Source organism: Euprymna scolopes, chromosome 24 (genome assembly GCF_053919585.1).
Source record: "Euprymna scolopes isolate OS-2025 chromosome 24, ASM5391958v1, whole genome shotgun sequence".
In the NCBI taxonomy this organism is placed as follows: domain Eukaryota; kingdom Metazoa; phylum Mollusca; class Cephalopoda; order Sepiida; family Sepiolidae; genus Euprymna; species Euprymna scolopes.
This window is the reverse complement of record NC_136505.1, coordinates 58,094,409-58,166,497: the sequence shown is the minus strand read 5'-3', so window position 1 is coordinate 58,166,497 and position 72,089 is coordinate 58,094,409. Positions and strand designations below refer to the sequence as shown.

The 72,089-nt window shown below is 33.2% G+C and overlaps 1 protein-coding gene across 3 annotated transcripts; it reads left to right on the top strand.

Annotated features, from left to right (window-relative positions):
- Positions 1 to 12,959: 12,959 nt before the first annotated feature.
- LOC145246725 (uncharacterized) lies at positions 12,960 to 57,065 on the top strand. 3 transcript variants are annotated; one of them, XM_080108474.1, is made up of 5 exons: positions 12,960 to 13,105; positions 46,025 to 46,183; positions 46,319 to 46,708; positions 53,454 to 53,861; positions 56,595 to 57,065. In XM_080108474.1, the coding sequence occupies exons 1-4, from the start codon at positions 13,079 to 13,081 to the stop codon at positions 53,841 to 53,843; spliced, it is 966 nt and encodes a 321-aa protein (XP_079964600.1). In that variant the 5' UTR covers positions 12,960 to 13,078; the 3' UTR covers positions 53,844 to 53,861; positions 56,595 to 57,065. The 3 variants fall into 3 exon arrangements, with proteins under 3 accessions (XP_079964600.1, XP_079964602.1, XP_079964601.1); XM_080108476.1 differs by lacking the exon at positions 12,960 to 13,105 and adding an exon at positions 13,411 to 13,437; XM_080108475.1 differs by lacking the exon at positions 12,960 to 13,105 and adding an exon at positions 41,907 to 41,942.
- Positions 57,066 to 72,089: the final 15,024 nt, after the last annotated feature.

The following is a 72,089-nucleotide window of genomic DNA, read 5'->3' as shown; positions in this document are numbered from 1 at the left end:
AAGAAATTCATTGTATGGTCCATTTTCAAAAACTAATCTGCACTACTCTGTACACGCCTAAACTAATTAACACATCATTATTAATTTTAGAATACAGCTACTAGGCATAAAGTATCGTAATGTGAATTATATTTAGTTTTAGCTCAATTTAGTTTCATACAAAGAGGCTAAAAAGGAGATGGAAATCCTCTGTGAGAAGTCAGATACCCTCGACTTTTGGAAATTTTGATAATAGGTTATTTAGATATCAGTTAATAAATATTTCCCAACTTTTAGTTTCGTTGGAGCATTTTAAATGGTTTTTAGGGGGCATAATATGGGCACAACTTTCATTTTAAAATTCATATATTTCAGATTTGCATTAAATTTGATCTATAATTATTTTGTAAAAAGTAAGAAAGATTTTTTGAATTTCAATTTCTTTTAAGGCGTTTTAGGTTTAGTTTTAAATTTTTATACTTTTCGTTTTAGAACTAAAATCATGTAATGAATTTTATTCAAAATTGAGATAAGGATTCTAGACACAAGGTTTAGTAGCGTTATCGCTTGATTTTAATCTTTATAAGGGGACATAAAAATGGTGTAAATTGTTCTGTTCGGGGAAATTAATTTTCGCTGTTCTTGGCACTTTTCAAAGACGTTATTATCGCCAAAATACACTACCTGTATCCAGGAGAACTACAAAGCCAATGTGTAATTTCTTTTCTTACTAAGCATCAGAAAATGATTTAATTTTAAGGAATTTAAAGGATTTTAAGGAAGTTGACAGCGTACACAGTAGCATTTTTTTTTTTAATATATGTTGCAACTGTTAAATGTAACTCTATATAACTTGTCTGACCACATTTTAAATAATGGGACCAGAAATAAAACTCAAAAGATCTCCAGGGCGCTACTGAAACATTTCCCTCTCTCATTCCTGTCCCTTCGTGGAAGATAACACCGGTACCGTTGACGGGCCTTTCTTGTTTCTCTTTATGTGTGTGTATGTGTGTGAGGGGCGCGATGCTTATGAGAACGTGCCGACTGTTATTACCTCTGTAGCTAAATTGTTCAACCATCAGTCGCCTGCTGACTTTTATCTCCCATTGCGAAACCTAAGATATCGTTAGTAGGCATGTGCCCCCCTGCTCTCTCTTTACTTTCTCTAAGAGCCGCATTAATTTTGTTCAAGAAAGGTCTACCCCAGCGTTCTTAATTTTCTGCTTTCTCCGCTCTCTGTCTTGTCCGCTTTCTTTGCCCTATATTTAAACCTTTGCCCCCTCCCTTCTAGAACTTGTTTTCCCTCCTGGTTTATTCAAGGAAGGAAACTTAGAGATAGCTGAAAACATCCCAGCTGATGTGGTCCTCCTGTGGTCCTATAAGAGTTAGCATTCGTAGTGGGGTGTTATGACCAACTCTTATGTACTGAACAAAGAAAAAAAAAAAAAAAGAAAAAAAGAAAAAAAAGAAAAAAAAGAAAGAAAAAAAAAAGAAGACTTTTTTTTATATAACAACAATTAAAGGATTTATTCAATTGTCTACACCGTTTGGTATAGGTGGGAGAAAGTTGGACAGTGTCTAAGTAAAGAAGGGAAGAGTTCGAAAATCTGTCAGCAGTTATCTTCAGGCGAAGATAGTCGATGCTTAAGCGTTCAGTAGACAGGGGCAGGAAGGGAGAAAGAGGACGTCTTTCTTCATTGCATCTAGGATCCTCTCTTCTGACACACCATAACTCCCAGAGGAGCAGAAGTAGTTCTTCAGAGCTCAGACACTGCAAGTTGATTCATCAGTATGTAACCAAATCACCTAGCAGGGACATTTCTCTGCAAGAGAAAATAAGTCTTTATTTATAATTTTTACAACAACTCCTGAAAACCGACAGAGAAAAAAAAAAAAAGGAGGCTTTCGGTAAATGTAGCAATTCTGCTACATTCCCTGTCTTACACTAAATTTCATTTTGCAAATAAATTAAAAATAAAAACAATAACTGTCGGACGCATATACGATATGTAGTAGGAGACCTAGTGGGATCGAGATAGACAAAGCTCAGTAAGTTGTAGTAGCATGACATAAATAAAAAATTTGTTAAAAGTGAAAAGTGAAAACAACGGAAGCGAGGAAAATATGTGCAAAATAAAATGCATGTTTTAATTTCGATGGGGGATGCTTAATAAATCTGTCTCTTTTGCTAGTGTTTCACGACTCAGTAAATCGTTAGGAGTAGTAGGGCTGCTACAGTAAATGCTGTTGGTCATTCCCCCTAGCAGTGTTAGTATGTATGTCGCCTATTGTCTGGAATCACTAAGGGGGTTTATTGGAGCATAAATTTGTAGCAGCAGTACTACATTCGAAAACAACAAATCGTTATAACGATTTTGAATCTATTTTTAAGCTTGGTAATGATTGCTTTCTGGCTTTCCCAATCAGGAACCATTGCTTAGGCAAGCTGGGCACCTGACAGAAGATTATAAAAGGGACCATCGTGTTTACTTTCTCTTTCTTACCGATGAAACAGGACTGACAACTCATCCACATTGTTCAGACCAACCACAAAACTTAGTTTGCAACCTTCTCATTATCAACTATACTAAAAAAATTCCAACATGGCTACCGCCGCACATACGTGGACTTAATGTAACACACACGCGCGTGCGTGCACGCGCGCACACACATACACGCACACATGCCTACATAGACATGGTTTGACTTCAACACTTGTGTGCATAAACTCATTTTTATATATAAACGTTTATCCTTACCTTACAAACAGGACATTCATCTTATCGTTTTGTTCTCTACTAATAAGACATTGATTTGTTGCAGAGGGGTGAAAGGCGTGTGTGAAGGGTGCCAATCGACCATTCAACTAATAAAGTAGACACAAGATAAACATGTAACGGCAACAGCAAAGAAGGATGGCAAAAATAGATGTTTGATTAAAGACAGTAAGATATTGCGTTTATTGTTTGCCAAGAAAAGGGTAAAATGTACGGCAATAGATTCAGGATCTGCTTGAATGAGAACGGGCGTTCCAAGAGGTTGATATTCTTGGGTTCCTGAGGTAGGAACTGGTAGCCGGACGTCAGTGGGCACTGGAACGAATAGCTGTATGTCAGTGGCCACTAGAATGGATAGCCAGACGTCAGTGGGTAGTTGGATGTCAGTGGGCACTAGTATGGGTAACCAGACGTAAGTGGGTGCTGGAGCAGATAGCTGGACATCAGTGAGCATTGGAGCTGGTAGTCATCAAGGGCTATTGGAGCTGCAAGAGAGAGCTGGAGGGGCTAGGCTCGCTGTAGGAATAAGCTGGAGAGTGGTTGAAGTGAGCTGGGGGTCGCCGGAGTCGCTGCAAGAGTAAGCTGGATGCGCTGGAAACTGCAGGAGTGAGCTGAAAGCTACAGGAGTAAGTTGGGGTCGCTGGGAGTGGGCCGGAATTAAAGCAGGTTCAGGAGTTCAGAAACTGGTTATGAGGGGGCAACCCAAGAATAAGGCAGTGGTATGGAGTGGAGTGTGCATTGCGTTTTGCTGTCCCTTGTCTCCACGAGTTGGACTGAAGATTTGCTGTGAAAACCACTAGCTTTATGCAGAGTCATTAGTGATACAGGCTCCATAGCCAGTGATGACGTCGTTAAACAATAAATGACTATAATTAATGTAACACCATATTACTTACAGTTAAAAGTGTCTTCGGTATTTATTAACTGTATCTATTTTTATCTAGGTTATTTTTTTTTATCTAGGTTTTGTTTCTGTTTAGTTTATTTGCATTTCAACTTACCAACATATTTCTTTACATGTTATTCATCCGCTAAAACAAAAAATGTACTTGATATAAACCATCCTTGGTATATGATTACTATTTTCTGTTAATTTCTGTGTTATGTGACCAGTAGTTTAAGAGTTTATCGGTTAAATATTTACCAACAAAGAGACAAATACACACACACATACATACATCTATTTTATTTATATAGATGAATGTCATCATTTTATCCAAACTGTCTATTGTAGGCATATTAGGTGTACGAGATTTCTTTATCACCTTCTACACGAGGGTCAGAAAGTGAGATTTGAATAGCAGCACCCTAGTGGAAAAGCACTCTGGTCTGCAAAATATGTCTCGGCAGCCCCATCGGCATCCCTCAGTAGAGGCACCGCGGACAATTAATACTACCCCTTCTGAAAAGGAGAAGGTACAACCTGAGAGAGTGGACCTCCTAGAACTACACAAGGCCAGAAACATATCACAATTCACAGGGAAAAGGCCATTTTAATAATGGTATAGACTGTTGGCTTTGGTGGATGCGAGGCGTATTGTAAACAAAAAAGTAATATCTCTTTTTATGTTTCGTTAAATAACCTCTTTTTTATCTTCTTCATAAACTGATGCGATCGAATGTTGTTATCAGGTGAGCGCACACTTAAAAATATGCTTCATAACGAAGCCCTCAACAAGTTACATGTAAAAATAAATAAATAAATAAAACATTGCTAAGGAGAAATATTAGCGAGTTAGTTTTATTTTAAAACGTAAAAAAAAAAAAAAATCAACTTAATTAGATTTAGCCAACGTATAAGGTGAGTCGATTTCAAAACGTGATTTTTTTTTTGTACTTATGCAAAATACAGAAACTGCGGAAATAATATTATTATTTTGAAACCTATTCTTAACATGGGGAAGGAAAGGCGTTTTGTAACTTAACCTAACAATTTAAGAGCGGGCCTGAACGATCTACACCCCTCATATATATATATATATATATATATATATATATATATATATATATATATATATTTTCAACGGATTATTATCGAATGATTAAAATAATGAAAAAAAAAAGTCGATCCCCCATTTTCGAACCACTCGACGTTTTTAGGCCAAATTTCGCGATTTTACCCTTTTTTAAGCAAAAATTGAATGCGTGCGCGAAAACAAATTTCGCAACCAGTGAAAACAATACGGAATACACAAAATAAGTCTTTAGTTGGTTAGTACTCTAGCGCACATTCATTGCCCGGATCAAGTAAAGAATAGATACCCTGTAGCAGACGACGCCGCCTGGAGGTGACCGGCGCACATTTCAACTAACACCGGTGATTCGACCTTGACATTGGCATATGGCGTCGGTTGTTTGTAAACACGTCAAATAGCAAACATGCTCGAATATTCGCCAGTAATTGTTCTTTTTTAAAGATATTTACAAAATTTTGGAAGATTTAAAAGAAAAAATATATATTTAGAAAACATTTTTTTAAAAGTAAGTAACAAAACGAACGTATTTAAATAAAATATATTTAAATAAATGGGTGTCTTTCTGTTTCGGATTTTTGCGACCAAGATTTTTTAAATCTCGATTGTTTATACTTGTGATTTTATTATGCATAAAAATTGCCTCGGCCTAGAAGGATTTCTCCTTCACTGACCTTCGACACACATCACACTTTAAATAAATATTGAATTGTATTAAAAACGTACACAGAAAAAAAATGGCAAAAAAAAAAGAAAAATAATAAGGTGTTAAAGAATGAACCTTTTTTATAAGTTTTATTCAAACAGTATTTATTTGAACTTAATGGACTTTTTTTGTATTTATTAACTGTTTTATTCTTTTTATCAAACAAAAATAGAACTTTTATAATTAAATATATATTATGGACTGTTTTTTCAAACATCGAAATTTTAAAATAGTTATTAAAAAGTTCTGTAAATATATTAAAAACGCACTCAGAAAGACACCCATTTATCTAAAGAAATGGCAGAAACACTAGAGGATGACCTCCAATCTGTAGTGGAATGGGGACAAAAATGGATGGTCACGTTCAATGCCGCCAAGACTAAACTAGTTTCATTCAATAATTACAAGAAACCTTCTCTACCACCTATAGCAATGGCCAACGACTCTTTATCTGAGAGTACGTCTTTCAAGCTCCTTGGCCTAACGTTCACAGGAAACATGAGTTGGAACAATTACATCGCTGCAAGGAAGGTGGGCTCTCTCTACCATGCTAGAAAACTACTAACACCCGAAAGTATCCTGTACCTCTATAAGGCAACCATTCACCTATGTATGGAGTATTGCTGTCATATTTGGGCTGGTGCATCGGCTACTAGTCTCTCGCTCCTTGACAAGGTTCAAAAGAGAGTCGCAAATCTGATAGGCCCTGAACTGGCATCTAAGCTTCAGCCTCTGTCCCATCGACGAAGCGTTGCATCCCTCTGCCTGTTCTACAAGTATTTTAATGGTGAATGCTCTGACGAACTGCAAGCACTTGTGCCCCCACGACGCGAACACCCTTGGCAGACCCGACAGGCTGCAAAATCCCACCCCCACACTTTAGAGATCCCTAGATGTAAAAGATCTTTCTACTCCAGTAGTTTCTTCCCAAGAACCGCTAGACTTTGGAATTCCATTCCAGGTCCCTGCTTCCCCAACTGTACTGACGTGCAGAAGTTCAAGTGCAACATGAACCAACATCTTGCTGCCCAAATCCCAACATAGTACCCCAGTAGTTGTTGCCCCTGATAATAGCCCCCTACACCAAAATGGCAATGTGTCTTGTTTGGGGTGAAAAATGTAAAAAAAAAAAAAAAAAAAAATTTAAATATCTTTTATTTTTAAAAAAATCTTGCTCGCAAATATTCGTCAAAATTTAATATTTTAAAATATTTTAAAAATATATTAATTGTCGCTGAAGTTAATGATTTAAAGAATAATTAAATAAATATTGAATTGTCTTAAAAACGCACACAGAAAAACCCCAAAAAAACATGGTACATAAAAATCAATCTTGGTCGCAAAAATCCGAAACAGAAAGAGACACCCATTTATTTAAATATATTTTATTTAAATACGTTCGTTTTGTTACTTACTTAAAAAAAATGTTTTGTAAATATATATAGTTTTTCTTTTAAATCTTCAAAAATTTTGTAAATATATTTAAAAAAAAAAAAAAATTCTGGCGAATATTCGAGCATGTTTGCTATTTGACGTGTTTACAAACAACCAACGCCATGTGCTTGTGCCAATGTCAAGGTCGAATCACCGGTGTTAGTTGAAATGTGTGCCGGTCACCTCCAGGCGGCGTCGTCTGCTACAGGGTATCTATTCTTTACTTGATCCCATTGCCCTTACATTATACAAGTCCGGTGACGAAATTTGAAGAATGTGTATAAACAAAAAAGAAAAAATTCGAAAAAAAAGTTTGTTCCGCCAAAACCTTTGTAAATGTGGGGTGACGAAACTTGAAGATAACCATAAATACGTATATAAAATAATTGGAAAAAACGAAAAAAAAAAAAAAAAAAAAGGCCAAACTGCTTTAAAAGTGGCTAAATTCACAAGATTTGGTCTAAAAACATCGAGTAGTTCTAGAATGGGATTTACTAGAACGTCGCATTTGAAACTGAGCACCCTCTACAAATATTTGAATATTGACTTTTAAAATTTTTTTTTTATAATCTGATAGACTAGCATCCATTCTATAATCAGCTGAAAAAAATTGAATTAAAGATGAAAATAAAAAAACGAATATAGAGGGGGCAAGATTCTTCAGGTCAACCAACTTTAAAATCTTAGTAAAAAAAAAAAAACACACGATCGGCATTCTGCATAAGCACCTTTACTGTCGTAGAGTTAATATATTTTGAAGTCGTTTTTTAAATAGTTTATTTCGTTTGATAACAAATTTAAACAATGGCTTAGGTGAGATTAAACCAGATTTCAAACTAAAAAAAAAAAAGTCCTGTACTTCACTGGTATTTAACAATGTCGTCTCAGGAGAGGTGTGGTTGGAGATTGCGCAACTCCTGCCACAAAAATTTCACGCGCAGGCACCCCTTCGTGGGTATCCTTAGTTTGTCCAAGACTGAAGGAGCCTGTTTTTTTTTTTTTTTTAAAGCAATCTCAAAAACTCCATTCTGGTCTGACATTTTCACCCCAAACAAGGCACACTTTGATGTAGGGGCTACTATCTGGGGCATAAGTTGTAGAGATACTATCTAGAGCAGTCATTCCCAACGTGGGGCGCATGCCCCACCGGTGGGACATGGCAATATTTTGGTGGGGCATGGGCAGGATGTGCACCCTTGGGCTTACTATACCAAAGATTATAGGGTAATTTGAGAATGAGTCGTCGTCGTCGTCGTCGTCGTTGTCATCGTCATCATCATCATCATTATCATTATTATTATTATTATTATTATTATTATAGGGGAGGCATCAGGATTTTAGAAATGCCTAGGTGGGGTATGGCTCAAAATAGGTTGGGAACCACTGATCTCGAGAGTTCAGCAGTAAGATGTCTGTTTACTTGAATTTCTGCATGTCAGTACAGTTGGGGAAGCAGGAACCCGGAAAGGGATTCCAAAGTCTAGCATTCTGGGGAAGAAACTATCAGAGTAGAAGGCTTTCTAACATCTGGAAATCTCTACTGTGTATGGGGTGGGACTTTACTGCTTGTCGAGTTTGTCGGGGGTATTTATGTTGAGGGGGTACAAGGGCTTGTAGCTTGTCGGAGCAACTCAAATATGAGAGATCCCTTTAAGTCTCAGAAGACAATGGATATCTCCTACAATCTATTTCACTTTCTTTCATCTTATCGAGTTTCCAACCGATATTTTGATCATTGGGCATTATTTCTTTGTTGAGAAGGGACTTGAAATAAAAGTTTGCAGGAATGTCTTATTGGGGGAATCTATAGTGAAGCAAGAGTTGCGCAATTACCAAACACACCTCTCTTGAACCACATTGCTTGAATCTAGAGGCAAAGAGAAGTATCAGTAGTCCATCACTGAAAACAATGCAGTGTAGTGGACTGGTGGATATATTATACATATCCCCCAGTCGTACAAAATAGGTAAAATTAATTGTTTTGAGGAAGGAACGAACAACGTTAAATTGAATTAAAAGAACTAGGATTTATTTTGTGAAGAAACAAATGAAAGAAAAGGGTATAGCACGTGTTTAGTTTGGCATGCGTCTCTCGCTGTTAACTGGTGAGAAGGAAAGTCTATTGTTGTAGAGAGAGAGAGAGAGAGAGAAAGTCAATCCAGTTTCGCGTGCGTCTCTCGCTATTAGCTGGTGAGAAGGAAAGTCTATTGTTGTATAGAGAGAGAGAGTGAGAAAGTCAATCCAGTTTGTCGTGTATCTCTCGCTGTTAGCTGGTGAGAGGGAAAGTCTATTGTTGTAGAGAGAGAGAGAGAGAGAGAGAGAGAGAGAGAGAGAGAGAGAAAATCAATCCCAGTTGGCGTGTGTCTCTCGCTGTTAGCTGGTGAGAGGGAAAGTCTATTGTTGTATATATATAGAGAAAGTCAATCCAGGTTATGGAGATAGAAAGCGTGTAAGGTGTATGTACTGTCTGTTAACTCTTGCCCCACGGATAGTAGCAGGTGACGTGAGGTGCGTACGACCCGCAAGGGAACCGTTTGGTCCGTCGACCGCTTAGGTCGGAAGCCGACTTGAAAAAGGGAGAAACAGGTCAGCTCTCTTGCTTTTATAGGTGTTTCCGGTGGTCTTTTGTGCGTGTGTGGATTTCCTTTAAAGGGGAAGTGACATTGTCCATGTGTGCATACGTGTGCGTGTATGTGTACGTACATGTGAATATATGTACGTGTGTGTACGTGCGCGCGTGTTTGTGTGCGCGTATGTGTATGACAAAAAAATGGCTTGAGATGTGAACACGTGTTTTTGTGCCAGACTAGAAAGGGGCTCGTATAGCAGGGATAAACCGAGGCCACCGAGAGTAAGTACAGGCCAATTAACATGACAGCGTGACGTCATTACCAGATCATCATGTAGGTATACGGTGCCTAAAGTTTCTTGTGTTCGTACAACCACGTGACCATGCTAATAGCCATAAAAAATATTTTTCGTTGATCCTTACACGCTAATAGCCATAAAAAATATTTTTCGTTGCCCCTTGTGGTAATTTAAACGTATTTTTTTTTTAAGAGAAAGAACAATTCTTCATTTGGATAATTATATAATTGCACATTCATTTGGATAATTTTAATCTAACAAATTATAACAGTAAATGAACCTGCTTTTGAAATTTTCTTACATGTCAATCGAAGAAAATGGAATATTTCATTTTATTATTTTTTCAAACTGCAAAACAAACAATTTTTATATGAGAATATTTTTCAACCCGTTCTTTTAATAATAAATAAAACTTTTCATTGAGTATTTTCAAATATTTTAAAGTTAGAAGCATTTTTCACGGCAGTTTTTTTTAATTTTTTATTGAACCAAAACGATCGATGAATTCACCGGGCGTAATTTATTTCTTTGAAATATATTTAAAACTTAAAGTTTGTTTATTTTATAACATTTCAACTGTAAATGATTTACATGACTAAAATGGGAAATGAAATAGGAAATTCTATGTTTATCGAGATATAACGAACACAAATTCATCTTAAAAATTCATTAAATAATCAGTTTTAATTAAAGTTTTGATATGAACTAAAAATAAAGAGTACATTAAATTTTAGTTAATATATTTTCTTGTGTTTTATCTTATAAATAAATGGGCACTTCATGGAAAACATAGACCCTGCGTAAACGGTGTTTTTATTCAATGATTGCGCCCTGAAAGCGTTTTCTTTCACTTTCTTCGTATATATCTCAGACTCTTTTTTTTTTAATCGTGCGTATTTATTTTTGGATTTTTTTTTTTTTTTTTTGAGGATAAATTTGATCCATACTTTTATTTCGTGCTTGATTTTATTTTGTTTAATTTTAATTTTTTTTAAATTATTTTCTCCACTAAAGATTTTTATTAAATTATTTTTTCATACATATTCAAATAATGCCCCTTCAAAAGGCCTCAAATAGTACATGCAAAAAAGGTTTCGAAAAGAAAACCTTTTGCGCATGTGCTTACATGGAGCAATCATTAAATAAAAACACTGTTTACGCAGGGTCCACGTTTCCCGTGAAGTACGAGTAAATGTTGTATGCGCGCTCTGCTGAAATAACATTATTATTTAGAAAGCCATTCTTAAAAGGGGAAGGGGGTTTTCTATTTATTCCGCACTTTCACCTAACAATTTAATGAAAAAAAAGATACCATAAAAATTTAATTTAACTTCGAAATACTATCTAAAATATAGTATGGTGCATACACTGCACAAGCACCATTATTATTATTATTAATAATATTATAACAATGATAATAAAAAAATGACATCGACTGGCGCCACATCAACTAGTTGTGAAGGGTCAGGGAGGATAGAAAGACCGAGGTGGGAGAGTACTAACCAGATCTCCACTGGAAATGTGCAGTTCAAATCTGGTACCGGAGGGGGGCATTTTGTCACCCAACCCCCAGGAAACACCAAGATAAGAAATCAATGGCAAACGGCTGTTGTGATAACGTGCAATCATCTGCATGAGTGGTCAAGAGGTGGAGAACATTGGAAATCTGAGAAGACTTGTTGTCACGCGGTCTCCAGCGAATACGACAGGTTACTGCCAGTGAGCGAATCACTGATGATGGCCTGTGAGATAACTCCTAGTGAGTGAAATAATAATAATAATAATAATAATAATAATAATAATAATAATAATAATGTCCCCTCCCAAATTTATCACCATCCTGATTTAATATCGTAGATGTTTACTGTTTTCTTAGTTTTAACCAATATTCACATTATAGTATGATTGTCTTTTAGTAGTTATGTGAACTCCGTATTCATGTATTCTGCACTGATATGAAAATGAAGACTATAGCAAAGTATAGGATTCATACCATTTAACTGATGAAAATACGCTACACATTTTGATGAAAAACATGGGGAAAATGAACATAGAAGAACAGAAAACAAAACTTTAAATATAATTTCTGTATGAAAAGTAATAGTTATTTAAATATTTCAACATATAATCTTGTGGGGAAAATCCAGCTCCACAATAAGGGGCAATCTGGATAGGAACAAAAATAAAAACTGTCTCAGTCATGAAGGATTTCTCCTCCACCGGCTGAGGACAGAAAAGGTGAATTGTAGCATCAGAACACTATGATCTTGTCCCGAAGGTTAAGAATTATTTGTGTTTTGTTTCTTTAATTTTTCCTTAAATTCATAATTCAGTTTTATCAGTATTATTGCTTTAAAATTAAGTAATTTTACATAGATAATATTTATATTGAATAAAGTTCAGTTTCAGTATTAATCGAATTGGGCGCCTTTATTTTCTTTTTTTAACATGTTTTAATGCTGTCTTTTTTTTTTAATGCCGTCATATAGTCTCGACAGTAACTGTTCGCCAAATCTTACCTACATTGCCTACGCGCATTTTTCTGTTAACAGACCTTCTGTATTTCGGTAGTCGTGGATAAACAGAGGAAAACTGGTGATATTTTAGAGTTTCCCTTTTCTTAAATTAATCTACCCAATTATTTAATGAACAGAAGGGGGGTATATTCATAACTTTTCCAAAGGTGTGTTTATTTAATTGCTTCTTAGAAAGGTTAGAACATGGAATCAGTTTATAGTGTGGAGAATCGAGCTCATGCAACAGGGAGACACTTTGGATATGCAAAATTTGCATTCACCAATGGGGGCGACTGACAATAATAAACCAATCAGTCTCAACCCCAGATGGAAAAGGTAATGCCTGGGAGAATAACATCATAGGACCGAAGGTTTGTACACTCCGATCCCAGCTGAAAGAGTTGTGGCCATTCATAAGTCATAGAACCCGGAGCCGGCGTCTACACTAATTCTATCAACTGCAACAGTGCAACACTAGTGCAACTGTAGTGTTTTGTTGTATTTGTGTGTGTTGCGTTGCACTGCAACAAATACAACAAAACACTAGTTTTTTTAGTCACTGTTAAAATATATATATATATATATATATATATATATATATATATATATATATATCATACACCGGGTTACACTGTATAAACTTGTTTTTATTAGTATTATTATTGAAATTAAAACAAGAAATTATTAGTTAAAGATTTGTTAAATTTTTAAAATTGCCATGGAAAAAAAAAAAGAAAAAGAAAAGGGAATAAAGTGTCCGTTCGCCGGTGGGGAAAATAGGTCATATATACAAGGAATTATGGGAAGGCACCATATTTGAAAATGTCTAGCGAGGAGGATATATACGAGGTAAGTGATGTTTATAATTAATATTAATGCGTTATTTACCGATTATGAAGTCGTCAAAACTATATATTTCAATAGATAAACTCTCGCGGTGTCTGTAGGTACTTCGAACTGTAAGAAAGCGCCTTTGTTTAACGCATAAAATACCGTTTACATGAGTCGCGGTTGTAGATGTCAACACTGAATTCCACGCCGGGGTTTACAATTCTCTTTAACCATGTGCCCAGCTAGAGGAAATTAAGTGTCTACAAAGTCGGGGATTGCTTTGTTTCTATTTCCGCTTGTATATCGATCCCCAACTATTTGGCCAGTCTTATATTTTTATGCACTTTAAGGTAGAGCATTTAATTCCCTTTTTCTCTTTTTGTTATTTACATTTTTCGTTCGTGATTATTTTTATCCGCCTTTTATGTTCTATCTTAATTATCTTTAAATGTATGATTTAAGTAAAATGAAGCCAGTTACATAAAAATAAAGAATTTCTTATTTTGCTTTGTTTCTTTGACCTGATCTATATCGAAAACATGACTAGCTGTAACAACTCGGTATTGACCGGGAGTCTTTACTTTCGTTTTTATTATTTTTTTAGACAGAAGTAAAATGGAAATATTTTTCGTATTTATGCCGAATACGCACCATGCTGAAATGTTATTTAGAAACCCATTTGTAACACGAGAGGGGTAGAGCGTTCGTTTTGTAACTTCTGTACTTAACAATTTAATAAACAAAAGATACCGTAAAAATTGAATTTGACTTGAATATCCGGTGCTAGTGCACTTATTTATCCGTGCTATTTTTTTTTCTTTTTTTACAATTGTAAGGTTAAAGTATAGAATAGTTACAAAACACCCCCCATGTTAAGAACGGCTTTTTAAATAACGTTATTTCAGCACCGATCAACTGCACTAGTACCTTAAATTAAGTTAAAGTACAGAATACCTACAAAACACCCTCTCCATGTTAAGAATGGCTTTCTAAATGTTAATTCAACACGGATCAGTAAGTGCACTCACTAGTACCGAAAAGCCTATATATTAATATAAAGTACGGTCCGCATTCTGCATTTATTTTTTAATTCATTTTATTTTAAGGTGCTTCTTCACTGCTTAGTGCTGCTTCTGTACCGTGATCATTTTTTAAATGTTTAGAAAGTTCTTAACATGGGTGTTTTGTAACTATTCTGTACTTTCACCTAACAATTTGATAAAGACCTCGAAAAACTTGAATTTAGCTTAAGTACTCTATAAAAAAAAATAGCGCGGTACAATAAAGGGCGTAAGTACCATTTTTAAGTCAATGTTTACTATCAGTAAGTTTGGTCTAAATCGATTGTTCTAATTTCTCAAATCTTTGTATCAAATAACGATATTAGACAAGTTCTCGTGCGCGTTTCTCGCCTATTCGTAACTCTGCGATAACTAGCATTTATTCGTTTAAAAAGAACTTAAGTCGGTAATAATGGGGGGGGGTCTCGTAAATAATGTAGGCTTCCCTGTGGTTAGAATTTGGGGGTTTGTATTACTGTACACATAGATTCGAAAAAGTTGTCACAAAATAAATATATAACAAATGTTATCAAAGGCAAGATAAGTTACTTTTCTACCAAACTGGATGTTTTTTGTATTATTTAATGTAACATGTTTATTTAGCTCGAAAACAGTGTTTACAGATGTATTGGAAAATTAAAAATGGCGGCTGACTCTCTCTTTGACATGGTAAGTTTGGGAAAAGGAGTTAAAAATAAAAAACTAGACAAAAAATTCACCAAATATGTCAGCCTATGTCACGATAACATATATTGAGCAAGTTTCTAACAGTATTGTCTCGTTTTATTTTTAACTCCTTTTCCCAAACTTACCGTGTCAAGGAGAGTCGGGCGCCATTTTTAACTTTCCAATACATCGGTAAAAACTTTTTTCGAGCTGAATAAACATGTTACGTTAAATAAAAACCCTAAAAACATCCAGTTAGATGGAAAAGTAACTTATCTTGCCTTTGATAACATTTATTTATATATTTGTTGACAACTTTTTCGGATCTGTGTACAGTAATACAAACCCATCCAATCAGTAATTCTAAGTATCGATTGGAAGTCATAAAATCGATCGTTTTAATTTAAAAAAAAAAAAAAAAAAAAAAAAGCCGAACTAACAGAAAGGGTAGGTTGAAAACTTTGACTTGTCACCGCTACGAAAAAACACTAAACTAATTGTGAAAAAATATCTGCCACATTTGGGAGTTAAGTTGAGATGACAACAGCTTTCAAAATGTATGAGCTTTCTTTCTGTTCATTCGGATTTTTTTTTTTTTTTTTTTTTTTTTTTTAAGGGGGTGGTGTTACCACTCAGACTTGGGGTTAGTTGTAAGGTTATGTGATCTTAAGTTGCTGATGGAGTGTTTTGTCTAGTTGACCGTAGACGGCAACATAGTCATAAAATGCAGAAAAGTACTTCTGCAGTTTATGAACCATACTTAAAATAACGTTTGAGACTCCATTCTTAAAGATAGGGAAGGATGCTTTAACTATTCTGTATTTTTACCTCACAATTTAATAGACACGATACCGTAAAAAATTGAGTTCAATTTGAAGATCCTCTTTAAACAATAACACGGCCCGTAAACTGGAGAAGTATCAAAATAAATAATCTCAATAAGTATAACAAGGGAGCACAAGTTATTTGCACGGTTTAATTTCAAAAGACAACTTTGACTTGTCACGGCTACGAAAAACAGATTAATCTCTATGAAATGGTCGCCTCATTTTTATTTCTCACTAAATGTTTGTTATTTTACCGCTCGTATAAATGGTTATGGTAATATGTAGCTGCAAACTGATTGATTAGCCTCTTTCTTTATTTACTTCCTTCCCCTCGGAGGAAGGTGGTGGAAAGTGAAACCAGCGCCCCTAAAGGATCCCTTTGATCATATAAAAATTGCGTGCGCCACCCCGTCGGCATTCCCCGGTAGGAGTGCTTTGCTTCGGCAGTAAGCAATAAGCATACTTCATCCGAAAGACGAAACAACCTGAGAGGGTGGACCTCCTGGAACTACCCATAACCATACCTCAACCCGACAGATGCAAGGTCATCCGCAAACTCACAAATAGTCAAGACTGTCCGACTGTGTTAAGAACATATCCTCAACAACTAAATATAATCTACTCCAGCTGTGCCTGCAAACCATCGTTATATGGTTTGTTCATTTTCGCGCCATTTTAAAAATACTCTCGTTAATATATTAATGGATTGTGATGTCAGTCACGTAATTATTTTATTCTTTTAACTAAAGTTAATAATTTCCTATTTAAGAGTATGAACCATTTTCGTACTTGTAATGAATAGGTATCCAGAGAATTGCTATTGCAAAGTTGGCGAATCCTAAAGCGGTTTTGAACTATTCCGGAGTCTGAAGGCATAATAAAAAGGCGCAATTACCAGAGTTCAACGGACTACATTTATTAAGAGAACACAAGATATTTATTTCGCTCTCATAGTGGGAGAAATAAATGACGCAGGGGTCAGAAAGTCGGATTGAAAAGTCAGCGACCCCCCCCCCCCAAGGAGGAGCACTCTAACCTATAAAAATGCTTGGGCAGCCCCAGCTCCAGCCCGTATTTCCCTCATGCGATTAATATTAAATTAAATTCTTAAAGAGAAGGCAAGGTCTGGGAGGGTGGACCTAGAACTGCTCAGGACCATCATTACACCACAATCAACTAGGATTGTCTAGACTTTTAGTGCAGAGACCATTTCGTATTCCATAGAAACCTGCATATTTTATTTTTATTTTTGCAAGGAGAATGGCCTTCGATGGGAGGATTTTTCTACGAAATATCTAAGAAATAAGTTTTGCAAACGGCAGGTTAGAGCAAAAAACCATTAACAAATTTATCTATAGATAGCTAGTTTGCCGAAGGTTTACCTTTATTGTCAAGCTTCTGAAAAACATTTTCCCTCTGAATGTATGGACTCTTTTACCCCGTGTTCCTGCAGAGCCATAGACTATGCTCTGAGTATACTAGTTTGTACTTGTTCACGTCCCAACATCCTATTTGCATTGCCTCCGTCCATACCTTTTTCTAATAAGGCCTGGTCTGTAGAGGTTATACAAGTAAGATGAGTTACAATAATTTTTATTTTTGTACCTTTTCTCCACGTTAAAAAACGACCCTGGTGTCTAACTCTGTCCCGTGGGGAGGCATAGTAAATAGGTACAATCATTTAAATTTTTGTTACATGATCGCTTGATTTGTGCATCGTTATTGGCAGTGCTTAAAAGTGGGGCAAAAGTATGGTCAGAGCGAGATTTTTTTTTTTTTTTTTTTTCTTCACACAATTCCTTTCCCTCTTCTGAGCAAAGAAATATTTTTATATTCATTGCAAAGAACAGTTTGGGTTCTGGCATATTTGAGCAATATCCAATTTCTAAAATCGGAAAATTGAAATCGCGTTTTATTGTAAACTAGATTTAAAAAAATAAAAATAAAACTTTATTTGAAATTCCAAGGTGCTTTTAGTTTTCTTTAAAAATTTAAAAAGCGTATAGTAATTTCAGGTGACTTTTCTTTCAGTTTACGTGATATTTATTGTAAACGCTGTAATCTCAATTTTTCGAAGCCAGAAATTGGGTACTACTAAAATACACCAGTACTTAAAAAATAGCCTCTAAAATATAAAACCTCCGATACTAATGCAGTTTAACATCCACAACCAAAATGTTTTAATTTTAGGAGACTTCTGTTAGAGCAACGTAATAGTTGACAAAGACCCTTACTACCACCACATGTTAAGAATGGCTTTATAAATTTGTTCTGGAGTGTTAAACGGCACAAGGATGGCTTTCAATTGGCAGTAATGCCGAAACCTTTTTTTTTTTTTTTTTCCACTTAAATAATTTACGTGACTGAAATAGGAAAGGAATTTGTCGAGTTTAACATTACAGTAACTAGAAAATCTGTCCTTATCAGTAAACACTCAGAAATTGTAAAATGACTCCAAAAGGTGGTAACACTCTTTAGCAACCTTGACAGGAACTAATTCACTTTATTTTTAGAATAACCAAAACAATATCTTTCCTGTGAAATATGTCAGATTAATAAAGAAAAGGAAGTGTGCGGTTTGTTACTTTATTTTCAACGCAGTTGGTGTTGGATACCGTTCTGCTATATTAAACACCACATTTTCGCATGTTACTGTTGCAACCGAGATTCCTGATGGGCAAATAGCGCATTTTTTGGTGCTTGTTAATATAGTCGAGAGATCGATTTTTTTTTTTTTTTTTTTTTTGTGGTTTTAAACAAAAACAATAGTCATGTCGAAAATAGTAATATATCCAAAAATTCCGAAAATTCGTCTAGTAGAAAATTTATAATTAAAAAGTAATTTTTACGGAAAATTGCGCATTTTTCCTAGATGTGAACATGAAGATTGCGAATGCAGGTGACATGCTTATCTCTTTTTCGCAACTGTAATAACCTATTTTTTTGCAAGGTGGTCACCACTTATCAAGGCCCGGAAGCCACTCGGGGATAAGGGTTATTGTGTGTACAGTACGTTAGTGTTGAGATTTGAAGTGTCTTGTGGTTCATCAGGAATTTGTTAGACTTGAAGATATCCAGGTTGTAGTCAGGTGGGAAACAGGCAGATTGAACGGTTCCACAGGCATGCAAACCAGTGCACTTCTAAGAAAGAAGCTTTTTTCATGGAATCTACGTTTTGGTTTTGGCACAAATAAAGAGTGGGGAAAATTTTTGACAGTGGTTTCAGCTAGACTGGTTTTTCCGTGAAAGATTGGCGAGGGGGGGACCAGAGATTGGAGCTCAGACGAGCACTTGCCATGGAAATAATAAAACAAAGACAGGCTTGCAATATCTCTCCTGTGGGAGAGAGGTTGCAGGGAAGAGAAAAGGACATCCTCCACTAAGCCTATTTTGTACTCTGTCAAGGCAGGATAGGTTGTTTTTAGCAGCTCCTACCCAGATGTGGCAACAGTACTCCATTCTTGGATGTATTTGGCTTTTATATAGATAGAGAATTGCATCAGCAGTGACATATCTTCACCTACTGTACCACGCGCTCGAGATCAGGGGAGAGAGAATCAGAACTTTGTCATTTACGGCCTTTGATGTGTTGCCATAGATGGTAGTGTCATTAGCATAGATGTCAACGAATGATTTAAGTATGTGTTTTGGGAGATCATTGATTTTGTTTTAGATAATAGCGGTCTTTGGTAAAAATTTTACTTTAAGGCCTGTCTTAAGTTCGCATGGAATTTTTTTTTTTTTTTTTTTTTTATTTCGGTGTACTTAAAAAGAATATAACCGTTCCCGTCGCAAATTTACTGTTTGCATGGTATTAACCCCTGAACCCTGGAACTATTTTCGCCATTTCACTGCCTTCGTTTATGCACACACAAGTGGTTTCTTACTGAAATGTAGGTTCACGAGCACGCGCGTTGTCACGTGGCACTTCACAATGCGCATGAATGCGTGGACATTTTAAATCACAAATACTTTTCATAAAATAAGTTTTCACCTCAATAGTAAAAATGTCAGTACGAGCGGTTTATAAGAACATGTTTTTCGTTTATTTATTTTTTGAGGAGGTGTATTCAATTATAGAACTTGTATAGCTTAACGCTTCTGCAGTTCAATTACCCGTTTTTCCATAAGTAACGCGAACCCGCCGACATTTATCGAGCAGAGTACCGTTTGGCGTTTAACTTTTCACAAAAACTCGTGTTTACATTGAGAGGGGGGGGGGCAGTTTTGTGGTAACGAAAAACAAGTGTTTTTGTAAACGGCTCGTGAAAATTGATTTTTTTTTTTATATCAATTAAAAAGTATTAAAAACTACGTAAGACAAAAAAATAAACCACACTCTTTAAAAAAAAAATCTTATTTGTAATGCCCGCTAAAGATTCCTCTGTTATATGACAAGTCACTTTACTATACTCGTACGCATCCTGTAAGAAAACAAGATAAATTTTTACGACGTGCCCTAGCGTATTTATTATAAACACCAAACCTCCCAAAGATAAGAACGGTTTTCGGAATACCCCCCCCCCCCTCAACCTCAAAAGCCGTTCTTAACCTGGGGTGATTGGAGGTATTTATACTACGCTGGCTGGGGAAGGTCGTAAAAAAATACCGAAAACACTACCGCGTAGCGTAATCGAAGGCAGTGAAATGGCGGAAAATAGTCCTAGGGTTTGAGTTCATACCATGCAAATGTCGCAAACAGTAAATTTGCAACGGAAAAATTATATTCTTTTTTAAGCAGACCGAAATCTACAAAAACAGGTTTTTCTATACGAACGTGAGACGGGCCTTTTAAACTAAAATACCGGTTTTTTTTTTGTTTTGGGTTTTTTTTTACTAATAACGCAATAGCACTTGTTCTATTCAATGAATTTTCGTAATTTTTAGATATATTACTATTTTCGACATTACAATTAAGTAAATTAAGTACTGTTTTTGCTTAAAACCACATAATTAAAAAGATCGATCCGTCGACTATCTTAACAAGCACATAATTTTTATACTGGATGTGTAGATAAGATTTTTTTCTAGCGATATAAAATAGTTTCTACTCCTTATTTCTAGTGAACCTTGCGTTTTTTACTTTCGACAGCCTCGTAACTATTGCTTTTCTTATTTTGTCCTCATTTTTATGAGCGATGCATGCTTCTGACAAAGGGGAAGAATTGCTGCTTTCTGAGTTGGATCATCTAACAGTTGGCTAGTTTCTTTTTACCTTGAAGTTTTATTTAATCGAAAATTAAACAAAATACTGACAGAACCACATCCAATAAATGCGAAAATGTAATGTTCTATCAGTATTGTTTAATTTTCGATTTTTGAGCTAATATCAAGGCTTGATGATAGCTCTGAGACAACCATTTTATTTTTGTTATAACTCGACCGGCTTTTATGTTACTTGTATTTTTAAGTAATAAAAAGCACTTTAAAATAAGTAATTTAGCTTGCCTTTGATAACATTTGTGTATTTATCCCCACTTTTTTTTATTTATTATTTTATAAAATCACTATAAAATAATAAATTTATATTTGAATTTTTAAAAGATGATTTTCTATGCAATTAACCAAGACTACGTGTATATTTTGCTTTTAATTAATAAACCTTGATTTGTTTGACCCCATAACTTGAACGTTATTTCAATAAAAAAATAAGTTTAAGTAATGCCAGAACACATTTCCTCTAAATTTACATGACTAAAATAGGAATTCATCCAATTCATTAGGTACCTCCAACGCGCACCAGTTTTAATCCCCACTGTATGTCACACGATGTAACTGTAATTTAATATTATCATCCTACCATTTAAAAGAAGCTTCAAATAAACTGCTTAGCATACAAAAATAATGAAAATTTGAGACAAAAATAGGGTTTACATTGGCGACACTTTAAAACAACGTTCCTATGTAGTGACGTTTTTGAAGCCGTAGACGTACTCATGTTTTAAAAATCTAGAAAAAAAATCAAATAATCGTCATATTTTCCTGAAATTTTCGATATTTATTCATTATTAAATAAACTTGCATAATAAAAGTAGGGGATCAAGTAAAGATTAGATACCCCGTAGCAGAAGACAAAGATTGCCGAACATTTCAAGTGACACCGGTTGTTCGACCTTGACATTGCCGTTGGTTGTTTGTAAACACATCAAATAGCAGACGTGCTCGAATGTTCGCGAGCAAGACTTTTAAAAAATATATTTACAAAACTTTTAAAGATTTAAAAGGAAACATATTTACAAAACATTTTCTTCAATCTACACATATGTGTGTGTGTGTGTGTAACGTGTCTGTGTACATTTTCCAATGCAATAACTCTGTCAATTTTCAGTCTACAGACTCGAAATTTGATATACAGGGTACTGAGATTTGTGAAAATCTTTAATCCATTTTCGGCCAGAAATTTGTTAAGAGGTCAAAGTTCAACGATTTGACTTTTGAGAATTCTACCAAACTCCTCCGCCAATTTTGGGTCTAAACACTTGAAATTTTAGGTTCCTTGGATCTAACTTAATAACTTGATTTGAGCCCAAAAAAATTAATCTTAAGGGGTCAAAGTGGTTAAAAAAAAAAATTGACCGCTTTTTTTTTTTTTTTTTTTTCTCAACATACACCTCCAAACACCCGGGCAGCTAGTATTAAATATTTACAAAATTTTTAAGGATTAAAAAAACAACTTTTTTCTATTTACGCGAAACTTTTTAATGTAAGCAATAAAACGAACGCATTTAAATAAATGGGTCTTTCTGAGTGCGTTTCTTTTTATATATATATATATATATATATATATATATATATTTACAGAACTTTTTAATAAAACTATTGATAATAATAATAATGATAAATAAATAAACGGTAAATTTTTACGACGTGCCCCAACATATTATAAACACTCCAACCTCCCTATGTTAAGAACAGCTTTCGGAATAAACACCCCACCCTCAAAAGCTGTTCTTAACATTGTAGGGGTGTTTATACTACGCTGGGGCAGGTCATAAAGTAATACTAAATAAAATAAACCGACGTTATAACTGAGAATTTTGGATAATGTCAATTAAAAAATACATAATTAAAAAAAAAATTATTATAATCAAACTTTTTAATGGCAGAAACAGTTATAAAATAACTGATGTTTGGATTTTTGCGACCAAGATTAATTTTTATGTATAGTGTTTTTTTTGTTTTTGTTTTTGTTTTTTTTTTAATGCATTTTTAATACAATTCAATATTTATTTAAAGTGTGATGTATGTAGGTGGTCAGTGGAGAAATCCTAAACAGAGGCAATTTTTATGCATAATAAAATCACAAATATAAAAAGATTTTTTTAAATATATTTTAGTCACATCTTTTATAACTTATTTTTATAAAGATGAAGTGTATCACAAGATACAAATCCGTAATCATTTTTATTTAAAAAAAAAAAAAAAAAAAAAAACCCAAAAAACTTGCTATTTGCTTACTTCTCCATAAAGAGAAATTAAGTACAAGTTTAGCGCCCTAAATTTTCAGTTTCTAATGTTTTGTAATTAATATAGTTCTTTTTTTTTTATTTTTTTATTATAATTATTAGTTTTATTAAAGGTGTAAATATATTAAAAAAAACGCACTCGGAAAGACACCCATTTATTTTAATATATTTTAAATTTATGTTCGTTTTGTTACTTACACAAAAAGTTTTGTGTAAATAGAAAAGTTTTTTTTTGTTTTTTTTTTTTAAATCCTTAAGTTTTGTAAATATCTAATATCAAAGAAAATGTTTTGTATTTTTTGTATCACGGTTTTGAAGACTCGGAAATTCATAGGTACAAGCATTAATAGTGAACAACTAATAGGGGGACATAGTTTTGAAAGCCGGTTTATTATAATTTTTATTGCTTCAGATTACTTTTTGATTATTTGATATGTACGTGTAAAATGAATAATGTATAAACATTTTGACACCTTTCTGTATTTAAAAATTCACCAAAAATCAGGAAATTAACCAATTTTAATGAAATTTTCAGTATTATCAAATACTACCTCCGGTCGGAAATAGTTGGTGCACAAAAATGTTCAGTTTGGTCGGAAATACTTGGTGCCTACAAGTTTCAAGTTTTATAAGGCAGTACTTTTGAAAGGAAATACAGGTTAACCAAATAATTATACTTAATTTACAATTGATTGTACATACATTCTTACAATGTAGGATTAAATAAATATACAAAAAATAATGCAAAAAGCTAAAACATCTATTTATTCAATTGTGTTAATTTACTTTTCAATTCTTCTGATATCAAAATTGAAGTGGGAAGTTTTCCTTTTCTTTTTATCTGTTCTTTTGACATATGATGAAGCTTGTAATTGTTGCCATCATCAGCCAAAATTATTTGTTCCATTGTTTCCTGCAATGTCAAGGAAATGTTGTTCAACTTTGATTTTTCTAATTCTTGGAAGCTGTTTTCAACTGCTTAAGTTAATTCAATATTCTTTAGAGCCTTTTGGTGTTGAATGGATTGAAGTAACCTAGGTCCATTGGATGTACATGTGGCTTAGCATTGTTTTGTTGAATTATAATTCGTTGTGCAATGGATCCACTTGGCCATTTGTTCCGTGTGGAAACAAGGACCTTTTCAACACGGAATTCACGAATCTGAATTTTCGTGATTGTATCCATGACTTTAGTTACCATTGTTCCAGGAGGTATGTTTCTGCTGTTACATTTAGCCACCTCTTGTTTGACAAATGGCCAAATTCCAATCTTCCCGTCAAAGTAACATTTGCGATGTGGATCCCAACGGGGTGGAGCCACGGCAGCAAGAAACATTACCTTTGTAATTAAACGCTTGCTTTTAGTGGTTCTTAAAGGATCATGTTCGTCTTTGCCTAAATAAAATTTCCTTGCATTTTGTGTCATGTAAATCCATTTCTCCTTGATATATATGACATCAAACATTTCTCTAAAAGTTCCTCGATTTAAATCCAACTGCGAATGGCAAAAATCAATGCGACATTGTTTTCTATCGTGAGAACCGGTTTTACAGCATTTGAATGTGCTCAAATTTCGCTATCTTTCATCCTTGCAATCAACGTTGTCTTAGGTATTCCACATGCTTGAGCAGTAGACCTCAAAGTTGTTCTTTTTCTCAAGGGAATGGTGTTTATTTTTGCCAACTGTGAACTATAGTCCTTCTTTTTTCGGCCAGAGAAACTTACAGCTCAAAGAATCCATTGGCACAGATATATCGGACGAACTGTCTAGTGCTCGTGACCAAATTCTGCCTACAGTATTTCTTCCTATACCGAATTTTGTGCATGCAAAAACGACCAGTGAAAACAATACGGAATACAGACCCGATTACCCCCTAAAAAGAAAATCGTAAAGCTTTGTTTGGTACTCTAGTGCACATTAACAATTATCCTTAGATTGTAAATGTTGGTTGACGAAATATTAAGATAGCATATTAAAAAAAAAAAAAAGAAATTAATAAAATATTGGAAAAGAGCAAATTCCAAGCAAAATGTAAAAAAAGACCAAACTACTTAAAAAGGGCTAAATTTGCAAAATTTATCTTTTAAAACGTTGAGTGGTTCTAAAATGGGTGATCGACTTACTAGAATCCTAGTAATTAAATTTAGACGATTGTTAATAATTTCTAAAAGAAACGGATGAAAAAGTGAAATAACTGTTAATGAAAACTTAATCGATCAGCATAGTTTTGAAGATTTTAAAGGCTTGTTTTATATCTCCAAAGCTGTGAAAAACAACCTCTTTACCATGTAGAGAACCACGAGTTTGGAATATTTGATATAGTGTAAAGTATTTGGAAATAGAACTTCTAACTTTTTTTTTTTTTTTTTTTTTTTTTTTTTTTGAAGAGATCAAAGGGCTCCTCCCTGGGGCTAACACTTGATTCTATTAGTTTAAATTTATATCCGAGGGCTCTTTTAAGAATAGACACTGTTCCCTTTATAGCTGCTATCTGTATTTCCTTACAGCTTGGTTTTCCAGGGATTACTTCTAAGTATTTTTGAAGGTTCTTTTCTATTAGGCCAGTTGCTCCTGTCACAACTGGTATAATGTTTATTTCTTTCAGAGACCATGTTGTCTTTTAGATCATTTTTTAGGTCCTGATATTTTGTTATCTTTTCCTGTTCTGCTCTATTCAGGCCAAAGTCGTTTGGACCTGTGACGTCGATAATGAGTGCAGTCCTTTCGGGCTTGTTCCATATTACTATATCTGGCTTGATGGCCTTGTCTTTATGTAGAACACTGTCACTTTTCCATTTGATGTTATCGGTGGTGGTTCATGTTCCCAGATGTTCGACGACCTATCTAGTTGCATCTCTCCACAGATCTTCCAATGTAAGTATCTACATACTTTGTTGTGGCGAGCAGTGTAATGACCATCGGCTAGAAGGATCTTGCATCCAGACATTAGGTGGCTTGGGCTTTCAACAGCTGAGTGACAGAATCTGCATTGGTTGGTTTTTTGTAGACCAGCCATTTTCTTAAATCCATTTGTGAGTAAGCCTTGGTCTTGTGCAGCTATAATTAATCGTTCTTCATCAAATGGAAATTTGTCACTTTTAAGCCATTGTAGTGAGGCCTCCTTGTCAATGTAGCTCTGGTTCAGTTCCTCCATGAACCTGCCTGCTCTCTTATGTTGTTGCCATCCTTCTAGTCTTGTCTTCAGTTCCCTTTTTGTATACTCCTTTCTCTTTCGGGCGATTAGGGTTGCGGGGTTGTCATATTCTTCTATTGTATTGTCCAGTGTGTTACCACTGAAATTTTCACCGAGCTTTGTAGTTGACGTCTGCTGGGGCAAACATTTGGTGTGATGTTCATTCACCATTTTTATTTTGGGGTCAAAAGAACATTTGATATATTGGCCTATGCTTACCACTGAAGCTCGGTATGCATGGTTTATTTCAGTGAGGCCTAAACCACCTTCTCTCCGTGGTAAGTACAGCCTGTCCATGCACTGATGTTTATAAATGACTTTATGAAGGGCCAGCATTTTCCGAGTTTTTACGTCAAGGCTATTGATGCAGTTTTGTGGCCAATTGATTATACCAAATCCATAAGAGACAATGGGTATTGCCAATTGATTGATGGCAGTAATTTTGTTTTTTGGTGATAGTTCTGATGAGAGAATATTTTTAAGTCGCTTGAAGTATTCTCCCTGCACTTTTTCTCTTATCTTTCCATGTTCAAGTGTCTCATTCTCCTCTACTCCCAGGTATTTATAGACAGCATTTTCTTAAAGGTCTTCAATAGAGCCATTGTCAAGATTAAGATGTTCTGATGCTGTCTTTCTTCCTTCCTTTATGGTGCACTTAGCACATTTGTCGAATCCAAACTCCATGCAGATGTTCTCTGTATAATTTTTAACAATGCCTATCAGAGACAAGTTGTTTCTTGGATTCTGCATAGTTTCAAGTCGTCCATAAAGAGTAGATGGTTTACTCTTTTATTTTCTTCCTTCTTTCTCCCCATGCTGAGATTGTATCCAGCATTGGATTGCTTAAGTAGCTTACCTAGTGGATCCATTGTGAGGCAGAAAAGGAGCGGTGAAAGGCTGTCTCCCTGGAATATTCCTCGCTTGATCTTTGTTTGGGGTCTGTATCTTTCCTTCCGTGTGCTGTAACGTAATTGATGTGCACCATCTGGCCATTTGTTTTTGAAGGAATGATGTAATATCAGTGTGCATATTGTACAACTCCAAACAGCGTAGTATCCAGGAATGAGGTATACTGTCAAAGGCCTTTTTGTAATCAATCCAGGCCATTGACAGATTTCTTTGTCTTCTTCTGCAGTCTTCTAATATGGTTCTGTTTACAAGGAGTTTGTCTTTTGTGCCTAGTTTTTTCCTCGTACACCTCCTCTGCTCACTTTCAAGGTAATCACCAGCAATCAGATGGTCGTATGTTGCATCAGAAATTATCCCTGTTAGGAGCTTGTAAGTTGTGAGGCAGCAGATTGGTCTATATTTACTAGCCATGTGGGTGTCCTCATTTTTGGGAATAAGTGATGTACCGCCTACAGTAAGCCACTCAGGTGGCTCTTCATCTCCACTGAATGATTCTATTGAATGCCTTGGCATAGTGATGAAGTGCGCTCAGTTTTTTCAGCCAGAAATTTGGTATTTGGTCTATTCCTGGGGTCTTGAAATTACTGCATTTCCTGTAGACTACATCCTTGGTAATTTTTAGAGCTGGCATCTTTTCTTTCTCCTTGTTTTCCTCTTTGATGGTATTTATCCAGTTGTTTTCTTTATGTACTTTAGTGTCCTCATAGAGTGACCTCCAGAAGTTTTCAACTTCTTGTGTTGGTGGGGAGCTAACCTTATTTCTTTAACAATTCTTGGGTTTGTTGCAAAAAGTTTATTTATCCTTTTTGCTTCAAAGTTTTTGGTTTTATTTTTTATTTGCGCAGCTAACCAGTTTTACTATATATGTCAAATTAAATTTGCAATAATTCATAAGTTGTAGTTGTCTAATTCTCAATTTTTCACTTGTTAAATATATGACAAATGTCTTCTTTTTTTTTTTTTTTTTTTTTTTTTTTTTAAACCTTGTAAATTAATGATAGAAAATCAGCTAAAACGAACACGTAAAATGTTCCAGATTGATAAAGTAATTTTTTTTTCCACCTGCTTTTTTTTCCACAAGTTGAATTTGATTTATTGTATCTTTCCCACGCATTTAAAAAAAATTTTTATTTTTTATTTTTTTAAGCCAAAAACACCCAAAGACCTTTACTTTCATTTATTTCGGATGGATGATATGAGTAAAGTGTAAAAAGATCTTCAGACTTGCTCCAGGTTATTATGCAATCATGAAAATGCAGTTCGGAGTAGATAATTATAATTTTCAACAATAGATGTTCTGTAAAGATGCATTTTTATAGAGTTGTGACTTTTAGCGGAAAGGAATCTGTTTTGACAAAATCTGACTTACAGTATTAACATTTCAACTTTCCTCTGGCAAACCTAGATCTGTTATGACATTTGGAAATGGTTTTCTGTTCTGCTTGCATAAAGTTGTTCAACCTCTTTGTACAGCTGGCAATTCTACTTTATTAGCTTAGAACCAAATTTCAATTATCACAATATCAGAATGTTGAGTGTAATGCTAGTGGTATAATGAGGAAAATTCAGATAACACTATAGTAAATAATCTTATACATTGCATGCCATTTGGTTTTCAGAAAGTTTCATTGGACCCAATTTTATTTGCAAAAGTCTCATTTTTTAATTGGACAAATGAAAGTGAAATAAATACAGCTAAGTATTTAAAAAAAAACAAAAAAAAAAAAACAAATGTCCGAGCAAAACAAGGAGGGGGAATAAGTGAGCTGAGTGAATAATTCGATGACAGTACAAAATACAAGAGGGGGAAAAACTTGAACAGTAAAATAATAAGCTTCTATTTATCTCCGTCACACAGTGAAAGATGTGACACATGGTTGGAAAGTAGGATTTAAAATAGGTGCCCTAAAGGAAGGGAACTTAGAAACAAGAATTGCCTGTGCAACTCTGTTGGCATTTCTCAGTATAGGTACCTCAGAAATATATAGTAACCTCTTCAAAAATGGCGAGAAGGTAAAGCCTGATCGGAGGGGGGGGGCTAAAACTGTACTGGACCATACATCAGACTGACGGAACAAGCTATCTTCAAAAATGGCCTAGATTGCCGATTTGAAATGAAATGTATGAATTTTTTTAAATTTTACATTGATAAATGCATAGTTATCGTCAATCATTTTGTATTTTTTAACATTCTAGCTTAACCAATAACTTGCTTTTGATAGGGAAAAGGCCTTAAATTTAAATGCAACCAAATAACTTCTCGAAATTATTGATCCTTATTGAATTTTAACTTTTAGTTTTGCTTATCACTAGTGGAGACATCCTTTTCCTTATCAAAGCAAAAGGGAGATTTAATATCTAAGTGCCAAAGAAGCTTACACTTGCATATTAGGAGTAGAAAAATAAACTAATGGTAAGTAAACTGAAAATTAATTTTAAATAGCGTAAGCAAAGTCGACCCTAGTTATGAGTTCAACCACTTTAAAAAAAATTTTATTAATGCTAAGTGTTTTCATTTCCTCCCCCCCTCATTTATGACTGTCAATTTTACATTAAAAAAAAATTATTTTCATGATGCTATAAAAGTTTAACCTGTCAGAAGTATACATTTTATACTACCAGGTAGCTCTACTAAATATGATGTAAAGACTGAAACAAAAATGTGTAGAGACAATTGGAATCTGAAAAATTAGTGCCTATTTTTCGATGCCAAAAGCGATTGCTTTTATTTTTATTTTTGTTTAAAACTTAATCCCATGAATGAAATGTTGCATCCCTTTGTTCTACAAGCATTTTATAGTAGATGCTCCAAACTACAAGCCCTTGTACCCCTTTGACATAAATACCTCCCACAAACCTGGAGAGATCCCCAGATGCTAGAAAGCCTTTTACTCTAATAGTTTCTTCCCAGAACTGCTATACTTGGAATTTCCTTCCGGGTTTCTGTTTCTCCGACTACTAAATTGCAGGAGTTCAGGTGTAATGTAAACAGACATCTTGCTGCTCAACACCCTACATCGTATCCCTGCAATTTATGCCCCAGATAGTAGTCCCCTATATCAAAGTGGTACCGTGCCTTGTTTGGGGTGAAAATGCAATGAAGAAAAAATTTTCACAGCTCGTATTAATGATGAAATATTTAATATTTGATTTTATAAAGTGCTAGTAAAATCTATAGATCACTTCAAAAGTAAGTTTTATGTTTGCTAAAATATATGCATATAATACATGGGTTTTTATGGTAATCTGAAAAGAAAATTAAAAAAACCCAAAAAACTCAACTACATATTAAGATATTTTAAAAGAATCTGAATCTGTAATTGTATCTGAATTGGTAAAATATTAAAATCATCCCATTTGTATATATAGATATTTTAATCTTAGCTTGCTGCTGCTAGGTATTAAGTTCACATGAAATTTCGTTGAATTGGAAATAAACTTCTATTGGAGGGAGGGGCAATGTTACTCTAGCTTCAGTTCTTGGCTGACTTCAGATTTTTTTTACAAAATTTTTATGAGTTTAAAGCTTATGGTTATTTTTTATTTTTATTTTATTTTTTTGACACTTGTTCATTTTAATCTAATTCCAAAATATCTGATAACAAATGCTGTAAATGATCCGATTTACCTATTTTAATTCACATAGCACAGAATAAAACCCAATTTTAAAAGGTCTTTATTTTTGTAAGATAAAATGACACAACAAACCCATTAGTTGTGTGCATTTTTGAAATCTTTTACTGGGCAATAGAAATGCATTCTCTCTGACGTATTTTTTTTTTTTTTTTCAGATGTTCACGGTAATTTGTCTATTTTGTTTGAGACTGAATGACATTTTATTTTCTGTAAAATGAAAGTCTTAAACTTGGGTTTTAAATTTGAGGGAAAACTGTTTAAATTTAGCTTTAATTTGGGAACAATGGGCTATGCAATTAACGTTAAAAATGGAGAAATTTTAGTTGGAAGCCTGTTGGATTATCTCCTCATCCCTGGGTAATATATTGAAAACCTTTCAGCATCACTGTACAATTAACGTCTAGTGTGTGAATGAGATTGGCTCAAATGTAATCATTTGATATATGGCATTTTCCTTGTGTATATTGAAGTTACAAGATTTGATATATTTAGCCTGTCATGAGTGGATCTTGGTTTGGTGAAGGTCACACTCACATTTCTATGGATTCTATAATTAAAGGTGAAATTTCGATTGATTGCTAAATTTGACAACTCGTCCCTGCATTTATATGTTAATCTTGCCCTTCCCCCTTCATACATCTCTCTCCTACATATATTCATCAAAATTAAATGAGGATAGTGTCTTAGTAGTTTAGTACTCTATAGTATTATGGATCGCTTTGTGCACACACAATTTGAAAAACATTTTCCTCTATGTAAAAAAAAAAAAAAAAATCACCTGTCATCAAAAACTAACCTTAGTTTGAACAAGTGAAGCATGCATGGTCTCCATGAGTTCACGGTGAACAAGGCATAAAAAAAATGACCAAGTTCAGCAGCCCCCCCCCCCCCACACACACACACTTAGCCCCCAGAGTCCCTAGTAAAATACTATCAAAAATGGAGTGTATTTATTAGCCCTAAAAGAGCCCCTGGATCACACCCAAGAGTTATCGGGTCGGTTTTCCTGGAAAATCCGTTCTCTTTTTTTTTTTTTTACTCCTATCATGTTTAATGTTTGTTCAAAATTCCGAGGCATAGTTGAGAAAGTGCGGACAGGCGAATGAACAAGAGCGAATTTACAGGTCCACCCTCCTTGTCGGGAGGGACCAAAAAAAAAATTTAATAACACAAGAGAAAAGGTTAAATTTTGTTTTACATTTAAATTTTATCAAAATAACCAAACAAATTGCAAGTTGAAATTGGAAGTTAATTTCAACATCAGTTTTTGTATTTTAAACTATCTTGTTTGTGATATTTTATATTGCGATGTTTAATCATTTCAAATTCAAGAAATAAAACTAATCCTTTCTGCGTTAAACAGGAAAATGAACAAAGAAATTTTAGTTTAAACCATTAGGTCCCAGGTTATCATCTTTTTCACTATTAAGTTGAAACTGATTGTTAAAAAACTTCTTAGAATGAACAGATTGAAAGAAAGAGTTTATTTAGAAAGCGAAATATTGACTCTCCTATAAATAACACACTATGTACATTTCTAATCTTTTAGAAGCAGAAGGCTCTACATTCAAAATAAAAATCTACACCGAGTAATAAGTAAAGCAGTTCAGTTATAGCGCATTTTTAGTAATAAGTTATTGCAAGATTCATTCATAAGTTAATACATCATCGAACAAATAGAATACAACAAATTTTACAAGAATTAAGGTTCCAGCAACTCTAAGAAGTTTATGAATCTTGTCCTTTATATTTAAAGTAATTATGCAATAAGTAATATTGTGAGATATTCTCTCACCTCGGGTTTTGTCCTTGGCAGCATGAAAGAAAACAATCAGAAGTCACAAAAGGTTCTCCTTTTAAACTTCAACATAGATTTTATTAAAGTAAAAAGATCCAAATTGTAAAAGATGTGCCATCTTTAGCTATCTGCCGTGCTGGTACCACCTGAAAAGAGTAGTAGTTCATGGTTTATCTTCGTAATGCAGGATACAAATACTCCACGCTGTTTGAAGAATAGCTGCAACAGGTCACTGAGTTAAGTGATGCCTTCCAAAGATGAATGCTGCTAGTCCGGCAGTCCTTATGGAGTTGACTGTGGCATACCGTCTGAATGGCAGACAAAGGACAGGTCAAAATGTAGACCTTAATTTCGTCTCTGGGAGACCATAAGTAACGAAGAAAGTCAAAGAGCACAACAGTGTGCGTTGAATATATTTCGCCCAACATGTGAGCATTTTTATTTGCAAATGATAACATTTCACCCTACATTGGGGCATTAATGCGTCTCAATGAGACGCGTTTTGAGACTACAAGCCTCGAGTGACTTTTCGTACATCCATTTGGCCTGTGAGAACTGGCAGGCTGAAAAGATGAATTTAGCACCAAGAATACCCTCAGCAGTTAGTCGATCTGATTGGTTCAAACAAAATCGTGGGCAGTCAAACCGACCAATAAGAAACCTGCTTATTTCTGCAAAATTTCTTACAATATAAACTAAAAATTTGGGGTCTTATTTATATGACAGTGGGACTTAATCGGTAAATAGAGCATCAAAAAAGATGATCCCACTTCCAAATAGTCTAAATTCCATTTGTTATCGACATCAATCGGCAATAAAGCAATCTTCAGTGAAGTTTAAACCCTCTTTAATGTTGACACAAACTCAATGTTATTGTAAAACGAAAGTAGATTCTTAATCTGTTTTCTTATAAGCTTTTCATTAGCTTTGGTGTTGAATCAGGTATAACTTCATGTTTTACTTTTTCAAATCTTTTATGTAGCAGCTTGGATGTGTGTGCAGAAGTTGGAATTTGATGCAGCTTTTATGTAAAAAAGACAAGTCAGTCTTGGTTATAACTAATAAAATTGGTTTTGCTTGATGAGAGGTGTTGAATAAAATAGTAATGACTACAGCAGCTTTTACTATGGTTCATAATTAAAAATGACTTGCTTTGTATAACCATTTTATTTCTTGCTTTGTATAACCATTTTATTTCTTGCTTTGTATAACCATTTTATTTCTTGCTTTGTATAACCATTTTATTTCTTGCTTTGTATAACCATTTTATTTCTTGCTTTGTATAACCATTTTATTTCTTGCTTTGTATAACCATTTTATTTCTTGCTTTGTATAACCATTTTATTTCTTGCTTTGTATAACCATTTTATTTCTTGCTTTGTATAACCATTTTATTTCTTGCTTTGTATAACCATTTTATTTCTTGCTTTGTATAACCATTTTATTTCTTGCTTTGTATAACCATTTTATTTCTTAGACTTTATATAAGTAAAATATTTTTTAAACTATTCAAGAGCATTTTATGCATGAGAATTATTTGGACTACTGTTCTCAGAGTTTTTTCACATTGAGGCTGATGTAACCTTTGACCTTTTTTAAGTGTATTTTGTCAAACTCTGGATTGTGTGTACACACATACACTGAGTATCCTGTTATAAAGGCCCAAAATACATTTTATCGTTTTTCCTAAATTTTCTTATAAAAAGATATTGGAAAATTCAAAGCTACTGAACTTTGGCAGTTTTGAAAAAACGAAAATACTATTTTGAATTTAAGTGTGACAGATGGGCAAAGCCTGTTAGTGATGTCCACCTTATATCTGTTTCAAACCTGTTAGATTTGCATTTTTCTGTATTTCTTATTTGCTCCAAGTCTGTATTTATAAATCCCACATGATCATTGTTTATTATTTGAGATGACTGACCACAGAAGAAATCTTTTTGGTATGAAAATAAATTTAAAAAAAAAAAAATCATTCTTCAGGTATGATAATAACAAGGCCGATAGCCATTAGTCGTGTGCTCTCATGTAATAAATGAATGTAGGATTGACATGAAATTCTTAAAGATAAACTAAAATGACCGAAAAATGGGCTGAAATGACTTAAATAAAAAAAATGACTTAGAATGACTTTGAACTTAAGGATGAATTGAATGACCTTAAGAATGACTTGAATGCTTAAAAAATAACTGGAATCCTTCAAAAACAACTTGAATGATCTGGAGAATAACTTGAATGGCTTTGAGACTGATTGGTTGTAAAGTGGGTGATTATTTTACATTAAATTAATGCAGAAAAGTGATCCCCCACTTTATATCACATATATATTTTATGTAGGGAATTTTAAACGTTATATTAGCTATGTGGTCAAGGAAAAGTTACAAACACAACTATAGCATGTAGTAAGAACAGATACTACACTTTGATCTTGTTTATATAGTTTATTTCTGTAATGAAAAAATTTTACAATTAAATAATGAGAAACTCAAAAAATAAAAGCAAAAAATTAACATTTGTAAACAAACTTAGGCACACTTTGATCTTGGCCAAAAGGCCAAGAGACACTGTATTTATTTGCTCCCCCACCGAGAAAATTAGGCACAAGGCCGATTTTTAATGTGAGAAGTGAAGGGGAAATGAGGATCAACTCCCTGGGGAGTAGGGAAGCTGGATAGTGACAATTGGTATGAAGGGTTGCCCCTACATTGACCAAGGTCTTATGTGAGGTCGCCCCCACATATGGTCTTTGCTTGCAGTATCTGCTTGGCCAAAAGGCCAAGTAAAGCTTAAAAAGCTAAGAACAGCATCTATTAACAACAGACCTTTGATCTTAACCAAAAAGGCCAAGCACAAAAGTCTTACGGACAGACCAGAGTGACTTAAAGTTCAACAAAATGCACCTGAAGGTTGGAGTTTACCTCGGCCAACACATAACATCCAAAATAACAATTTCAATTACAGAAGCATTTATTTGAAACCAATGAAGATAAAAATCTGTTTTCGTCTAGAAATTTTAATTAAGAAATCAATGGTGAGCAAAATCTTGGATTGTTAAAAAAACAAAATCCTAATACAAAACGGTTTTCTTTTTCTTTTCTTTTTAACATTCAAATGATTACATTTAATAATATATTTGAAAATTAAGTGTATAATTTTAAGCATTTATTAATTATGGTATCCATTTATTGTGTGTAGAATCTTTCCGAATTTCAGTATTCATACAAATGTTTTGCTGTAATGTTTAAGTCGCAATCAGAATACAAGAAAAATTCAATATAGGCATAAAAATGGCTTTGATTGTTAAATCTAACTTATATTGTTACATGAGAAATCATTTCGAATTAAAATTAGTTTCACTTTTAGATATTTGATATTATTAGCTTAAATTCAGTAGCCATTTTGTTTTAATTTAACTTATTCGGCTTTGTTTTACTTTGGCATCCCCATTGTTTCTGTAAGACTGAACATGGCAGTGTATCGTCCCTGTCAATGTTAGTTTTATTGTTAATAAAAAATGAATTTTTTTTTTTTCAATTACATTAGACTTGAACTTTTTAAACTTTTACATACATTAAAAAATATATACTTTACAGATCTTTTTATAATATAAAATTTTAAAATTTGTTTAACCAAAATATATGCTGAAAAATCGTCCCCTTTTTGTCACTTAGAAATTTTATTTAACAATAAAATAAACCAATTAATAAAAAAAATACAAAATTTATTTTTCAAAATGAGATTTTTAACAAGATATTTCTTTTTTTTTTTTTTTTTTTTTTTTTTTTTTTTTGTTCTAATGTTTTCGAAAGTAACTTCTAAAAAGATGAACAGATTAACAAATGCAGTAATGCCAGCGATAGAACTGGCAACAGCAAATGTGATATTCAGTGATGTGATTCAAGAAACGTCCTCCACAAATACACTTAATGCCATGAAATGGTTGGTACGACATGGCCTAATCGCCAACCAACACACCTGTTAGAAATGTATTAACCCATGTTGAACTTTAAAGTAGAAATAGGAGGCACTTCATCAACGGCTATTGTTGGTCTTGCCCAAAAAGCAATAACTGTCAGAACGGTTCCTTCTTTGAAGGTAGCCATTTACGGCTACAAGAATTAATACAAGTTTTGTAGTGGTAGTCGTTGGGGAAACCACTAGTGACTATTGCAAAGGAAACTGGCGTCTCCAAGAAATCATTAGTTGACTGGTTCAATTACATTAACGATATATGCGCGATGACCATGCTGGAAAATCCAGTAAAATTAGGTGGTCCTGAACGAACAGACGAAATTGAACGTAAATTCATGCACAGGAAATACCAGAGGAAGATTTTGTCTGAGCCAGTGGGTTTTTGGTATGGTCGAACAAGAAACGAACTTGACAATGATAGTGCCAGTTGGAACAAGAGATGCTAGAACCTTATTGTCAATAATTGCACAGTACGTTAGACCAGGTACACTGTGACATATGGTTGACGTGCTTATAATGCATTACCGAACCATGCTGTGGTAAACCACCGATATAACTTTGTTGATCCAGATGACCCTAGTATTCACACAAATCACGTGGAAGATAGCTGGAGTCTTTAAGTTAAATTCAGGTCCATGAGGGGTGGGGCTAGTAATGCAAAATTTAATTATCTACAAGAATTCCTTCGACAGCGGCAGACAATTATTTTTGGAATATGTATTGGATACCTTTTTCTTTTTTTTTTTTTTTATGATGTTTGATTAATGTAAAAATAAAAAATAAACTGTTCGTTACGGAAATTAAAATTAAAAAATTTTATATTATAAAAGGTCTATAAAGTCTTTATGTAAAAATTTGTTAAAACATTTGAATAAAGTTTGTAATGTAATTGAAAAAAAGTCTTTCTAACATTGATGTTTGACTTAAAACATTGCCGGGGACTTTTTTTTTTTTTTTTTTGCATACACCGCCATGTTCAATCTCGCAGAAACAACGGGGATGCCAAAGTAAAACTTAACCATTTATTCACATAAGCAGTTTAAATGTCAACATTTTCTCAATTATACATGCATAATACTAACTGGATTTTAAATGGAAATGATTTCTCATTTAGTATTTAACAAGAACATAAAACCATATACTTTTTTTTTTTTTTCTCTCATATTTTTCTGACTGCAACTGTTAACCGTTACTTGGAATTCAATTCAAATATGAAAATCAAATTAAAGACCGATCTGTTCCAAGACAGCTGTATTTTTACAAGGGGCATCCTTTCAACTAGACTGAATTTGATAACTTTGTAGCATTTTCATTGGGTTATTGATCGTCAAAATTAGTAAGTTTATTTTCATTTGAATACAAATAGGTTAAGTGATAGATAATAGGTACGTACTAGACTGTTAAAAACTGATAAGTTATAGCTCTTTGAATTTGAATGAGTGCTTTATGCCAAATTGATAATTGAATATGGTTAAATGCGTGCTAATTTTTTTTAATACTGACCTAACTGCATCAAACTGCTACCACAATATTTAGTTCTCTCTACCTTGTAAAGGTGCATATAAAATTACAGCCAAATTTCCAAGAAAAAAGTGGAATGAACACAAATATAGAAGCGGTGGATGTAGGTATTATTGTATCTGGTTTCAAGCTTCATCTTAAGATGTTTAAATATATCTACCCGGGTTGTTGGGTGATGCATTAATCTATAGCAATTACTAATGGAAAGCGTTGCCGTTGCACTGACCTGTTTTGTTTACTATCCTATTATCTCGCAATGTATGGAATCCATAATGTGAAATTTAAGCCAAATTTATTACAATCATTTGCTTACCGATATTACTGGGAAAGGTATGAACCTACAATTCTTGCCTACCCACTCTGTGGGTAAAATAGCAACTTGTGTTCAAGTAATCATAAACAATGAATACTTTATAAATAGGTGTGTTGGCAAGGAAAATAGATTTGCAATCCAAACTATCAACCATTTCCGGGGTTTTGACTATGGAACTATACTTCTTCACTTATCTGTATGTCTTTACATTCTTGGACTATAGTGTGCCATGTTTGAGTACTTGGGGAGGGGGTGAGGTACTACATTAATGTTTATTTAAATCAAATTTAAATTACAAAAATAAAATAAAATAACTATTGTAAAATTATAAAATCTATCAAATTTTTTTTTTTAACAAAGAAACTCGTTAATAGTTAGAAGATTGAATTACTTTTGACATTTTGAAATTTAGAAGAAAAAATGTCAATTAGAAAGTAATTTCTGGCTTATAAATTAACAAATCCACCCACATGTATTAAAAGGTTGAAAGTTTTTAGAAATGTTTTACATCCAATTATTTTAAGGATCAAGACATTAACCTTAGCGGACATTCTTTTATAACAATTTAATTAGTTGATCCAAATACTATTGTAATTAAATTTGACTTTGAAAAAATATGTACTTGAACCTTTTGTTCAAGTACATATTTTTGCAAAGTCAAATTTAATACCATTAATGGGCGTAAAATAACACCAAATTAATACCATTGTTACTATTTTAAAAAAATTTTCATATATAGAGTGTCCATTACATCAAGCTTTCTTTGTTTGAAAAAAAAATAAATAAATAAATTTAAAAAAAATATGAAACTCGTCATAAGATTTGTATCTTTTGATTTGCCATATATTCTGAAAAATCTTTTACTGCAATTTGAAAATAACGGTATGAACATTCTCCTTCCCTTCCTGGACGGTTTGCTTTCGGGTGAATTTAATGGCTATTGAAACAGTTACTAATGACCGTCTGCTGTTTATCTTGCCATTCGAGTATTTGCAATGGAGGCAATACAATCCTAGTTTCTTCTAGTTTCGATCATGCAGTTTATAAGGATATATAGTTAAAATATTTATTTAAACCAACAATTTGGAGTCTGAAAAATTTTATTGCTCTTGATGAAAATTAGAAACTTAATTAAAAAAAATTATTGCTTGCAATCATATCGTATGAATCCAAAGATTCTATTGTTGCATTGGTTTCCCTGATGTTATACTAGTCGTTGGAGATATTTTAGTAGTAAAAACTCTAAGGATCATGATATGGTTGCCAACATCTTAAATGAAAGATTTTTTTTTTTTTGTGGGACAAACTAGATTCAAACTTAGAATACCCAGGTTTTCTATCCATGTCATTAACCACTAGACCACTATCACCTCCCGTTTTTTGCAGTACAAAAAAACAACAAAATATTGAATTCACAGGATCTTAAAGAACATGCCTGTCCTCCATTACCAGCCAATTTAAACTAGTAAACATGGTGAAACCTTCAATTTCAACTTGTTATAGCTCCAATTTTCAGTACTTTGATAAAATAATGATAAATAGTATTTAATCTTTTCTCTTGATAAATATATAATTTTTAATTTTTTTTTTTTCTCCAGCTTAAAGTTAATTTTCAGTGAAAAAAATTTTTTTTTTTTTTTTTTTTTTTTTTTAAACCTTAATGTGCATGATATGGTTTGTCTATGTATATAAAAGCCCCATTTTAATGTGGTTGGCATACTGGAGACTAGTTAAAGCTAGTGCTTTAAAATCTGTTTATTGTGCTGCAGCCAAGATTGAATTTGAGTACATTCAAGCCTGCAACAGTGGCGGCAGCATGCATGTATCCGTCACATCTCGTTACCATATGAGATTGGATTATCAGTGAAATGCTGGAACTTGCTTGGCAAGGATTGTGCTAGTGCCAGATTTGTGTTTTACAATAAAGAGTTGTAATGCACACTGACATGAATTTACCAAAAATAGACAACTACAGCATGTGACAAGTTGTATCAAATGATTACAGCATAATCATGCTCTAAACACGTTTTTTGTTAGATCACTGAAGTTAAGCTACACTGTGCCTGGCCAGTATCAGATGGGGTATTATTTGGGGATGTTGAGAAAACTGATTGGTGATTTGCACCCGTAGTGATACAATCTGACAAATATCCTGTGCACTTCAATAAACAACTCTATCATCTGTCTCCAATCACTTGGTATCATGTATCAGCAGAGCTGCTCAGCATTGTTTTACAGCGTGCATAAAAAATGACTTCTTTTTTTAATCTATTTCTCTTAGTGAATATAAGAAAAATTTACTGTTGACTTTAGTTTTATTTTTACTAACAGTTTTTAAAAGAAAGAAAAAAACAAATTTAAATAACCTCTCATATATATATATATATATATATATACACACACTTTCATGGTGTTAAAATGAATATAACCAGGTTGTGGGTCAAATTCCATTCGATGTAAGTGTATTTTTTGTAGTTTCTGACTTCTAGCTGCTGGACACACACAATTACAACTTTTCTGTATATAATAATTTGTTGCTTATTTAAATAAACTTTAGCACCTTGATAAACATGTCTGTCCTCTTAAAATTAAAGTGCTCTAAATAATGTACAATACATATTTTTCATGATGGAAGTTAAAATTTTCAGTTAGGAGTCCAGCTTTGAAGCTAGACTCCTCCACATCCTTGAGAAGCAAATACTGAAGTTTGACACTTGTTTGTTATTTATCACTCTAAAATGAACAATTGCAGCCTAGATATCACTTTGAATCCTTGTTGTACCTTTGTTCATAACACTACCTTTTTATAAATATCCCCTTACAATTTCCTGTAACTGCAGTTAGGGTAAATACATTCATGAGAGTTACTCATTCCCTGTGGGTAATAAGAATAGAAAGCATGTAGAAAAGACATTGGCCCAGATATTAAGTGTCATCTGGAGATCAGGAAGTCTACTTGACTAATGTTAGTTGTTTTTTTTACTACTGATATCTTAGAATTTGGAAGTAAAGAAAACAACGTGACACATTTGGGGGTAGGTTGAGTCGGTCAATTTTCCTCTTCTAGATTATTTTGGAAAAAAAAATGTAGATAAGTGTGAGCACTGGACTGTTGCATAGTCTCTCAATGGAGGATAGGGTAGTCTGCTGGTGATTAGAACGCTTTTGAACACAAAAGGAAGACTACAACAATTTAAATAAATCAAATTAAATAGTTCAAGAAAATTAGTTAAGAGTTGCTTGTTACATTGTCGGAGTAGCATAAAATATCTATTTGGATGCTGTGTAATTATTTTCTCCCTCTAGATTCTAAACTCGAGTCTTTTAAATTTGTATCTTCAATTAAACAATGTGACACATTTTATCAGCCAGTGAAATACTTGGATTTTTATTTATTTATTTATTTTTTTTTTTTTTAGTGAATGTTGAATCTTCCAATGCAGAATGTTAGTCAGAACAGGGTATTATGTAAATGTTGGTGCATGTTGAAGAGGTTAGGTTTTTTTTTTTTTTTTATAGTGAGGAAAGTGGATTATAGTTTCAAGTCTATATACCAACCGTTCCTTATATATACAAGGGACGTGCAATAAGTAATGCCACTGACCCACTTCCCATAGCAGTAGAACAGCGAAACTTGGCACAGTTATTAGTCTTTCTCTACGTAGGAACCACCCAGAGTTATGCATTTCTCCCATCGTTTGATGCAGCTCTCGACACTGTTTTTGTAGAACACCCTAGGTTGGTCCTCCAACCATGACATGACTTCAGAAATCAAGGCTGCATCATCTGGAAAACGCTTTCCTTTCAAAAACAACTTCATGGCTAGGAAGAGGTGAAAGTCAGAGGGTGCAAGGTCAGGAGAGTAAAGAGGATGGGGGAGGATTTCATAACCACACGCCTGTGCTTATGATCTGGCGACATGCGAGTTGAGGACTGGAGTGTTGTCCTGCAGGAGGAGGGTACCTTTGCTGATCTTGCCCCGCCTCTTGATTTTGATAGCTTCCCTTAATTTCCTCAAAAGTGAAGCATAATAGGCTCCTGTAATTGTGGTACCCTTTGCCAGGAAATCTGTCATCACTACTCCGTCCTGGTCCCAGAAGACAGTGAGCATGACTTTGCCAGCGGAGGGCTGCACCCTTGCTTTCTTTGGAGGTAGTGAGTCCAAGTACTTCCACTGCATTGACTGGGCTTTGGTCTCTGGATCATAGTGATGGACTCCGGTTTCATCCTGTGTAATCAGTCTTTTGAAAAACTTTGACTAATCTTCTTGGCACATCTCCAAATTCATCCTCGAACACTCAACGCGTTCTCACTTCTAGAATGGTGTGAGCCACCTGGGAATCCATCTTGCAGACACCCTATGCAAATGGTCATGAATGATAGTTTGCACAGACCCTGTACTAATCTTGACATATTGGGCTATTTGGCGAATAGTAATGCGCCGATCTTCCAAAATGGCAGCCTCAAATTTGCCTCATCAATGGCAGAAGGGGGGAGGGCGACCAGGTCTGAGCTGTTTCCACAGACTTTAGGCCATGTTTGAATTCATGATGCCAGTGTTTTACAAGGTCATATGATGGGGCATTATCACCATAAGTTTCTTTCATTTCATCAAGTCTCCTGTGGTGTGCGTCCTTTCAAATACAAAAACAGGATCACTGCTCGACATTCAACAGGCTCCATTTCACACCCGACTCAAAACAGAAACCACAATTAGTTCAGAGCTGTAATTTGCTACATAACCTGTAGAGGTATAAATCATTGCACATGCAAAATTTCAGCTAGATCAGACAACTGGAAGTGGGTCAAGGACATTACTTATTGCACGCCCCTTGTATACACACATACACACACGTCTTATATTTTTATTTCCTAGTATATTTGCTTAACTTGATGAATTCTCGGCTCCATAAGCACATAAAATCTGAAAATTGAAACCAGTCTGTCTTTTGGGACCCTGTGGAAAGGGAAGGCTCTTAAGAGATCATTTTGGCAGCATGTCTATGATGGCTGTGAAAGATAAGAGGCATGGCCACTTGAGTACTTCATCTTGAGACGTTCTCTGTGGAAATGATATGTCAAACATTTTGAGCACTTTCTAGCTTAACCATATGTGGTATCTATGGCAGAAGCTCTGTTGGTGGCTAATTTGCATACACATGCATGTAAGCAAATGCTCATGTGTATTAGTATATAAACATGAAAATACAGCAGTCTAGAAGGATTTCTTCATCGAAAAATGCCAGAACCAATGGTTATAGGATATTCATTGCTTTTTATTAGCAGGGTGGGGCTTCATTTAACTCCTTCACCACTGAATAAAAACAAAACTTAATTACCTCAGGCTATAAGAATTTTTCCTTTATTGCAAATACACCACAACCAATGGTTTCAGGATTGATTTCAATGTCTTCGTTTACATTCTTTAGTAATTGCTTTCTCCAGTTTACAATAATGCGCTATATAAATATCGTTTGTTTTTGTGAGAGTGGGTACTTTCAATGAATCTGTTCTGGTTTTATACCATCTTTCCATTGGGCATTGCCAATACGCTGGTCCTGCTAGATAGATGCCTAGAGAACTAGATAGATATAGAGATTTTATAAGCCAAGTATTTTAAAATGCTTAGGTTTGTAAATTTTAAATATATATAAAAAATAAGTAACACAATGTAAATATTAATGTTAACCTCCCCTGTTAAAAATTGTCCATTCCTTTAAAAAATTGCCCTGACCATGACAAAATATATAAATTTTAACACCTGTAATACCAAATGTAATTTTTAAAACTTAATTTTAAGAACCTAAATGGATGGCATAATCTGTCTGAGGATGATGGAATGGTCAAGTCGAAAGCACTCGCTATGCAAAAACAAACTTGGATCCAACTTGTACAACTTTGATAAAAAAATATTTTAAAAATTCAGAAATTGGAAAAGGTTAAAAAAAAAAAAAAGAAAATAATCAAACAAAAAAAAAAAACTGCTTTTTAATATTTGCCTCAACAAGAACATGCTGCCTAAATATTCACGTCTAATCAAAGATGACTGAGTTTGTCTTTTTTTTCCAATTTTGCTGGTAATCTTTCCTTTTCACTGAGTGGTCTTGTTTCTGCTGGTAAGTTATATTGTTCAGCCATATTCTGTAGTGCTTTCCATCGGTAATTTCGATCTTCTTCAGGAGTGGTGGTGGTTGTTTATTGAGGCTTTTGGTTATGTGTGAATTATTTTGAATTTTCATAGTTGTTGAATACGATTAGTATATGGAATTAACTATAACTACACCCTGACCGGTCTGTCGGTACCACCACTCCTGAGGATGATCGGAAGTACCGATGGAAAGTGCTAGAAAATATGGATGGACAACCACTGGGCACCATACTATATAACCTACTAGTAGAAACAAAAAAAACTGCTTGATGAATAGAAAAAAATTACCAGCAAAATGGGGGGGGGGATTCAGTTGTGTTTAATTGGACCTGCATAAATGACTTGCTGCCAAAGTGTGTGTGTGTGTGTGTGTATATATATATCTTTTTTGTTCATAACACAATGAGCCTTCTTCCCTTCCTTAACTCTTCCCACCATGTAATAGTAATGGGGCAGAAAGCAGGGTCTCTTTTATTTTCTTGACAATCAGAAGTGGGTCATTTCAGTGAACATGGTTTCTACAAGGAATTTGGCTTATCTGTATAAGAACAAAAGAAATTCCTGCTGACATATTTGAACAAATGGAGATAAACGATTCCCCTCCCACCTTCCCCGTTTATGCTCTCTTCTCATGTACAACAAAATGCAGAACTTCAGAGTGGAAACTTGCTAGCTTTTCATAATACAAATCTCATTAGGGTTGGGAGTTGGCTGAAAAGAAAATTCAACTTCTGACTCCTCACATCACAAATAGGAAGTCAGTTGAAATAAACCTAGCTTCAAACTTTGTTTATAGAAACCAGATACTCCCAACTGCTGGGCACGAACCTGATAAGCGAACACACTATCCATTACTCATTTGGCTACAATGTTGCAGATTTGTTTTTAAAATGAAAGTAGAAATGAACAGCATTCATGCAGATGTAGATTGTAATTGTTAAGAAACAGCATTGAAGGCAAGATTTTTACCTGTCTCCCCACCTTCAAATAAAATATTTATACCCTAAAGAATTGATTTTTTTTTTATTATAATTTGTACATATACATCCGAATCCCTGTTTCAGTCGATACCATATCCATCATGGGTTATTTTATTTTTTTTTTACTTTTAGTTAGACATACACACTCACACACAGACGACTGTATAATATATAATAGAAGATAGCTAATTTTTGACCTGGAAATCGTAAGTGTTGGATAAGTTCTGACTCTGAAAAAGCAATTCTTCCTGTCTTCACATTCATGTGATGTAAAGATTGAAGAACAAGAGAAGTTACATGATTGCCGAAAGGAAAACCAAAGTTCACTTTCTACTCCTCTTAATCTTGTCATTGAAATTGTTCACCAATTCTAGAAGACATTATTTCATTTTCATGTTTTAGCCATTTTCAGATTTGTAATTTTTTTTTTTTTTTTTTCTCTTCCAGGTTGGTGAAGTCCTGAAGGACCGGAAGAGACGTGGACAAATTGAATACCTCATAAGATGGAAAAATTTTGGCGTAGATGAAGATTCCTGGGAGCCAGCTTCCAATCTTCAAGAAGCTAGTGCTCTTCTACAGGAATATATAAAGAATAAGAAAACTCGAGTTAGTATACAAACTTTTCTCTTTATTTTGTATACTGTCATGGAATTTATCCCATGTTTGTCATTTCTAGATTTGAATTGATTACGGATTCCAGTTATGTGATTGACAGTGTTTTAAAAAAAATTTCTTTTGTAGAAAAGTCGGCGATCATCATCTCGGTCACGTTCAAGATCTCGGTCTCGCACACGTTTAACTCGAAAGAAAGGTGAGAAAGAGCTTAGTTCTCGAGAAAGCACTCCTCTTAAAAAGTCTTCCCGAGAGAGCACTCCACTGAAAAAACGAGAGCCAACTCCGATCAAATCATTGGAAATATCAACCCCAATCGAAGAAGATCTTGAGAAAGAACCACCGATAAAGGAGGCCACCCCACCTCCATCACCACCCACAGAAGAGCCGGTTGCCCCAACCCCTCCATTGGCAGACGATACCACCGATGCACCTTCACCCAAAGTTGTTACAGAGCTTACCAATGAAGGTGTGGAAGAGACTCTTTTAACCACTTTCACATCACAGATCACTCATACCGTAAGTTTACCGCCTTTTTTTGTGTCGAGTATAAAAAGTACGCCTTTTGCACTTAGATCTGTGGAGTCAGAACAAATTTGTTTATACAGTATAGTCATGTTTACACATTAATTCTCGTTAGATCACCAAAGTTAAGCAACATTAAGCCATTAATGGGTGACCATTTTGGAATACCAGGTGTTTTATGTAGGAGGATGCACTAATTTCTCCTGACCACAATATACAGGTGATTGAGGACCATTTGTGAACTAGATATTCTCATGAAACTTCCTTCAGGGAAAGCTGGTTTAACCTGCCTAGGGTTAACCTGTCACTGGCTAATTTTGAGAAAATTGTCTGATTTAGACTATTAAAACATTTTTGAGAACATGCAGCAAATAAGTTTATTTCTATGAAAATATAACTCGCCCAAATGAGATAAATTTATAAATACTTGGAAAGTAATATTGTGCTACATAGTTCAATACAAATAAAATCACATAAGAGACAACCCTTAATTCCAGACCTCTTGGCAGACAGTTCTTTTTGCTGTTTTTGTCGAATGTTTTTTTTTTTTTTCTTTATGTAACATTTTCGTGACTTCTCTTTGAAAAACTGCTGCACGTCTAAATTACGAGTTCTTTTCTTACACCATTACAACAATAATCATAGATTATGTTCAAAAACGAAGTTATGTTAAAGGCGGTCACTTTCATATTCTTGTCCAGGGTTGCCAGATTGGCTTCTCCCCCTCTTCTTAATCTTCAGTTATCTGGTGTGTCACTGATGCCAAAAATTAAAATTTTACTAGTTTCAAAATGAATTGTTCCTAAATCGAATAACATCATAAATAAATATCTTAGTTATTCTTTTTCTACATTTATTTAAATATTTAACGGACACTTGTTTTTAGAAGTAAATTTTAAAACCAGCTCTATGTATTTAATATTTAGCTGACAATTATTTTTTCGGTAAGATGAAATGTTATGTAAGCAACTATAAAATTTCAAGAGATCTGCTAGCCTTGACCAGTTACGATATCAAGAATAGCCTACATGTTGAAAGTTTTTTTTTTTTTTTAATTAAAATTTATATTCTATAGGATAAAGAAAAAAAAAAAGTAAAACTGACAAATATTGAAGAAAAAAAAATTATGTGAAAACTTGATTTGGAGGGAGAACAAATATTGGTACAAATAAATTGGAGAAAAACGTTGTTCCATCTGTTAAATATGAACTGAATTTCAGTAATTTACATTCTTAAAAAAAAAAAACGAATTTGAAATGAAATAATTTATTGCAAATCCATTTAATTTCAAATACACCATTTATATAATCCTGGAAAAGTGATTCCTTTATTTTTGTACAGATCTTACAATAAGGTGGACAACTAAAGCATATACAGATGTATGTATTTTATACAGTGAAATTTTAAGGTTTTTATAACTTGCATTATGGGTACTGAACCATGAAGCCACATAACCAACATTACTGAATATTAAAGAGGAAAATATCTAATTCAGTGATATGAATGTAGGTCGTATGTACTTTGACTGTTGAGGAAGGTCAGTTGACTTCATGAATATAAGAAAAAAAACCTATAGTATTCAGTGTTATGTGAATTTGACGGCTTCAAGAAATTGACTTATAAAGTAACCTATCTCTGACCAGGTCTTTATCCTTTATGTTCATTTTTATCACTTTTGTTCATTTTTCTTTGAACTCAACCTACTACCTCAACTGTGCTACATCTTCTAACCCAAGAACTCTCATCCATATTTATTTATTGAATATCTTTCATGATCTAACATTCTTTTCTTTTTGTTTGACGAACAGTGTGTTGCTTCTGATTATAGCATCTTGCATATTATGCAACGATTGCAAAATATGATTAGCAAGTGAATTTTGGTAATTGGAATTGTGTGTGGATGATTAATCAGAATGGTGGGGAGGGAATAGGATATTTTTGAGGTATCAAAAAAAATTTTTTTTTAAACTTGAACCTTATTTCCTATTCCAAGACTTTTTTTTAACACTAAAATATGAAAGAAAAATGTATTCATTTATTAACTTGTTTATTTACAATATAAGACTATATGGCCATGTTAATATAGCAAATTTATTTAAATTTTTTTTTTATTTTTATTTATTTTATAAAGCAAAGTATTCATCTATATGACACCTCAGTTAATCTTAATATTAAGATGTTAGGTCAAACAAGTGTGTGTTGAATTATTGTGAACCCAACTGGGGAAAAGAAGCTTAGAGTATATGAAATGTTCTCGCGGGCCACTTTTTTTTTTTTTTTTAACCACTAACTTTAAGTTCAACCAGCAAAGTCATATAATCACTTGTAATCGCTTTTATTTTTTGCATTACCACCTGAACTTAGGGTTATTAGTAGAGACATTTTTTATGACTTAACAATGATATATTTTGTATTAAAGTTTTGATCAGGAACATTAATATGGCCATGATTTAAAACCAATAAAATTGGTTACATGTTCTTAAAAACACTGTCTGGACCAAAAGAGGTGATAACTTTAAATTTATATGCAAAACTGATTGTTTTATTTTACAAAGTTTTTCAGGCTGTAATTGCTTAAATGGAGAATCTCATTTTTTCTTTTGAGTGAATTAGTATAGTGCAGAGCTATATTTTTTTGTTTTACAACAGATTTGCAAATTGGCAAAGGAAATGAGTGCCAATAATTTCATGTAAAGTCGGTATTTACAAAGTACTGGAAAAATATTTAAAAATGAAATCAAAACTTTGTCAAAAAAGTAAATTGATAATTATATAAAAAAAAAAATATAAAAAGCTTTAGAGTGAAAGATCAGTTTCACACATAAATGTAAGATGAGCTATTTCCAAGACATTGTAGCTTTTTAGATCAGTTAACAAAAAATACTCTTCCATGGTAGATAAATTCTGTCTTTATTTTTGTGTTGTATATGCTTGACTATGAATAAGCTTATGGCTCTTATATTTGATTGCATTTATCAGATCACAAAGTTAAGCAACAGAGTATACCAGATGGGTAATGTGATTAAGAATATTGGATACTACACTTTTTGGAGGTGTAATATCACTTTCTATAGGATAACCAATCTACAAGAAAAAACTTACATTGTTTCTAGTTATCTTACATTTCCTCTCTGCCTCTGGACGTAATATCTCTTGAGATGGTATAATTTTACTTTGACTGTGTAATGCTAGCAACTCCTTATTGCATAGTCTCCCTTTTCAGAGTATTCATTATTTCCCAGGACCAACCAAGCAATCGATGAACATAAAGCTGCAGCATTCATTTGATACTTGATAAGAAAAGTCTACTTTTGGCGGGAAAGTTTTAGTATTGAATTAAATCTGTGTGTACACATGTTTTGTTTGTTTTTTTTTTTTTTTGTTTTTTTTAATTATATTTCCGCAAATGTTAATTAGCCTAACACAAAGGAAACTCTTATACATTCGAAATCTTATATAAAGTGTATTCACACGTAGGGTAAGTTATGAACAGTACATAGGGCCCGAGCAAAGCCAGGCTAAACTGCTAGCATCATGGAAAGTAGGTTACATTTTTTTTTTTTTTTTTTTTTTTTTCTCCACTTTATTCACACTTAATAATTTGCGATCACTTATTGAAGGGGAAATAATTGAAAGTATAAAGACGGTTTTATAATTTTTTTCTTTTTTTTTTATCACAGACACACCATGTTTTGTTCTCTACAGAAATACCTGTGGTTGCATCAAATAGTATGAAACTTAACTTTTCATGTGGAATTTAGTGGTTTCCATAAAGTTTCAAAATCACCATATTAAGATTATTAGACAACTTTATGTGAGTTTGAATTATTTCATTTAGCATTAATTGAATATTTATTGAAATTAAATATTTAGTGCCATAAAACTAAAATAGAATTTAAGAAAAAAAATTAACGTCATTAATATTCACTCATTTCTCCCCTTTTGCTTGCACATAAGGCTGACTGTGTAGTCTGTTCCTCTGCCCCCTGCTTGTTGATTTGGCTTATCTAATGTATAAAGTTATCTTGTCAGAATTTTTTTATTACAAAATATTATTTTGCTTCAGTTTCTCTTGAATATTCAGTTATTAATTTTCTTTCACAACTCTACATTAAATCAAATTCTATGTTTTTTGGACATTAACATAACTACTTAAATATGTTTATGAGAAACATTAGAAAATAAAAGCTATTTTAAATGCATACCGTAACAATAGTTAAGGTTATAGTCAAGTAAAGTCGCCCTACGATTTGTGCATACCTGTTTCCAGAAACGGTGTGAACTCAGAATAGTTAGCTCCTTATGTTTTTTGTGGGTTTTTTTTTTTTATATTCAGTATTTGTATTTCAAAGTGATTTATTGAAAATTATAAGAATAAAATTAGTCTTCCTTTACTTTAGATGGATTTTGTTTGCTGTGCTAACCATTGAATTGTACTAAAGTTGTCCAAAGTTTCAGTTAATAAGTTTTTTTGTTACTGCTTTGGTGATGACCAGTCCCATCACTGGTAATACTTCATAAGCTAAATAGTTCATGACTTAAAGATTGCAAAAATGTGTTTTCAATAAATCATAAACCTTAAAAATCATTCCAGTCATGCAGAAGTGAGATACGGAGATGAGAAAAAAGCATAAGGGATTATTCCAGAAACAGGCACACAAAACGGAGGGTAACTTTACTTGACTATAACTAGTTTTTTTTTTAAGTCATAAGCAACTTCAATGTGTAATGCCCTATTGTTCGTATGCAGTGTAATGATTTTCAGAAAAAAATAAATTCTCATTCAAATTTAACAAGGAATTTTTTGAAAATATTTTCTACCTCATAGCTAGCTATTAAGTTATGGCTTGTTACTGTGTTCAATGTCATTTTTCTTAGAAACTAGTGAAATAAAAATAAGCTATAATTTACAAGAATTCAAAGACGAGTGTCAATCTTGCTATTTACTCAAATTTACTTTTAAGGGAGATTCAAGTAAACATTCCATTTACTTTGTCAAAAATCCTATTAAAAAATCTTTATTTACATAAATAAGTGGATAAGTGTGTGTATGACTACTTCATTTAATCACATAAATATACAAAGATATAATTTTATGCATAAATTTTCAGTATTTACTTCAACAGTGCTCAATACATAGGTAGAGCTAGGTAGTAAGTTATGAAAATATATGGCAGTTAAGCTACACAGAATATTCCACGTTTCCTTCTCATGAGAATTTGTCAGGCTTATATATATATATATATACATATCCATATCCATCTTTTAGTCTGTCTACTCCACTTTTTCTCTGAAACTACTGGTTTGATCTGGCTGAAATTTTGTATGGACCTTTATAAGATGCAGCAAACTAATATGCTGGCATGTTTGATGCACAGTTAGGAATTAATAAGGATTAGCATATAATGCAAAAATGGGTACGATTTAACCATCTACTTGGCATAAAATATTCTAAGTCAATGGCCTATAACTATTGTGTGGTTTTAATGGGCTAAAAAGAACTTATCGATGATAAAAAGATTGATATACTAGATAGTGCAATTAACAAGAAATTGAATAAATGGCAATATTTCTTAATCAAATATTCAAAGAATGAATTAAAATAAAGAATAATCCTTAACACATGGATTTTCAGCAGAGGATGAGAATCAGTAAAAATTGGTCAGCATAAATTTGTATAAAATAATTTTTTTTTTTTCTCTTTAAATTGTGAATTAAAAGGCATCTTCAATAGAATTAAGGAGAATAAGTATCATAGTAAAGAATCGAACCATCCAGTTATATATAAGGAGACGATTAACATCAAAGCTTAGATAAATTCACGAAGGGTCTTTCTGATATTCATAAGTTTACTTATATTTATTTCCCGTTTTGCCATGGTATTCTCCCGCCCTTCTCCTGTAGGCTGTCGTGTATTGTTGTGGATCAACAGGAGACGGAAACCTAATGCCTACATTCAACATGGCGTTAATTGGAAGCATTTTTCACATTCTTTCTTTCCCTCTAAATTGGGAGTAGAGGGAGAAGTTTTTTCCTACTTGAAACTTTATTTTCTAATTCTTAAAGTGGTTGCACTTTTGAGAAAAACCTATTTATTTCGTGTTGCTCTGTTGACAAATCTAAAATGAAAAAATTTGCTTTTTTTTTTTTTTTTTTTTTTCTTCTTCTTCTCTCTTTTCTTGAGTTAGTCTAATTTAGCCAAACAACTTCCCTTTCCTTGCAGAAATTCACAACAAAAACAGATTCATTATAATTCTCAGTTATTTTACAGGTACGAAATCAGTACAGTACTTTTTTTTTTTTTTTTTTTTTTTTTTTCTTCTCTTTTTCAGAATATTATCAATTAAGCAATATTTTCAAATTATGAGGTGTTGGTGTTATATATATATATATATATGGTTTTTTTTTTTTTTTTTTTTTTTTATTTTTTTATCCTTTTTTATAATTGCTGGAATACTAGTTATAGCTAAGGCTTACAATATTCGGACACTTTTAGACCCTTTAATAAATTCAGATCCAAAAATAATTCAATAAATTTTTTATAAACCCATGCTCTAATCCATTTTCTAAAATTTGAACAGTGACAAACTTCTGAACTAAACCTTTTAGTTACAAATATGGCCATTTTCTACTAGACTCTTATCAGTTTATTAAAACTTTTTCTTAAATTGATTCTGTTATCTAACCACCATCTTGAATTGGTTAACTGAAGTCAACTCTAATTTTCTTTTTGCTGTAGGAAACAACAGACATCTTCACGCCCGTTTCAGAAAGTGTTTCTACCGTCTTAACTCGAAGAATGGAAATGAGAGCTGCTGCCAAGGCCACTGAGGAAGAAGAACAGAAAATAATTGAGGAATATGTTAAGGAACAAGAATCAGCCGAACTCATTAAAGAGAACGATGTGTTAGAGACACCAGTTCCAGATGCAACTCCTGCCCCCAATGATTCCACTCCGGATTCACGTGAGCCGGGCGTAAAACCAATTGCTGAAGAAGTAATCACACCGGCACCACGCCACAGCCTGATGAATGTTTCTGTTGGTAAAAAATGGCCAATTGTTGTCTTTGTCGTGTGTCTCTTGGTCGTAGGGATCAGCTTTGCAGTTGAAAAATTCCTCAGAAGTTAACTCGTCATTTTCATTTATGTAAGTAAAATCTTTTGCATAAAACAATTTTAATTTTTTAGTTCCGTATAAGAATAATGTAAAATGCCTCCACTCCCATCACCATATTTTTCGGTACTCATGCAGAATAAGGACCATGTTATTAGTATATTCTAGGTTGCATAAACCACCAGAAGGTGCTAAAAAAAAATTTTTTTTGTTACACTGAAAATGCTGACAAACAGTTAAAAAAAAAAAAATAAAAAAAATAACATAATCATAATAAAGTCATGGTATGGTAATTACAATTAAAGTACTCGTGCAGTTTACAGATACTGAATAGCAAATTCAGAGATGTGAAATAACGTTATTTAAAAACTCATTCTAACATTGTGTGTGGAGGGTGCTTTTTAACTATTTTGTATTTTCTCTTGACAATTTAAACGAAAGATACTGTTTGCCAGTTGCCAGCTGCTGCGGTTTCATTATGAATTCAGAGTTATGGCGATAGAATAGTGCATTTTTGCTCCTCTTTATGGTTTACGTAACCTAAATATGGCAATGATAATACGGTCCATATTTAACATAATCGACTGATCTTTTAACCAAAATCTTATCAGAAATTTAGAGCCAGAAGGTAACATTTTACTTGCATAGCAAATCATAAGCCTCCCCCTGCCCTCCCTCCCTTCCTTAGAGATTGAACAAATATATTCATTCATTTTAATGTTTTTTGCAATCCATTCATTTGTTTTCCTCTGCCTCAGCACTGGTTGAAATAGTAGGGCAAACAGCCCTTTGTAGGGCAATTTGTCAGATGTGCAGTTAGTAATTGTGCGACTCTTGCTTCACTATAAACTCTGAAGGAAACCAACAATTTTATGATTACTTATATGATTATAGTTGTGTGTGTGTATGCATGCATGCTTATTGTTTGTGTCCTCAAATAATTAAAATACATGACCGTTTGGAGAACGGGTTTCTTCAATTATGTATGGTTGAAGAAAAGCATGTAAGAATTTTATTGATTATTTTTAATGTATAAAAATAATATGCAATGGTTACTGGGTTGGTTAGGTCGTTAACATGAATGCCATGGGTTGGGGCTGGGTATCTCCTTTCCCCTTCTCTTCCTCCAAGCTATGGGTGAAATACTAAAAACTAAGCTGTATTCTTGTATATGACAATCACGTGGACACACTAGTTCCTGTCAGATGACCAAAGTTAAGCAACATTGAGCCTGTTCAGTCCTAAAATGGGTGACCATTTGGAATTTCCAGGTGCTGTATCTCTGCATTATTTCCAGTCATCCTGAACCTCTCTTTGCCACTGGACTCGAGCAGTGCAGATTCAGGAGAAGTGTGGTTAGAGAGTGCACCACACTTGCCTCACAATTACATGCGCAACTACCTTTACAGGGGTATCTATTGGCTGCAAGACTGAACGACGGCATCAATGCTTGTTTAGAAGGAAAACTACAAAATGCCAATATTTTAATGCGGAAATAGTACTCTTACTTTTACAAGGAGTACTTGTTGTACAAAATGCAATAGTATAAGTGCAAACTTTAATGTGAGGAAAATTCAGCTGGATTGGAACAGAAATAAAAATTGCCTCAGTCTAGAAGGATGGCTCCTGTACAGACGGATATCTAATACCACACTTTACTCCTAACCAACAAGCCAAAGAGTTGTTTTTCTGTATCCTGGCTCTTCAGTGTGGCTAGATGTCACAAATGTCTTCATGTCGGCATTCAACATCCAATCACTAGTGCTACAAGATCAGGCTGTTTGAAATGCATAATGCATCAAACATTGATATTTTTTTGTTTTTCCTTTTTGTTTGCAAAACTCAATCATGTTCTTCAAAGCCAAAAATAAAACCTTTTTCTCTACAAAACCAAATCAAATATGACTAAATATTTTAAAATATAAACTTGAAGAATAAAAACATTTTACCAAAATTACTGGATTTGACATTAAATAATTAGAAAATGTTGACATGCTATAAAACAACCAAACCAAATTGACATTTTCAATGTCAGTGATCTTGCCTCTGCAGCAACACATCTGCTATTCAGAATAAGAGAAGTGTATAAACTGAATGTTAGTATCTCCATTGGAACAAATCTTTTGATTAGATGTTTCATGAAACTGCAGTTGAGTGTTAGAATAATAAACGAAGTTCAAACATATGCAAGTAATCATAAGAAACTAATAGTTGCCATGTTTATATACGAAGCAATCTCTCTCTTCTTGTAGGTCACTTAACATGTGTATATAAATTATTTATCATTAATATATAAACAATAGAGTAAATGAAAATGTAACCAGTGTCTTGTATTTGTATGGATATTGTTTGTATGATTCAAGTATTTTTATATATAAGTGAAATAGGACAGAGCAACTAATCTGGAAGAAGGAAAATTCTGATCTAATATTTATTGGGATTTGTGTTGAGGGATGGAATGTTATAGGCAATTTTTTTCTCCACCTGACAAACCTTTTGATGGTTAAAATCTATTAAGTATTATGCATGAAATCTGAAGAAAAAAAACTTAAAATAAGTAAATTATGCCAGTATGATCGGATTTCCAAGATGGCCGCATGTGTTTTGTTTTTGTGCCCCCCCTTGCTTTAAATTCTGTTTGTCATAATTTAAAAATAATTATCATCTATACATAATTTTGGAAGAATCTTTCTTCCACATCTTTTAATCATACTGTTGCTTCCTTTAATTTTATTGACCTTTTATTTTTTTTTTTTATTTTTACAGGTGGCAACAAAATATTTGTATTATGCCATTTCCAATTCTTCATGGCTGAAGACCAGGATTTTTCATCGTATTTTTGTGGTGTTTCTGCCCCTATCTCCATTGGTCTACGACAGATCTTTCACTAATCGTCCGTTTTGGCTGTGTGCATGCATGTACGTGTGTATGGATGTGTATTTTTTACCCATTTTCTCAAAGTTCTATCAAAGTATAATAACATCTACATTTCAAAACGTTTACCCATTCGTTGGGAGATTAAAGAAAGAAAAACGTCTCCTTCAATCACTTCAAAATTTTACCATTTTTCTTAATTAACAGAATCACCTCACTAACATAACTGTTTATTTAAAAATATATATCTATGATTGAAAAAGACTTCTCTCCCTATATTGGTTCAACCAAGCAAAATGTATGAATCACTGTCCTTCAAATTTTTTTTTTTCTTTTCATTAAATAAAAATCTTTTCATTAACATTTTGTTTCCCAAAAATTTTGAAAGAAAAAATGTCTGAATTTTTAGTAACGGAATTCTTAATTTGATTTTTTTTTTTTTTCTCAATCATGGTTATTCTAATAACCGACAATTTAATAAATAATGTATATGAAATTTAAACTTTGTCTTTGAATTTGTATTATATCTACTTTTTATTGAGTTAGGGTAAGCCTATGTGATACTTTCAAAATGACTTGCCTACATTAAAAAAAATGCTAAATATATGTATATATTGATGTTCTAAGTATCTTTAAAATTTTACCAAAAATAAGGAAATTATAACTATTTGTGCTTCACATGCATGTCTATTTTTCTCTCTTAAAGACTGTTTCACTTTTTTTTAAAAATTTTTTATTTATTTATTTTTTTTTTAACACTACTTTTTCAGTAAAATGTTATATCTTGGTATATTTTTTGTTTTAACAAGGAAATTTGCCATATAAGTATACTTTATGTAAGGAATTCTCATATGACACTGAAAATCTCCAGAAATTAATGGTTTAAAAGTAATCTGCAGTAAATGAACATAAATGTTGCAATACCATAATTTCATATTCATTAAAAAAGGGAAAAAAATCTAAATCTAGGATTGTTTAAAAAATTATATATTGCAATATTTCTTTGGTATTGTAGATTGACATTGTTACAGGAGTCATTGCTAAAATCTCATTTTTATACAAGTTTTATCTTAGTCTGAGATTATAAAGCAAAATTGATGGAGTCCTTTTCGAATTTATCAAAATAAAGCCGGAGCAGAATTTCTGCAGAAAATCGATTCTGATTGATCAAGATTCAACTGCAACCAAACTTTCAGCATTCAACCAATTAGAATGGTTGCCGTGGGAGCAGAGCACCTGCCAAACTTTTAGATATAAGACTGAGGGACAAGCTCACCAAGCAAAGAGGATCGAAAAAGCAGCAGCGTTGCCCGACAAATCTTGGTCGAAACCAAAACCAACCAAAATTAACCCTGGTTGTTGGGCCAAGAGTTCTCATCAAGCCACTGTCTACATCGCTGAAAATAAAAAGTTCAAAAATATTTTTTATATCAAGAAACTGAGCAACTTTAAACATTCGGATTGCACAAGTGTTATTATATTCATTGAAAAATAGACCAATAACTTTCTAAACTTTTTTTTAATGTTAAAAGTCCACGTATGTTTCTAGGATAGTGATTTAAAGATTATGAGGGTTTTTTGAAGCATGAAAAACGATGTTACTTTTTGTATTTAATATTTTTATTATTTTTTATATTTCAAGCGGACCTCCGTTCCTAGTCACAAAAAAGTATCGAAAAGAAAACCATTGAAAGAACTGGAGATTTGTAGCATGGACAGCGTTCATTCCTAGCAATCATGTTCGAAAAAGTTCACGTGAATCATTTTAGCCGTTTGTGGAAGAAATTGTTTTTTTTTTGTTGTTTTTTTTTTTTTTTTAAATATTTTTTTAATGTTGCAACGTAAAAGCATTTAATTCAAACGGCAAAAATGAGACGCAATTGATTTCAATATGTATAATGGATAGAAATTAAATTGTTAAATGGTAAAAATAATGTAATTATTAGTTATGAATAATAATAATAAAACTACTGAAGAGGGCAGTTAGAAACAATGTCGGCTTTTTTAATGGTGAGTAAATTCCGTCTCTCCTTCAAAGATGGGACGAATATAGATAAATAAATGAATAATAATAAAATTAATAATAGTTAATAATTAAATGAGAATACAAATAGTCTTGCTCCTGAAGGAATTATCATGCACAGACCGAGGATAATATCAGAGCAGGTACTTAAATGTATGTGCTTTTGGCTCGAAAGTCACCGTGTTGTGTATTGATAATAATGACAATATTTATAAAACATTAATAATATTTATATTTAAACCATAGACCAATAGTAGCTTTTTTACATAAAAAAACATGTGCATAAGGGTGCAGGTATATATATGCATGCACAATTAACACCCATATATACGCATACATAGTCATATTCAACGACCAAATGTATAGAATATATGCACCCCCCATACATATAATGCATATATAAATAATATGCATAAACAGATATGCATGCATGCACACACGCATATATATCCATATGCATGCAATGACATGTACAGGTCCATGCATGCATACGTATACCCATATGCGCACATGTACACACATACCATATACACACACACGTAAATGCATATATATATATATATATATATATATATGCACACATATACAAATATAAGCATAAAACAAAATACACGAGCATGTAAGGCAGCACAAAGATGTGCACATCAACATAATTATGCATTACATGGACAGGAACATACATACATACACACACGCACACATATATATATATATATATATATATATATATATATATGGTTTTATATTTATATATATATAAAAAAAATTCTATGCATCTTAGTAGAGACAGTTATGCAGTTTATAACAGTTTGTACAATTATGGAGGGGGGGGGCTTGCCAATCGGCCTTAGGATTGATGGAAGTGTTTTTATTTTCAAGTGTGCATCATTCAGACTTAAAGTTGGTTAAAGGAGATTTTTGGGGTGGGGGTTGTCACTCTAAATTAAAGTTATTGGTATGACGGCTTCAAAAGAAGCATTTTTAGGCAGTGGGATTTAGTGGTAACATAATTTATATTATATTTATATAATAAAATTGAAAAGATTAAAAAATTTGGAATACTAATTGCTCTAAAACACACTTGGAAAACGGGATCATTATACATTAAATTTATGAGTCTGATCCTCCTCTAATCTAAATTATTTTTAGAGGATTTGCATTTAGAATTTATTTTTAATGGTTCATCTGTTTATTATCAACAGCTGGTTAAATAGGGATCAATAATATAAGGCAATAGTGAAACTAATCCCATTTAATCCGAGAGACTTGATAAGAATTAAGCAGCAAACCATTATCAAACATAACTCTCGTCTCCCCCAGTTTTTGCCTGAGTATTCTGATCACCTTTATAAATATTAATCAAAGGGAAATAACTCGTGAGTCACTTCCTTTTAACTTTGTGAGAGCAGATGCTTTCCAAAATTTAAAGTTGAAATTTAAAAAAAAAATTTGTAAACAAGCAAATAGATTTGCAACTATTTCCTGAATTCAGTAGTTCATCAATGGACGTGCCTAACATGGAATGGTTGGGGGATCTGGAATTACAAACTGTGAGGTTGATCAGATTGAGTGAGCCCTCTGTCACTGCGCCTTCAAGATGCCACAAGAGAAATGTACTGCTAATCCTCTAAAGAACAATGCAAGCATGTTAAGAAGATAAAGTGAAAATTCGTAACTGTTTATGAAATGAACAGTTTTATTTAATTATCACTGATGCTTGTCAGGATAGAAAAAGCTAAATACAAAAGACTTGCTTTTATTTTATTTTTTTTATGCTGTTGATCTTTCGTGTGGGCTTTTTTTTTTTTTTTTTTTTTTTACAGTCCCCATTATTGCTAAACTTTGTAAAAGGAGGTGAAACAAAAGGAAACTTCGAACATTTTAAAAGGTTTGGTGTGGAGTTCAATTAGGTATGAATGAATCGGTGAATTAAAATATTCTCACGTCTACATGTTAGAAGTCTACACTTTGGCATGAGTTCTTTGATATTCAGTTTCCATATTTGAACTGGTTGGCAAAACAATTTGAAAGATAAAACCATTACATATTAATATCAAATAAAGAAGTTCAAATATGGTTTGAACTTTCTGGCACAAAAATAAACTTTAAACATCCTTTTTATACAAGATGTCAAGAGCAGAGATCCTGTTCCCTGAAAAAATTGGGACAAAAATTAGAATTGCCTCCTTCTAGAAGGATTTCTCCTTCACTGATAGAAGGCAGAAAAGATGAAGCAAAAAATAAGTTGATGGGTAGGTAAGGTATAAAAGTTTTTTTTTTTTCTTAACAACTCTCATTCTCCCCTAACAAGGCATATCACTTGAAATGCAACCTAAACGAACATCTTGTTAATCCTTCCTAGGATCTGGTTCCAAATAGTAGCCCCTTATAGCTATTTGGGACCAGGCCTAAGAAGGATTAACAAGATGTTCGTTTAGGTTACATTTAAACTTCTGCATATCAGTTCAGGCAGGAAAGAAGATAGCAGAAAGGGAATTCCAAAGTCTAGTTCTTTGAAGGAAAAAAAACTATTAGAGTAGAAACTTTTCTGATATTTCGGGACCTCAAGTGAAGAGGTAAGGTTTTGTTGCTTAGCAGGTTTGTCGAGGATATGTACATTGGGGGGGAATCACAAATGCAACAAGTTTATCAGAGCATATTCCGTTAAAATATTTGAAACGGGCGCAGATGTAACATTGTGGCAATGGCACAGGGATTGGACCCAAAGTGGGACCTATTAGATTGAAAACTTTTTTTGAACCCTATTGAAGAAGCTAGTGGTAGATGTACCAGCCCAGATGTGGCAACAATACTCCATGCATGGCTGAATGGTGGTCTTGTAGAGGTTCAAGATACTCTCAAGCGTGAGTAGTCTTCTAGCTCGATAGAGGGAACCCACCTTCTTAGCAATGTCTTCATTGTATTTGTTCCAGTTCATATTGCTTGCAAATGTTAGGCCAAAGAGTTTGAAGGAAGAATTCTCAGGTAGTGATTTGTCATGGATATATTGGAGAGGCGTCTTTTAATTGTTAAAGGAGAGCAGCTTAGTTTTACTAGCATTAACTATTACCATCCATTTGTGGGCCCCATTCCACTACCATCTGGAGGTAATTTTCTAACGATTCTGCCATTGTCTTAGATTTATGTACATCCGTTCTTCTCTTGTGCATGTTATAGAGCATTGTATCAGCAAATATACCCATCTCGGACACTATTATCAGGGAGGTCGTTGATGAATATCAAGAATTATAGTAGTCCAAGGATCGACCCATGAGGCACTCTCACATTAATGTCATGCTGCTTGGATGTACATCCACCAATAACAACTTGGATGGCCCTACTGTCTAAGGATCTAATTATATTTAGTGTTTGTCCAGTTATACCATACGATTTAATTTTCATTATAATCCCTTCATGACAGACTTTGTCAAAGGCTTTTTTGCATTATGCAGACTTGTTATTGTCTAAAATTCAAATTTTAGAGAAAACAAACGAGTATTTTTTTTTTTTCCTTCTTTTAAGATTGTCGTAGACAGATTTGGGCATCCATCTTGAATTTTAGGCTGAATAAGTTTTATCATGAAATTGCAAATTTGAAAAATTGTGTTATTACTCATTATTTTTCTACTGGAAAATTTTTCGTCCTTTTGGAATTGATACTAATTTCAGCATGACCTGGAAGTAAATAATGCTTTTTCTCCAAGATGATTTTTTTGATTTTTGTTTAAGACACACTAGAGTAAAGATGCACCAAATTGAGCCCCAGGCAGTATAAGGTAAAATTATAGTACGTGGTCAATTAAACTAATATTGTGAAGTGAAATTACACCAATGACCTTCCTTATAAATTAAGTTTTTCAAAAGAAGTTTTTATAATTTTAAAAGTTGCTGCTGAAGCAAGAATTAGTCTAAGACTAGAATTACTTCTTTGTATATTTTCTGCGTGACTAATGCCCGCATTTACAATCTAATGAAATTTAAAATAAATTTGACCAAATCTAAGCAGTCTAAAATGATGAGGTGCTGTTTTGTTTATGAACACAGCTCGTCAGTTTTTAATTTTAATACCAGAAGCAGCCGCCAATTAGATTCCATCTATTTTAACTCCTTTTCTCTGCTTTCGTCATTTCGATCGTCTTTCAACACATCGCCTTAGACATTGAAGAACCCCACTTGATACATGCCACAGCAAAACATATATGCTTCTTTTCAGTCTTATGTGGTCCATCCTCCCAGGCTTTATCTTCTCTTCGCAAAGGATTTAATTTATTGTTAATCGCCTCAGGCGTCTCAAGCCAGTTCGATGGCTTTTCAAAACAGCACTTGATCTTGTCTCACTTGAAAAGTGGTAAATAAAATACTCGACTTTGGTTCAAGGGAGATAAGTCCAAAGGGTTCAAGGGGAATAACTCAAAAGCCACACTTGATATCTTCAAATATTTATAGATGGATTTGTTTTTTAAGCATATGCTTTGTTATTAAAAAGTCCGCAAATGCTAAGTTCTATGTAGTCCAGAGACAGGCCTCTGACAAGCAATATCACTCTTAATCGTAACTAGGAAGTGAGTTAATTCCTAAAATAATTACCTTTCACTTAGTTACACATTACGGTTAGATTTTTATTAACCTATCAAATATAACATGTCAATTTGAGTTTTGGAAGCATACATTTTCGTAGAAGGTAGAACACAAAATGTGGTGATCAAATGATATGCTTTGTAATTTTTGATAAGGGAAAAAATAGACAAAAGGGGGACAGTTTTCCGTGTTTTTTTTTTTTTTTTTTTTTTTTTTTTTTTTCCTCCTCTTTGTAGTATTTGCTTTTTAAATTATTAGTCTATTATTTACATTTCTTTTTACCTAAGAGTTCCTTATCAATTACGTCCAATTGTTTATGAAAAGATTAAAATAACATTTTTTTCCACTTATACCAAACTACTGCAAATTAGTTTTGTTTTAAAAGAGAAATGAATCTTTAGCTGTCTCACTATTTTCAATCAATTATTCATTTGAGAGAGAGAAAAAAAAAAATAGAAAGATCTGCGCCCCCCCCCCCCCATATTTCTCCCAATCTATTTACACTTTTGCAAAAATATATGTACACATCACACGGTTTCTTTGGGGATTATAGTGGCTTAGTGGCTCTCAATACAGACTAAAAATCTGGGTGTTCCAAGTTTCGTAAAATCTGTACTTGACCTTGTGTTTAACCCCCTGAAGAGAAGATAAATAAAATGTGTGGATTTTTACAGTAATCCGAAAATAATTCTATAATTAAATTTTTAGAAATATAAAGATTCAGAATTGGGGAATTTAAAACAGAATTGGTAAAATGATTTGAATCGTCCCATCAATAATTTAGATAACACACTGTAATTAAAGCACATAAAAGTGTAGCTTTTTTTTTTTTTTTTTTTTTTTTTGTTCACAATAAAATTTGTTAGTGAACGATTAGTAGAAAGCAGATCATTTTTCTGAAAAGCTGCTAGAAATATAAAGTAGAAAGTTTATTTTAAAGTTACAGAGAAAATTGAACTCCCTTAAAGATTTTAGTTATCTAAAAATGTGCGGTTTTATTCAATATTTCAAAGATTTAGAATAACAAATCCTCAGTGTTTTATCATAAATATTTCGTATCGATAAACTTAAAAACATATACAAATAAAACAAACAAGACTAGAAAAGACTTCATTTCGTAAAGTTATTTTCCCCGAATAATGTTATTGTTATTAGATGAATAAATCATTTTTTTAATTGAAGTAAATTTATTCATTTAATAAAAAAGAAACATAACATTCTTAGTGTTGTAATTTTTTTTTTTTTTTTTTTTTAAATAACTTTACAAAAAAACGTTTTGATTTTTATTCGTTTGAGAGAAACATTTGCATGAAAAGGTGTCTGCAGCGTTACTTGTCATGTAAAGGGAGGTAACTAACGCAGAACCAACAAATAACATTAAACGTTTTAGCCATACTTCAGTTACCTCCCATTTCATGTTATTATGAGATTGTGATTCCCCCCCCCCCTTAATTGACTAACCTAATTTCATTTCTGTACCCATAAGTAAAAAAAAAAAAAACAATGAAGTATTTAAATAAATGTCATTCTAAAATAATGACGTTCTTTTGTTGTTGAAAAACTAAAAATTTGGATTCTTTGAACTACTGTTCTCATCTGGAATGTTATTTGTACACTGTTTCAGTCAGTGTAACCCCCGACCTTCTTCAGGTGAATCTTACCATTCATTCAACCCACAGGGGCAGCATGCTCTCGCTCAATTAGCCATGGCTGAGTAGAAGTCTCTACTATGAATTTTAGGAGCTATAAACCCACTTGTTTCTAGATGTAAACATCACTATTTTGAAATGAACAAAAAATTGGATGTGGGGGGGGGGAGCACTTATTATAGTGTTTGTAGGCAACCACAGAAAAAATTGAATATTGAATTCAAAGTACACGTGAAAAAGCCATCTTATGCCGCCATGTTAATTTTCTTTGTGAGGAAAAAAAATCACTAAACAGTACAGTAATCTGAAGAATTCAAGTAGTACGTTCCTCCCCTAAAAAATTCATAATTGTATTCTGTTGTCAATTATGGACACTAAAATCTCATAGAGACAGGAAGATCATTCTGAATAGAAATCATGGGCTACGGAGAATATTCAAAGATTATCATAGAATGTAGGAAATTTGAATCATAAACTCAAATTTCGCTAAGAAGTTGTGCATTAAATAAATACACCAGTTGACAAACATCTTTTTAATTATTAATCGATGCCCCTATAGGGGCAGATGTGCATGTAATTGTGTGGCAAGCGTTGTGCAATCCTTAACCACCCCTCTCCTGAATCGAAACTGTGTCCAGTGGCAAGGAAAAGTCCAGGACGATTGGAAATAATGCCGAGATAAGCAGGGAGCACATACAGCACTTGGAAGTCCCAAATCATCACCCATTTAGTACTGACTAGATTCAACGTTGCTTAACTTCAGTGATTCAGTGGGAACCGGTGTATCAATGTGATTATGCCGTATATAAGAAAATCAAACCGGTTTTTATAATTAGAAATTTTGTTACAAATAATCAAATAAAACTTTTTTATGATGTATTTTCTTTTACTTTGAAAATATTTTGGGTATTTATACAGAATTTTAATAAAACCTTTTTACCCTGACCTAAGTTTTAGATTTAATTTGGCAAAAGTTAGTTTAAATTCGGTAAATACACCATATTTTTTTAAATAGTTTATTTCAAAATTTTTTTTCTTTTTCTTAGGTAAACGTGTACTTCAGATGAAATCAATTTTTTTTTTTAGAAAAGCGATATGCAGTGGTTCAAAATTTGTATATTTTAAAGATTATGACATGCTAAATGTATTATAATTAAAATAATTTAATATTATGTATGAAATGTACAAAAAAAAAAAAAATGTTTTGGTAGGTAAGTATGAGGATCGAACCTGAACCCTTGAGCCAAAGTTGTAAATTAAAGTGTGAAAAAAAAAAAAACGTGCGACGTTAACCATTGCCCCACCGCGAGATGCTAACAGAAAGACGTTTGAATTTATTTAATTACTTAAATTAGCAGGTGCACGGTTTAATGACTTAATGAGGTCAACATTTGACTGCGGGGTAGCATTTCATTTAGTGCGGGAATGCTTCTTCCCCCCCCCCCAAGACGGTGGGGGTAGGGGGAAACATTATAGGAAAAGGCTTAACCTACATGCGGTGAACGAAAACTGTTGAATATTTATCTTCTCAAAGTCGAGCAAATTAAATAGACAGGCGAGCTCCGTTGTTATCTGTGAAATATTACGATTTACATGTGATATAAAAAGTTTTAAAAAGTTGTGAACTGACTGACCGCTTCTCTGAAAAAAGCCTTTCTTGGACATACACAAAAAGCGAACATACATTTTCGCTTTTATATATATATAGATTTTTCAAGAACTAACTCTCTTAAGAAAATGTTTTAAAAAAAAATCTAAGACTAGAATCACTTCTTCGTATATTTTCTGCATGACTAATGCCTACGTTTACAAACCAATGAAATTTTTTTTTTAAATTGCCCAAATCTAAGCGGTCTAAAATGATACGGTGCTATTTTGTTTATGAACACAGCTCGTCAGTTTTTAATTTTAATACCAGAAAGCAGCTGCCAAGTAGATTCCGTCTATTTTAACTCCTTTTCTCTGCTTTCGTCACTTCAATCGTCTTTCAACACAACATCGCCTTAGACATGGAAGAACTCCACTTGATATGTGCCACAATAAAACATGTTTCTGTTCAGTCTTATGTTGTCCAGGCTGTACCTTCTCTTTGAAGGGATTAAATTTATTGCTAATCGCCGCCTGAAACGTCTCAAGCCAGTGCGATGGCTTTTCAAAAGTGGTAAATAAAATTCTCGTCACTAGTTCAAGGGAGATAACTCATAAGTCCAAAAGGTCCAAGGGAAATAACTCACACTTAATAGCTTCAGATATTTATAGATTAATTTGTTTTGTAAGCATATACTTCGTAAATAAAGTCCACAAATGCTATGTAATTCATAGACAGGACTCTGACAAGCAATATCACTCTTAGATAATCGTAACTATGAAGTTAATTATTAAAATAATTTCAAGTTCATAATTAGAACGAGGCTGGAATAGATAGTTGATTTGAAAGAAGTTGAAATGAAAAATCAAGGTATAAAGAGATGAGAAAAATAGACTTTAGTGTAGGATAATTTTGTGTTGTGCCCGGGAATCAGTTACTATAAATATGACATATCATTTTCGTTGGCATTATTTTTTTTTTTTTTTTTTTTTTTTTATAGTTTTTAGTTTTAGAAAAATTTAACAAACTACCAATTATTTGTTATTTAGTGTCTAAATAAAATACTTATCACAAAGCGAAATAATTCCCTAATTGTATACAATTGGATATAAGTTGCTATTTCATCCACAGTTAGGAGGAAATTAATGATTCATATATTTCTCCAACAGCATGCATGCATAATTGAACATATGGTCACAATTCAATTTGGATTTGGGAGTTATTAAATTAGTGGAAAGAAAATAATTTTTGTCTAGAAATTAAGTTTAACAGCCAACATAGAATTGTAAAATAAAGTCTAATTGTAACATTTAAAGCAACTTTACTGAGTCATATTCGTTAACATGTAAAAAGAAAAAATGAAAGAAGAGTGTTAGTAAAAAAAAAAAATGGCTGACAACAAAAGGTTTGAAGGTCAATGTGTTGTTAAATGAATGTTCCGTAGTAATGAAGAGTTCATATATTAGGTTGTTGCATAAGTTCCCGCCGTTTTTGTTGTTGTTTTTTTTTTAAAGAAAATCAACGAATTTTAACAGCAAAAGTAAGTTCGTATGGGACCCAAGCTCCAAGTTCTGTGTGAATCACATCGACCGAAGGTGGTGTGAAATTGTTTTAAAATCACACTTCATCTTTTCACCCAATTCTGTACGTGTCTAATGGCCATCTTCCTTCAAAAGAACCCTTTGTCTATCTTGATCGGTCTTCTGGAACGAGGAGCGTCATTGAGGTCAAAATTACTCTGTTTGAATCTGGTAAACCAATCTCAAACAGTTCTCTCGGCTATAGTCTTTACTCTACATACAGCACAAATATCCTTGGTCACTTCACTCGATTTTTGACTTTAATTAAAGGCGAAAAGAAGGTGTTGAAAATGTGATTTTTTTTATCTACTTGACGGTACATTTGACAGTTCTGAAAAACGAAAAAAGTTATGAGCAAAAAACGATTACCATTATCTTGTAGAACAGAATACGTGCTTTCTAATGATATATAACACTTTGCCAAATATCAAAACATGTTTTAGAAAAAAATGTTTTATGAAACGGCGGGAACTTATGCAACAACCTGATATAAAGAATGTTTGTGCAGTAGACAGTTGTCAAAGCTAGACCATGCCCATGTGGGTGTAAGTATGTGTGTGTGTTGCATTAAATTCACATATGTAGCGGTAGCCATAATGAATCCTTATGTCTTATCAAAGTCAAACCTAGAGTCAGAGGCTCAAGGAGGTTCCAAATGAGAGAAACAAGAGGGTTGGTATAAGCAATGTGGATGATGTCAGTCCTATCTCATGAGAAAAAAAGGAAGTGTCTTATTTTTTTTATACTCGCTCACATGAAAGATGGCCTCTGATTGATTAAGTTAAATGCACCAATCAGTGCCAAGTTTAGAAATTAAACATATTATTAAAATGATAAATCTGTGAATTGTTGCTGCTTTGGTTGTTTGTAGTCACTGCTGCTACTACAAAATATTAGGGTTCATTTGATAAATATATTTTTAGAGGATCAATCGATCTAGAAAACGAGTGAAATCTATCTGGTTCTACACAGAAAACTTTTGAAAAAAAAAAAAAATGTTAACTATTTCTTCTTTTGGGTAATACAAAATTTATCACGCAAAAATTAACATTATGTGCATTTTGGTCGGATTTTTTTTTTTTTTTTTCATAGAGAATGGCCATTTTCTTACAGTTTTTAGCTAATGAAGTGGATAAAGATTTTGGGTGATCTTGAGTGGCTGCAGTATTGGGCTAAAATTTGTATTATTATCTATATTTTTTTTTACATACTTACATATACCCACCACAAGGTGTTTTATACCCGAATTATCTCCCCTTCTGTGATGGTATAAAACACTATAATCCATAATATAACTCATTTTATTTCTCTCTTTCTTAACATCCACTATGGCTACTACTGTAGCCATAGTGGATGTTATGTCTTTGAAGTCCCAGCAAATTACTGTCTACCTCTTCAACACGGAAAACGTGAAAAACTAGTTCACTCAATTACAGGTCTTTATGAAAATAATAACCTTGTAGAAAAGCAAATGTGCAAGCATGGCGGAAGCTTTTCTCCCAGAAGTAGTAGATGAAATGACTGACTTATGAGATGACGTCTCACCAAGTAATCCATATGACACCCTTAAAGATGGCGTTATTAAGAGAATGAAAGGGTCATGCTATGTGACCTGTTTAATCATATCAGCCTCACTGAGTTGAGGTCAGAAAGGGCATCCAGATTATAAAAATCTTGCCTAAATTTAGGAAATTACTTCCAAAGAAAAGCCTGGAAGTACATTTCTAAAAGAAGAATGGAAGGCAATCAACTTCGTTTGGAAGAGAGGAAGTTTACCTTAATATAAATAATTCATAAATAAAGGATTTATCGTTAGTCAAAGTTTGAGTATATTTATATATATACTAGCAGGGGTGCCCGGCGTTGCTCGGGTGTTTGGAGGTGTATGCTGTGCAAAAAAAGCAAAAAAACAAAAAAAATGGTTATTTTTTTAAAATTTGACCCCTATTATGACCCCTTAAAATTTATAGTTTCGGGCTCAAATCACTTTATTAAGGTAGATCCAGGTTCAAGGAACCTATATCTAAAATTTCAAGTGTCTAGACCCAAAATTGTCGGAGGAGTTTGGTAGAGTTCTTAAAGGTCAAATCGTTGAAATTTGACCCCTTAACAGCCAAATTTCTGGCTGATACCCGTCAAATCGATTTTCCCAAATCTCAGTACCCGGTATTTCAAATTTCGAGTCTATAGACTAAAAATTGATAGAGTTATTGCGTAGGGAAATGTACACAGACAGACAGACAGACATGTTCACTTTTATAGATATATATATAAGTGTTTCATGGTAAACAACTGATGCTCCGTTAAATTAACATTAGGACTATTGTGAATTCAAGAGAACAAGTTGATGCAATGATTGCCGGTGATTAAATGACTTGCCGATAAATAGTTTTCCAACAAATGATAAAAAGATATAAAAATTAAATAAGTTTTTTTTTTTTATATAGTTTTAAAGGTTAAAAAACTTCCAAGAATATATATGTGTGTGTGTGTGTGTGTATGTATGTGAGTATGGACATATATATACCCTTATATATGGTACCTAATTTTAATTATTTTGTTTACCATATTATCCTATTCCTTCATTCTCATTAATTATTATTAAGTAGTTTTTTCTATATTTGTATAATTCTGGCCCTTCTCCTTTTCTGATGAGAATCATTTAGCTTCGAAATGCCATGACCTTTTTATCATTAATTTTCTCTTATTGTTCTGATGATATAATAAAGTTATATATAACTTTTATTCCTCATCTTTTATTTAATATATATATATATATATATATATATATATATATATATATATATATATATATAAGCAAGTTGTCTGTGTGTTTATTACCTCAAACTAATCAAAGATTTGGAATCAGTAGCTTCTTCGATACAATGTCCTAATTAAGGTTACAAGTTTTTGTACCTTTTTAAAAACTCGTTATTCCAAATTAAAAGTACACGAAAGCAATATTAGAAGCAAGTTTAATACTTTCTATTCTTAGCCAACTGAACAACATATAATAATCTCAACTGTTTCAAAGCTATCAGACCTGTCAGGAATTAAAAACATAAAAACCAAGGTCTTAGTTATGAATGCTGGGAGGAGTAAGCATCAACCAATCTGGATCTAAATACTTGCATTTTGATCAGGATAGAGGAACTGAATTTTAGCACCAAGATGATGAACAGGAAAATGTATGGACGGCACCATAGAAAGGGTCAGATAATTACCCATCTAATAAACTTGAAAGGAACGTACCTGAATATTCGGTTACTGCAGAGAAGATTATCAACATGAGCTATAAACATGACTGGATATTTCCATTTCGGGCCCTTGCTTCCCTGACTATACTGACATCTAAGAGTTTAAGTGTAATGTGAACAGAAATTTTGCTGCCCAACTCCCTACATAGTATCCCCCAAATCTGGTTCCCAAATAGTAACCTCTTGTGTCTAAATGGCACTGTGTCTTGTTTGAAGGTGAATTAGCAGTAAAAAAAATAAAAAATAATGAATAAAAAAAAATTAATAATAAAAAAAATTAATGAATAAAAAAAAAAACAATTTGATAATGAATAGTTACTTTTGTATCCTGAGGAGAAACTGAGCTTTGAAAGGGCTTGATATCATTGATGGTAATTCTTTCACAAAATAAATCTAAGATGTGCCCCATGTTAGAATTTAATGGACACATCGATGCCTATCAGAAAGAAAGCTCTTCAGGAAATAATTAGCTGAAAGTTGAATACATCGCACAGAATAAACAAAAAAACTTTTTTTTTAAAGCAAAACAACAAAAGGTTTATTTGTATGGCAGAAAAGCCAGACTATGTCTGAGTGCAAAAACTGAAGAGTACAAATTTCAGTATTCTTTGGTCGGTTGAGCAGCAGTTCATTGTGAAGTTCCAGATTGGCAGCAGTTATCTTCTATGAAAATCGTCTATGCTGGAGTGTCCAGTAAACAGGGATGAGAGAG

Bases quoted from the DNA above. Each gene is read 5' to 3' on its own strand.
- LOC145246725 (XM_080108474.1), top strand. From the start codon at position 13,079: ATGTCTAGCGAGGAGGATATATACGAG. The intron at 13,106-46,024 runs GTAAGTGATGTT...TTTCTCTTCCAG, and splicing joins GCGAGGAGGATATATACGAG to GTTGGTGAAGTCCTGAAGGA. The intron at 46,184-46,318 runs GTTAGTATACAA...TTTCTTTTGTAG, and splicing joins TAAAGAATAAGAAAACTCGA to AAAAGTCGGCGATCATCATC.